The following is a 72,089-nucleotide window of genomic DNA, read 5'->3' as shown; positions in this document are numbered from 1 at the left end:
GATCATCTTCCAACATTCGATGGAATCTGGAACAGTACCCATGGATTGGAGGGTAGCTAATGTTACCCCATGATTCAAAAAAGGTGCTAGAGAGTAAATGGAAAGCCTGACATCGGTAGTGGGGAAAATGCTGGAGTCCATTATAAAAGATGTAATAGCAGAGCACTTGGAAAACAGTGACAGGATCGGACAAAGTCAACATGAATTTACAAAAGGTAAATCGTGCTTGACTAATCTACTGGAATCTTTTGAGGATGTAACTGGTAAAATAGATAAGGGAGAACCAGTACATGTGGTGTATTTGGACTTTCAGAAAGCTTTTGATAAGGTCCCGCATAAGAGATTAGCATGTAAAGTTAAGGCACATGGGATTGGGGGCAAGGTATTGACTTGGATAGAGATCTGGTTGGCAGACAGAAAGCAAAGAGTTGGAATAAACGGGTCTTTTTCCGAGTGGCAGGCAGTGGCTAGTGGGGTACCGCAGGGATCGGTCCTTGGACCCCAGCTATTCACAATATATATTAATGATCTAGACAAGGGAACTAGATGTAATATCTCCAAGTTTGCAGATGACACAAAGCTGGGTGGGCGTGTGTGCTGTGAGGAGGATGCCGAGAAACTCCAGGATGATTTGGACAGGTTGGGTAATTGGGCAGAAGCATGGCAGATGCAATATAATGTGGATAAATGCGAGGTTATCCACTTTGGTGGCAAAAACAGGAAGGCAGATTATTATCTGAATGGCAATAGATTGGGAGAAGGGGAAGTGCAACGAGACCTGGGTGTCCTTGTGCACCAGTCGCTGAAGGTAAGCATGCAGGTGCAGCAGGTGGTTAAGAAGGCAAATGGTATGTTGGCCTTCGTAGTGAGAGGGTTTGAGTACAGGAACAAGGATGTCTTGCTGCAGTTATACAGGGCCTTGGTGAGACCACATCTTGAGTATTGTGTGCAGTTTTGGTCGCCTTATCTGAGGCAGGATGTTCTTGCCATGGAAGGAGTTCAGCGAAGATTCACCAGGCTGATACCTGGGATGGCAGGAATGACGTATGAGGAGAGATTGGGTCGATTGGGCTTATACTCGCTGGAGTTTAGAAGAATGAGAGGGGATCTCATTGAAACTTATAAAATTCTGACAGGACTGGACAGACTAGATGCAGGAAGGATGTTCCCGATGGTCGGGGAGTCCAGAACCAGGGGTCACAGTCTAAAGATAAGGGGTAAGCCATTTAGGACAGAAATGAGGAGGAATTTCTTCACCCAGAGAGTGGTGAACCTGTGGAATTCTCTACCACAGAAGGCAGTAGAGGCCAATTCATTAAATATATTCAAGAAGGAGTTGGATATATTTCTTAAGGCTAAAGGGATCAAGGGGTATGGGGAGAAAGCAGGGACACGATACTGAATTTGGATGATCAGCCATGATCGCATTGAATGGCGGAGCAGGCTCGAGGGGCCGAATGGCCTACTCCTGCTCCTATCTTCTATGTTTCTATGTTTCTATGAGCTCAAGGCTTGAATGAGGAAGCTTTGAGGTTTCCGCTTCAAGGAGAAAGTTGAGAAATACTTCTTGACCCTAATGTAAAGCAAACCCTACCAGTAGAAATAAGCAATACCTTCTTTCTGAACGAGATTCCCAACACTGCCGGCAGTACTCACCTTGTTGCAAGACCAGCACTGATTGCCGGCTGCAGTTACAGACCCTCCTCAGGCCTGCTCAGCTATTTCTCCAATAAATAAATGTGAAGCATGTTTATATCCTGGCGGTTATAAAGTAAATGCAGCCGTCAAACTATTAGCAAGGTATATTGTTGATAGAAGCCATTTGCATAACTATTATGCCAAGTAGCATAATTCAGATATAGCCAGTGTTCTCTGACTGTGAGCCATTGGACCCACAATGAAGCCAAGTTCCTACATAGCTTACAAGTTATGCTTTCACAACCAAAGCGGGACTGTGTCTTTGAATTCATCGTTCTCATAATTCCCCATGAAGTTGAGCCTGTTTCCTTTGTGAGCAAAATTCTCTGGCAACAAAGGACTGCTAAAAACCAGCTGAGTGATTGTGGCTCAGCCCCAGCAACAATCTGAGGCAATTAAACAAGAGGAAGAATTGGACTTCAGTCTCCATCGAGCTAGCTGATCCTCAGCTCAGAGTGAGCTTGTCCCTTGGGGGGAGGGAATCGAGAATAAATCTGACAAAGCAATGCACGGGCATGAGCAATAAAGCCCTAAAAAACAACCCAATCCAACAGCAGAGTATAAAATATTTGATCGATATAATTATCTTTATTTGGCTGTACTCCCTTCCTATTACTGTCATGTAGGTATTCGTGCTGACCTCTTGGGACGAATGCCTACTAAATAATTTAGTTCGAGTTCGGATGAATAATCACTAAGTTGTTTATTAACTGGAACTGACGAAATACAACAGGTAAGCTGGCTTTATACAGGAGCAATGCAAGATAGGTCTTACCCCGACGGGGACTCCACGAGGACTGAGTCCGTAGTCCTCGGGAGAGCGTGATGACATCATCACGCTTAGTCGCGTTTTCCCGCTCTTCGGATGTCATGTGACCGCGTCCTGACGCTAGCGCGTTGGCCCGCGCTTGGGGCGGTCACGTGACCCGCGCCGATACGCCGGCGCGTTCACCCGGTGCGGAGGCTGGCCGTTGAGGCCGAAGTCGCGGTAGGCCGGGCTGTGCCGGCGGCTGTCACGCGTACGTCACGCAATGCGTGATGTGACGTCAGCGCGCTAGGGCGCGTCTTAAAGGGGCAACGGTCCCCACAGGTAAGTTAAAGGAGCAATGGCCCAAACAGGTAAATAATACACGTACAGTTAGGTTAAAGTGAATTATATACATTATATGTGTAAGGGATACCCGGTGGAACCGCCACATGCGCCCCCCCAGAATTCGCTTTAAAGAAAGTCCAAAGGTGAGATGGTCTGACGAGCAGTTGGTCTCAGTGGGCGTGCTGTCTCGACTTGGCGGGCGAGGTCTGAAGATGCTGGTCATCAGCGGATCCTTACGCACGTCATGGCGAATAAAACATATCCGTCAGGCGAAGGACCGTGGAAACGTGCGAAACAGCAGGCCATGTCAGAGTAATGGGCAGGTCGGGCGGACGCGGGCGATCGCTCTGTTGATGGTAGAAGTCCTTGTTCTGACGAACTCTGTAGGGACGCCAACCGGGCGATCCAGAAGGACTTTACGGGTGAGGTTGGTGAGCTCGCCGACAGGTGAGCATAATCGTTGGGAGCCTGGCACGCACAGAACGGTGCGTACCATAGTGCTACGATGATCGCACAACGGAGAGTGAGCCGTTGCTACGCAGAGCAGTGCTCGGTGCAGACTGCAACTTTCACGTGGCCGATCGCGGCCGCGGGCTGTCCGTTGGACCCGTCCTCGATGTTTGCTGCGTCAGTAGATGTTTACGTTTGTTAAGGGGGAATGGGCGGCCGCAGCGAGCGAGTGGCTGAAAAACAGCATCGGCATGTAACGGGCTAGGATGGCAAATGTCGGCCCGCGTCAGGTGCTGTCCGAGCGTCGGAGTTGGAGACGGGCAGGCCCTTCGTTCCTAGTTCTGATCATTCTGTTGATTCGGTCTTTTCTGTTACCAGCAACACCACCCTCAACAAAAGGTATTGTCTTTTCGTTCATGCCACAATGTGGCGAGGACAGTTTGAAGGGCCACATCGTTGGCCATGTTGAAGTTCTTGCCGACTGTGTAGATCCCATGGATCAGATCGCCAATACAAATTATGTCATACTTTCCAAGCTGCTTTGCAATCAAGGCATTGGCAGTGAAAGCGATGCGCTGGTGTTGGATCTGTCGAAACCACGTTTGTAAATCAATTCACGGACAGACTTCAGATTTGGATATTCCCATGTAATGTATGGCTCTGCAATACGAAGCATGTTCATTGAAGCTTTATTCGTTTTTGAATTTCAGATGCTTCGAAGTGGGAAGGGGCGTTTAGGATGATAGTAGGACTAAAAGGTTCACTGGCCTGTGTTGAGCTGCATTTTTTCGAATCCTCATCACTGATGGGAGTGACCGAGTCGAGTTCTTCATGAGGAAGGCAATTAGAAAAGCCACTGTCCACAGGGTAATGCAACAATTTTACCCCTTGAGTGCCCCTGCCAAAGCGTTTGAAATGAAAAACTGGTGAGGCAGCAACATTGAAGAAGCGATTGAGCAAGGCGGTGTGCATCTTGAGCACCGTCTCTGAATCTTGCCCTACTTGTCTGTTGAGGACTGGGCAATCAATCACACGCATGTCAAAGGCAGATCCTAAAAGGGATGGTTTGTGAGTCTCATTGGCTGTAGCGATGGTGTAAGGAGGCTGAGCTGCGGATTCATCGCAATATTTCCCACACAAGCCAACCGGAAGGATTCACTGAGCGAGACTGCTACGTAGACGCTCTTTTGGGCAATTAACGTTCCGAGTGTGTCTTCCGAAGAAAATGGTCACCGTCATTGCATTAAGTCTCTGAGAGGCTTCCGGGAACGCCATTTTAAACAGTAGAGCGGACAGAAGTCATCAGTGATGTCTCATCTCAACATTACGTTCAAATCTGTGCCTTGCGGTGCTAAAGGAACTGGAAGTTAACTAAGCAGACGAGGAAACATTTGTTATTTATTGTCAATTGATGTGCAGCTGTGCTTCAAATCCTTGATGGGTACAACTTCGCACGAATCCTGTGCCCCCTAGCCCTGGTAGGCAGGTTACTGCTGGACTTGGCAAGGACCATGCCACTGTTTCAATGAGCACGAGTCTTGTGTGGTTTACCACCAGGAGTGACAGTGCTGTTCTTAGCTTTGTAGACGTAGGCACCTCTCGTGCCCAGGTCCGTTTCATCGCGGCAATAAACCCTCTCAATCTGCAGGAGAGCAGTGTGCTCTCTTTGGTTGCGAAAGCCTCGTTTATAGCCAGTAAACGCAGTTTTGCAGAACATATGGATATTACAAGTCCTGATATCAGTAATGAAGCAGTAGAAGGAATAGTAACCTGCTTTCGGTAGGTTTTCTTTCACTGTTCCTGTAGGAAGGCTATTCGCTCGGCTCTTGTCAGGTCGTTAAAATCAGAGTGCAGGTTTTCGACCTTCTGTAGCTTAAAACCTGTTTCTAGCACGTGCTCTATGGAGAGGAATCGCTTCCGGACCCTTGTGCTGATGGACCAGAGAAAGGGTGGGACAGACCGGGTCGTCGTCGCGGTCGGTGGGGGAAACTGCCGGAAGGGCGGCAACGCTGCTTTTCGTTTCTGTTGACTTAGTGAAACTACTGCCGAGAAGGCGGCACGCTTCTCTTACTCGCCGGCAAGTATGATAGGTAACACAACCAGCAGGCCGACGGGCTGGTGCGTCGTCGGCGGGGAATGAGTCTTTGTGTTGCACGAGGGGTGGAGCCTCGTGGCTTGCGAGGGATGGGTCCTCGAGGTGTGCGAGGGATGGGTCCTTGCGTTTCAAGAGGAGTGAGTCCTCGTGGTTCGCGGGGGTGAGTCCTCGTGGTATCCCCGCCGGGCGCACTCCGATCTTGTGGGCCCGAACATGCTGTACCCCGCGCTTGGAGAGATTTATACTTGCCGTTGCGTTGGACGTAGGGGCGGACGACCCGCATGGCGGTAGAAAAGTCGACCATGGGGGCAGTAAGCAAATGCGTGGTCTGCTCCGCGTCGATGGTCCCGGCGAACTGGGCTTCTACCTTGCCAAAGCACGAGGGTGGTTGTTTCTCCCTGAAGTGCGGCAGCGACAGCAAAACGGCTGGTGCTTCCATGGCGTGCTTCTTTTGCGAAAAACGTTCGCAAAATCGAGGTCCGGCTGTTTTTTTTTGTCCGTGAAAAACGTAATCACCTCCAGGCTGTGCTGCCCTTGCGAATACGTTCGCAAAGACGGGGTCACCAGGTTCAGGCTGCGTGCTTCCTCCGTGAAAACCATCCACGGAGTCGGTTGTTCGTCGGTTGCTCGTCGGTCGTCACCTGTGAAGACGAGGTTCAGGATGCGCGTTTCTTCCGTGAAAAACGTTCACGGATACGGGGTCATCAATTGTAGTGTAGGAATTGATGAGTGCCCCTACTCATGTCGTTGGAGGCGTTGTTAGCCGCGCTTCGGCCGTGAAAAACGTTCACGGTCTCGGGGTCACCAATTGTAGGTATTCGTGTTGACCTCTTGGGACGAATGCCTACTAAATAATTTAGTTCGAGTTCGGATGAATAATCACTAAGTTGTTTATTAACTGGAACTGACGAAATACAGCAGGTAAGCTGGCTTTATACAGGAGCAATGCGAGATAGGTCTTACCCCGACGGGGACTCCACGAGGACTGAGTCTGTAGTCCTCGGGAGAGCGTGATGACGTCATCACGCTTAGTCGCATTTTCCCGCTCTTCGGATGTCATGTGACCGCGTCCTGATGCTAGCGCGTTGGCCCACGCTTGGGGCGGACACGTGACCGGCGCCGATATGCCGGCGCGTTCACCCGGTGCGGAGGCTGGCCGTTGAGGCCGAAGTCACGGTAGGCCGGGCTGTGCTGTCGGCTGTCGCGCGTATGTCACGCAATGCGTGACGTGACCTTAGGGCGTGTCTTAAAGGGGCAACGGCCCCCACAGGTAAGTTAAAGGGGCAATGGCCCAAACAGGTAAGTAATACACGTACAGTTAGGTTAAAGTGAATTATATACATTATATGTGTAAGGGACACCCGGTGGAACCGCCACAGTCACTCCTTTCCTTAAAAGCACTAAATGGTAGCTCAATTGCACTCTATAGAGTGAATTCAGCCTGTCATGATGTTGCAGCTTAAGGTGTCTGAATCAGCTGATTTAGTGGCATCAAAGCTAATGTTCAGGAGAGTATCCATCTTTGACCAAAATACATGCCAATGCTCTATGGCTTAGATTGTATTCTTTCTAACTTAATCGTGAGTCGCCATTGGGCACAGTAACTAGTTGAGTGGTCGTGCTGTGCTTTTTTTGTATAAGTGTCTAACTGATTGGGTGTGATGCTAATCCATAGCAAACCTAGCAGTGAAAGAAGAGAGTAAATACTAAGATTGAGAACTTTTACTTCTTCAGGGCTGGTTTTGGAGGTCATAAAATTCAAGTGTATTGGAACCTGAAGTTAGAGACTGATCCCACTGGACATCCTACATCTGACCCTCAGTCTCCAGGGAATAGGACTGGCCCCTCCTCCTTACTACATTTCCGTGTAAAACGATACATCCCTAACTCTAAAGTGCATTGCTGATGATTGAGCTTAGCTGTTCCCCTGGCTTTGGCATCAAAAGCAAAAAGGAAGCAGCTAAGTTAAATGTCACAGGAACAAGTAAACTGACATAAACAATAAAATAAAGATAACTTGGTGGGAGCAACGAATATTCCAAGATGAAGAGGTCCCATTTTTTTTCTCCACCTACTCTGCTGCAACAATCACATTGTTTCAGAATGAATCCTGGCTAACGACATTAATTTAGCATTGTAAATGTAAGTGAGTGAACCACCTTACCCCCACCTACCACCTCACTAACCTTCCCAAAAAGGGCATGAAATCATCACGTTTCCGAGAGAGATAGACGTCTCTTGGCCCTTTGCCCATTTCTGGAAATTTTCTTCTCAAATTAAAACTTCACGCTTTTCATTAAAAAAAATGTTTCAGATGCAATCATGAGACGTAGTTCCATAAATCACATTGAAACAAATCGTCACACCGTGTATGCATGACATTGTTATGATGATAATGACTTTTCAAACTGTGTTATTGGGGGAGAAATTGGCTAACCTCCCCCCCCCCGCCCGAAAGATCAGGGAGTGGCATTAATTAGATAGCCCTGCCAAAGAGCTGGCAGAGGCACGACGGGCCAAATGGCCTCCTTCTGTGCTGTATCATTTTATGATTCTATGATATCATGGAGGGGGGGGAAATTGAACCTCAATGCAGTTGTTTTCCACGAGGAAAAAGGGGGCACAGATGTCCCATTTAGGGGACCAACCACCCGTGCCCAAACAGCATCAGCGCCATATTGACCTTAAAACCGGCCTTAGACCTCTAGAAGATGCTAATAAATGGCCTAATGCCTGTTTTAGGACCCATTCTGGAAAATTGTTTTCCCTGTGCGGAGCAAGCATTTGGATCTGCTTCGCCAAGGAAAACATGGTCTGCATGCGGCTTAATGAGCAGTCCTTAAAAAGGACTGTAAGCGGTTTTTGATCCTAGCCCAATTGCTAGACGGACGGTTCGAATCGCCCCCGCCTTACGAAAGTTCTATACCCGGGAATTATTATTCAGAGTGTAAATGGAATAAGTCACGGACAGGAATGCTTCGGTGAAAAATCAAACTTATATTTATTTGGTCTAACATACACTGGCTAAAACATGCACTACTAAACAAAATCACTGTCTCTGTGGAGAATAAAATCCAGGTTACAAACAACATACATACAGTACACAACTGGGGACTATAACATGCAGTAATTCCCTTGTTGCTATGGTGGACTCTAATTCCACCCCTACCAATGAATTACCCATTCGCATAAACCCCTTCGCCTGGCTGAACCAAACAAAGCTCCCACCCCAGAATAGCCAAAAGCTTCACTTCTGAGAAAAACCCTGAACCTCTTACACCTCACCCAGCTTGCCTGGGATATCTGGTTACTGACTTGGGACACTCAAGGCCATGCTTACCACCACACACAGTTGGTCTCGATCACTTCGCTCAGCGGCTTCTTCCTCTGGTACTTCTTGTTAGGTCAATCTTGGTGGAGCGAGAGAGCGAGAGAGAATGGTGGGAAAGGATCTATCTTTATAGGAGTCTGGCTACCCCTATCTTTCCCGCCAATCTTTAAAATCCTTTTGTTTCTAAGCACTCCGGTGCTTAATCAGTGATGGGCTATCATCGGAACCATAAGTATTCCGTGATTGGATTAATGACCCTAAGTCTGGGGCATATCTTTCGGTCTTTGTGTTGGGAAAAAACTGGCTCCTCTTCGGCTGGCTGATGCTAGTGGGTTAATTGTTCTGCTTCTCTTCTGAGATGGAGGTGAGAAATGCTTTTGCATATTAGAGTGGCTTTCTAATACGTTCAAGTTCAGTGGCCTCCTTCCTTTTTCCAGGACTGTCGGGCGAACCCATACATTCTGGATGACTGACAGTTCTTTTGTCACAGCCAACTGCCAGTCCCCCACGCATCTGCACAGGGTGATCCCACCAAAGGGAAAACACCCTCAGCCCATAAAGTCCACAAAAATATTCTCGACTGAGTCCATTCTTCAAACAGATACTTTGCGATCTCTTCAGGACCACTGGAGGTCGCCACCAATAAGGTAAGTTTTATTTTAAAATACTTACTTTAACGTGGAGCCAAGACTAATAGGAGCGCTCCTTCTGACTCCTTAGCACTCCATATATATATATATATAAAACCTATATAGAGACACACACATTTATATATATATATACTAGCTAGGGGGGCCCAGCGTTGCCAAGGCTTTTTTGTAAAACTGCAGTTTACAGGGCTGCACGGTTGATGGCCGGCCACTGCCGCTCCCCCGCTCTGTGTCTCCGGCCAAGCGGTTGTCAGGCCGGGCCCTAGTGGCCCCAACTCACCTCCCGCTCCGACGGGTCGCCGTAGCTGCCCCGCTCGCTGTTGAGTAAAAGCAGTGAAAAAAATGGCAGCTACGTTTCAGGAGGCTGCAGGATTAGGTCCCACTCACACACGGAATGAAACGCCCCCCGTGACGCACCAATTGGTCAACCATCAGGTGACTGAACTGTAGGATTGGTCAACCATCACGTCACTTAACGCTAATGAGCAGTAGGATTGGTCAACCGCTAATGAGCGGATTTTTGAACGTTTTTTGTATACTGACCGAACAATTTTTGTCTGACCAAAAAGTAAATACACCTATGAGACTCCCCTAATCATAAGCTTTCTTTTGATATAACATATGTGGAGGTACGCTCTATAACTTTTGAGTGTATAGCGGACAGACAGACATACAGACAGATATTCAGACAGACAGACATACAGACAGACAGACATACAGATGGACGGATCCTTTTATATATATAGATATAATATTAAATTGCAGACCTTTTGTTTTTATAAATGTTTAGTCATGGATATATTTAGGATTAGAACTTAAATTAATGTTTATACTATTTTTAAACTTAGAACTTCATAAATTAGGCAAAAGGGAATAGATTGAATGCAGGGGATGGCAGAGGGCGTTGTTGGAAACTAAAAGTTGCATTTTGCCCTCTATTCAGCATCATGCATGGCAACAAAATACAGACTTTTCTTGCCCATTATTTTTCACATGCAAATTCTACAAACAATGTTTTGTTTTTAGAGCCACAGTGCACTCACATGAACAGGTATCTGGATGCTTTAGAAACGGAATAGACAAAGGGACAGAATTTAATCCTCGTGCCTAGTTTCCATCCGGGGGCCGTGAACGCTAAGTGTTGGGGACGTAGACCTGGAAGAAACCATCCCACTCCATGCTTAAATTGCATGCACGAATGGATGAGTGGGGGGGTGGGGGATGACTGTTTTTTTACTACAAGGCATGTGTAGACATATTAGGGGTAATTTCCTGACTTTGCCTGTTGGAAGCGTACATTGGAAATTTGAGCTGTGTACGATTTTCCAACGTTTAATTAAAATGGTTGGAAAATCCCGGGCAGCACAGTCCCCACACTGGTAGGTTGTTCCAGTGGGCGAGGCTCCCATTGGGAGCGCAAAGTCGGAAAATGGCTCCTACTAACTGAACAAGTCGATGGGCCTCAATAGAAAAAGAACAGGATACCCAAAGCAATAAAACGTAACCGTTAAAAATGTTATCATTCCAGCAAATTGAGAAACCTCAGTAAAGAACCAAGGGGGCTAAATTAGGTTGATTTGTGCCTACTGTTAGCGCCTGGACACGGCGCCACTAACGTCTCCCGTGAAATTCAGCAGGAGGTTAGCGGCGACGCTAACCGTTAACGCCGTGCGGCACTGCACCACCGGCGATGACATCATCACCATGCGCAGCGCCCCGCTCACGGCCCGGCTGTAATATTGGGTGGTGCCCCCTGACTTACCGCCAGATGCTACATCCGCCGGGGTCAAGGAGGCCTACCTGCGGCCGGGGCAGCGCTAGTTAAAGGGGAGGTGGCGGGCGGCCATTTTTGTTGCTGGCCACCTGCCAGCACCTGCCCTGTTGCTGTCCCCGGCCCCTGTGGAGCCCCCCCGCGCCCCCCCCCCCCGCCCGCGGGGTGCCGGCTGCACTCTGTGAGCCTGGCACACCTCTTGAGTGCCGGGCTCATTTGCCAGTACTCTCGATCCCTGGTGGCCCAGCTGGGCGTCGGGACATGCTGCACCAGGCCCCTCCCCTTTAATAAGGGGAGGGAAGCCTGCAGTACCGTGGCACATAGTGCCGCGATATTGCCTCGCAGTGCCCCAAGAGGGATGCGGGGCGCTTCCAGTAGCACCCCTCCTCCTTCTCGGGATGCTACCTGGGAAAATCGGCCATGGGGGCGCTAACCTTTTTGGGGTGCTACCCAATTTTTACCCCCAAATCTCATAGTGGAGGAGATCATCGCACTTGAAAAGTAGGAGAGAGAACAAGGTAAATGAAGACGTGCTATGGGGGTCAGGTTAATCAACCCGCCTGTCGGGAAACTAACGGGATCTGGTGGAGCGCCGGTTTTACACCCCGCCCGAGATCACTCTCAATCTAGTTCAACAGAGAGTAAAATCAGGCGGTGTGTAAAACCACCAGATCCCATCAGTTTCCCGCCAGAGAGTGAGGTTAAATTGTCCCCTACTTAACTTTGAGTTTTGAAAGCCTACAGATTGTATAAAGAAAGGAAAACTGAGAGAGTCAAAGGACTTTCAAAGTCTTGAGATCCTGGGGAAGGATGAGTTGTGTGGGCTGCTAAAAGTGGAAAGTTTATTTGAAAATTTGCATAGTGAGACAGATTGTGCTGTAGCAGATGTTGTAAATCTGTAATGATGTCTTGTTAAATTTAAAATAAGCTTTCAACAAAGTCAAACATTTTTAACAGGGGATATTTTTGGTGATGCAAATATGCCCTGAATTTCTTCATTGCTCACTTCTGTACACAAACTTGGCAAAATCTCCTGCAGACCAATTTACCAATACAACTGTGTCAGTTTAACGATTACAATTTGTGTTCAGAGTTAAATATTCCACTTCTGTAGAGGTCCTTACAATTGAAAAATATACGTGGAGCTCATTGGGGGAAAAATTCAGTTGTTTGTGCCTCCGGTTAGCACCTTAAGAGGGCGCTAATTGGGGCACAAAGCAACTGCGCCTTAAGACAGGTGTAACACGCCTGATTTAGCGCTCCAATCACCTCCAAGGGCGATAAAAGCCAAGTTTGCCGTCAGAGGCGACAATTAGCACCAGGCGCTAAACTTTGCACACGGCCAATAATGGCGCCCCAAACGGGGCGATACTGAATTTTTCCCCCATTATGTTTTCTTTAAATCCAAAACTGTATGGTAACAATTTCAATTTTTGTCAAATAACTTTTTGCTTATTTCGCTAGAATCACACTGAAATTTTATTTGGAATCACATCTTGTGGCTTTTTTTTTGTAATTCAAATGTACTTTTATGTGATCCTTCTGCAGTTCCTGAGAGTCAGTGGGTTGTCTGCAGTTCACTACATTTTACCAAAGTGGTGCAGACTTTAAGTGAAAGGAAAAATCTGACGTCAACTGCCTCTAAATCATGCCCTGAGTTCCTCTGAGCCTGCCAAAGGCAAGTCCAAAAAACGATACACTGTGTGTCACATCACTAAAGCATCTGAAATACAGAAGGAACCAGCTGCTCTCACTGAAATCGACCGTAAGTAGGCTCCGCTAATGTTCACTTTGTAAGAAAAGTTCTAAAAAGATCATCAAGAAATGTGATTTTTACACTTCTCCTTTCTTTAAACTCCATTCTTTCATTACACTGTGTTCTTGTTCCTTAATGATTTAAATTAAACTTTTTTTACAGAAAACCTAGGTAGTATTTTGGTGCATGCTATGTCTGTTTTAAGGTATATCTGTTTATCTTGCCGGTGATTACATGGTTTAGCACTAGAATTTCAATGTTTAGACATGCTGATAGTGATATGTTGATTTCCGATTTCTTTGACTGTAACACTGGAGTGTTTTAGTAAAATTAATATATTAATGTAATGGATTCACAGTTAGGTTTGCTATATAATGGACATTTGCACCAATTCATTTTCTGTGTGTTCTCTTGCCTCGGTTAACTGACTTTCTCAGGGACCACAGATCATTAAAAATACTGTCTATTACTTCTTATGCCATTCATTGTTGTTACAAACATACTTTTTTTTAATGCTTTATTTAAGAGTAATATCCATATAGGGCAATTTTCCATCAGTGATAGCAGTGAGGTAAGTAACTTCCCGAGCATTTTGTAATTTTTCCTTTTACTCTATAGAAAATTGAATGAGGCATTGAGTGTAGTGGAATCTTTTGGGTAAGCGGTATGGAACAGAATGGATCATTAGTTATAACCACAACAACTCACATTCTTATAGTCCCCTCATGTAGAACAAATATCTCTAGAGTGTTTTTCAAAGGGGAGAGGGGAAGCCAAGCAGAGCACAGGAAGGATAAAGAGGAAATTGAAAAACACAATCCAAGAGATCAGTTTTTAATACGCTTTTGAAAGAAGGAGAATGGTAGCATGGCAAAGTGGTTTAGGGAGGCAGTTCCAAACAGCAGGGTGTAGCCACAAAGGGTGGAGCAGAGGGAGTAGAAAGCACTCAATAATCCAAGGTAGAATGCATGGTGTCGGTATGTATGGCGGTAGAAGATAACGTGGGATAAAACCGCGGGGGAATATGAAAACGAAGATGAGAACTTTGAAATCGGTGCACTGGGTGGGGTAAGGAGCTGGTAGAGCTTGGAGAGTAGAGGGGTAATCGTTGTGCAGAACTTTGTGTGAGGGTGAATTTGAGCACGGAGTTCTGAATGAAGTGGAGTTTGTGCAGGAGGAGAGGTTATTTGCGGGCAGGACTTGAGAAATCTATTCCGGAGATGACGAATGCATGAATTTGAAATTTAACGGCAGTGAGAAAGAAACAGGGTCAGAAATAAATGGTTTCCGGAGGTAGAAAAATAGAGCTTTAGTGGCTGACAAAAGTCAGCTCAAGATGAATCAAGGTTGCGGACCACCTGGTTCGGCAGGGGGGTGCAGCCGAGCAGCTTGGTGAAGCCACAGTCAAAGGCACACAGGGACTGAAAAAGATAGCGGCAGTTTTGGTGGGGTTGAGTTGAAGGAAATGTTGGTCATCCATGACTTAATATCGGGCAGATGGTCTCAAAGTACAGCAAGCACCTGGGATTCGATGATGGTGGTTGAAGAGATAGAATTTGTTGTAATCAGAATACATGTGCTAGCTGACAACGGTGGATAATGCTGATAATGGGTACCATGAGTAAGATGGGGATCAGGGATGGAGCATTGGGTCACATTGTGGATAACTGTGCTGGCGCAGGGGGAGAAACCATTCGTGGCGATGTATTGGCTGCATTGGGAAAATTAGGAATGGAACCAGGCAAGCAGAATGCCATGAAGATGGAGCGTGAAGAAATGGTCGTAGAGGAGAAAAGAGTAAGTCAAGAGTGTTAAAGATGATGAATTTGGGAGGATGAGGAAAGAAAATGAGACATGCTCATGGTCACACAGGATATTATTGGAGAGAAGGCAGTAGCGTGAGGGAGTAGAGGGGTTTATGCTAAGTCCATTTAAAAGGGGAGTAGGGTGATGACAGCAATTTTGAAAACAGTGAGTCTAGGAAGAGGTTGATAGCATGAGACCAATTTAGGAAAGGGGACAGGCTTCATGGAGGAAATGAGTTTGATAAGGTCTGAGGGGAAGACAAGAGAGGGGGCGCAGAGGCTGAGTTTAGAGTAGTGTACGGAGATGGAGAGGAGGCAGCAGGAGCTTAGCTAATATTCTCACTTTCGAGCTGAAGAAGCACATGAGCTCCTTACTTTGGTGTCAGAGGTAAAAAAAAATAGAGGTTTCAGGAGAGGAAGAGCAGAGGGGGCAATTGATGTTAGAGAAGAAGAATTTGAGGTTGTTCTTACCCTCTAGATGATCCTAGAGTTGTGGGAGATCCTAGAATAACAGTCGTAGAAAGGGAACAGTAGTGATATTTGTATATAACAGAAAGGATTGCGTCAATGTTGAACATTGCGAACAATTGGAACGTAAAGTTTAAAAAGTAATAATCAGGGACTTGCTCCTTCAGAATGTCACACACACTGCTTGGGCTGTATGCACAGGACTATAAAACTGATATTTCATTGCAATATATGATTTACTTTGAATCCCATTAATGCAAATATACTTGCCTCTTATGCTTAAAGTGCTTGTGTTTATTTTATGGTCTCTCAAGTGTGATGCACAAGCCACAACTGATGTGAGGATCATTTCTTCTCCATATTTTTACTTTTTAAAATGTGATCCTTGGAATAACGTGCATATTGCAAAATAGTCAGAAACAGTAACAGAATATAGGCACTATAAAGTCTGGATCATAAGCTGTCCAAAAGTCCTTAATAAGAAAGTTATTTTATTACTTTACTTGTCTGTCTCTCTTTCACACACAGACACGGCCCCACACACACACTCAATTGCTCTCCTCACTTTTACTATCTCTTTCTCTCCTCATCACTCTGTCTGTCTCATACACTCAATCACTCCTTTCTCTCTCACTCAATCGTATTTTTTCTCTCTTATACACAGACTCAGTTTCTCCTCCTCACTCAATTGCACTATCCCTCTCTCTCTCGCTCAATTGCACTATCCCTCTCTCTCTCGCTCAATTGCACTATCCCTCTCTCTCTCGCTCAATTGCACTCTCCATCTTTTACACGCACTCACTCTCTCTCCTTTTCTCATACTCTCCCTTTCTCCTTGTCTCTTTACACTCCTTTTCCCTTTCTCACTCAGTTGTGCTCTTTCTCACCTCCAAAGACTGAATTCAAAAAAATGAACAGCCTTGAAAAGACGCTATATAAACATTAGCGGACAAACAACTTGGGGCCCTGAAATTCCGCATGGCTCCTACCAGTCTCCCGCTGGAGTTATGACCAGAGAATGACGGGGCCTCCAGGGAATTGGAGTAAATAGCCGTTTTCAGCCATTCATGTTGTTTCTCTGGGGGTTCCACCTGTCTCCCGATAGGAGTTATGGCAGGAGATCAGTAAAACCCCCAAAGAACGTCAGGGTCTTAAACTTATAGACAGGTTAATGCCTCCATTAAAATAACAGGCAAAGGAAGCGCAGAGAATACGTTAGTCGTTAACACGCCAACGGCCCAGAAATTGCTGGAACGGCACATTTCGTGGCAAGCGAAGCGAATTGGACTTTTTAACCTCACCCTTCAGATCGCACTATACTTGCACTGCAAATTGCTGGAAATGCGAATTGATAATGGCGCGGTGATATCAATGTCACACCTGGGACCTCATGAAGGTCGTGGTCATTGACCTATCTCTTTAGCCAATGACACAGAGAGCGAACGACGGAGGGGGTAATAAGGTGAATTAGAGTCAATTTAGAGCCAGAAAGAGAAATACAGAGAGGGAAAGAAAGAGAGCGGGTTAAGAGAGAGAGAAAAAAGAGACAGAAAGGAAAAGTAAGAAAAAAATTAAGAAGAACGCAGACGAAGAGGGCATTGTAACCCAGTTGGGAATTGTTGTATTGGTCCTTGAGAAGCTATGAGTGAATGGCAGGGTGGGTGTGCCAAGTATACGAATATTCTTGAGTCCTGAAGTATTGAACCAGCATGATCACCATGATCAAGAACAGTGGAACTGCTTTCATTAGAACATAGGAATTGCTGGACAAAAAAAGACCAAAATCCATCTAGTTTGTCTTCTGCCATTCTGGTGGTTGCATAATACAACTAACAGGAGTGGGGATGTCAAGACTGGCATAAAAACGTTTTTAAAAACCTCTAGGAAAAAGTTACTAGCTGCGGGTGTGAGAGTCCACAGTTTAATTGTTCCCTCTCTGAGCCTCCAAGGTTGAGTGACATGTCAGGACCATAAATCACATCATTAACAGGGTCCTCACGACATGAGTTACCAGCTGTTATTGGCTGTGGCGAGATTAATTCACATCAACGACATAAATCCAGCAATTCATTGACGTGCAATTAATTTCAATGGGGAGGCCCACGGCGAGGTTGTGATTAATTTGGTATTGGCGAGGCTAACAATGGTGCAGCGTAAATCGTCTGTCAATTTGTGGAGAACCAAACTCACGGCGCATCTCTTCTTCGCCACAAATTGGTGCTTATTTTGCAAACTAATAATGGCGAGCGCCGTGAACCTGCCATTATTTCTCCAGCAATTTCTGGACAGCCTACTTTCAAGGCCTCTGTCTTCATAGTTACAGGAACGATGTGTTTAAGTAGGTCACAATCTTTATTGGCATTGCTTTTACATATGTTTTCAAACAGTAGCACAAGCCACATCAAAATGTGTCACTGTGCCTCAAAAATATTATCACTTCACTTGCATGTGACATGAGTATGATGAACAGGCCATGCAGCTGTTCGACTGCACTCTGCAGAGCTGGGCTAAAATGAGCTGATGAAGGGAGTTGAAAGCATGTTTACTTTTATTTTTAATGTTGTTTTGCAATTCATTTGTTACACACGAGCTCCATGTCCCTTTTGCCCAAGTTGTATCACCTGACAGATCATTTCCTGCTCGTGGTCAAAGTTATCTTAGGGATAATCTCACTATTCTCAAAGGCTGGAAAAAAGTGATTTTCAGCTGAAATAAAGCAGATGTATCTAGGGATGACGTGGCAGCAGGAAAGGGGAAGAAATGAGAAGGAAACAAATGCAGTAACTGTAAATTACGTTACAAAGGAATTCACGTGGCCAAATTCACTGCTCTTATATTTATAGCAATTTATATAATATGTTATATAACTGCAATTATATCGGGCCTTGGTGAGACCACACCTGGAGTATTGTGTACAGTTTTGGTCTCCTTACCTAAGGAAGGATATACTTGCCATAGAGGGAGTGCAACGAAGGTTCACCAGACTGGTTCCTGGGATGGAGGGATTGTCCTATGAGGGGAGATTGAGTAGACTAGGCCTATATTCTTTAGAGTTTAGAAGAATGAGAGGTGATCTCATTGAAACATACAAAATTCTTACAGGGCTTGACAGGCAGGATGTTTCCCCTGGCTGGGGAGTCTAGAACCAGGGGTCACAGTCTCAGAATAAGGGGTCGGCCATTTAGGACTGAGATGAGGAGAAATTTCTTCACTCAGGGGGTGGTGAATTTTTGGAATTCTCTACCCCAGAGGGCTGTGGAGGCTCAGTGGTTGAGTATATTCAAGACAGAGATCGATAGATTTTTGAATATTACGGGAATTAAGGGATATGGGGATAGTTCAGGAAAGTGGAGATGAGGTAGAAGATCAGCCATGATCTTATTGAATGGCAGAGCAGGCTCAAAGGGCTGAATGGCCTACTCCTGCTCCTATTTCTTATGTTCTTATGGTGTAAGCGTTATAACCTGACTCTCCGACAACAGCATAACTGCCTCTCAGAATCTTAGTTTTGGGGCCAGAAATTTCTGAAAGTTCCTTGCCAGCACAAGGGCAGTAGAGCAGAAATCCCGCCAACTTATCATCAGGCCGGAGACCTTGTCCCATATCCCAGGGATGGTGTCATCTGCATTGCTAGGGCCGGCGCGTTACAGCTGCAAGGGCGGGTCAGTGGTGCCGTGCCCAAACTGCTGACAGAATGCCAAAGTGGTGGCATGCCATGCCGGAGGCAGAAGTGAGACCCCCCCGAAGAAAATCATCCTCTTGTGTTCCCCTGCTCCCAATGGAGCAAGCAGGCCTCTTGGGGAAGTATATCAATGCACTCCGGAATCGATTTCCTTTCCCTTTTAATAGGCCTCACCGGGACTCATGTCAGTTCTCAGCTAGGATGAGCTTGGTTGAGTAGCTGATAGAGAGATGGAATTCCCAAGGTAACCCAAGAACTCACCCAGATGCACCCCCTTGACATAGGAGGGCAGGCAGAAAATCCGCCCATAACTCCCCCACCAAGGAATGGCAGCGCAGAAAGCACAGTCTTGGTGAAGCTGACTTCCACCCTATTTTCCAGCCACCCCAATCCAGAAAGGCTACGGACCAAGTGCTGGAAAATGGGATTAGAATAGACAGGGCTTGATGGCTGGCGCGGACACGATGGGCCGAAGGGCCTCTTTCTGTGCTGTATAACTCTATGGCCTAGAAATTGGGTTGGGGCGCCAAAGTGGCGCCAAAGTCGCCTGAGCGCAGGATTTAGCGCAGCATTCGAGGCTTTAGTGATCGTCAGATATTCAGTTCCATTGCCCCTAGAGGGAGACGGGGCGAGGCTCGAGGCGCTCTGAGTCCCTCTTAGGGCGCTGAAACTGAATATCGCAGCGCAACGTGCCGCAGCGCCACACGCTGCGGCACGGCACGCTGCGGTACTGCAGGCCTTCCTCCCATTGTTAAGGGGGAGGGGCCTGCAACAGCGCGATCCCCGCTCGCGAGTGCCGGCAAACGAGCCCGGCACCAAGGAGAAGTGCCGGGCTCTCGGGAAACAGCCGGCAATGCCGCGGGGGGGGGTCAGGAGGCTGGGGACGGAGGTGCTGGCAGGCGGCCGCCGAAAAAGGCAGCCGCCCCGCACCTCCACCTTAACTTGCGCCACTGCCGGCACAGCAAGGCCCCGTGAACCGGGCACGGGTAGCGAGCGGCGCAACTGCGGCGTTCGCTACCAAATATCGCGAACGGGGCGCGAATGGGGCGCTGCGCACACCGATGACGTCATCGGTGGCAGCGCAGCGCAAATAGCTAACGCCACCATTAGCGCCCCTGCTGAATATCGCGGGAGGCGCAGCCAGTGGCGCTACAGGCACTGACTGCCTCTTTAGGCGCTAACAGGTTGCGCTACTCACCCAATTTTCCCCCCAATGACTCTATGAGATCTGCCGGGATTTCAACTTGGCCCCAATTGAAAATTTGGTACCTTAGAATGTTATAGCGCAAAAGGAGACCACTTGGCCCACTACACTGTGCCGGCTCTCCTCAAGAGCTATCCATTTGGTTCCATTGCCCTGTTCCTACCTAATACCTTTCAAGTTTTTATTTTTCAAATCTTGATCCACTTCCCGTCTAAAAGCTATGATGGATTCTACTTCCATCACTGTTTCTGGTGGGGCATTCCATGTTGTAGCAACCTTCTGTCTAAAAAGAATTCCCCTAACCTCTCCCTTCCATCTTTCAATGATAATCTTAGACTTATGCCCTCTAGGCTTTTTTGTTTAACTCGTTCTACAATGTTTCCTGTACACATAACACAAAACAACAAAAAACACTCTACACTATCCCAAATAGTGGATGGAATATTTGCTTTTTGTTTAACTTCCTCTCGGGTCAGCTTCCGGCTGGGAAAATTGACCTGCTATACTGTATATTAATTCACAGCTCAGGCCAAGGGCTGTCTTCTCACAGCCTTTGCTAGACCAGAACTGACCCTGAGCATGGGTTTTCTGTCTCTTTTTCTTTCATTCTTACACCAAGAAATGGAGTCTCAACAAACTACCCTGGCAATTATCCCTGCTGATCTCAAAAGTATCACCATCTCAACCACAATAGGTGTGAACAATCACCGAAATGTCCAAACTAACTGCCATTTTCTGAAGCGCACTGGCCCAGACGCCCTGTCTGTATCATATTCAACATCTCCTAGCATTGCTGTTCAGTGAATTTAACCTCTTGAGAGCTATGTTTTGAATAGTAGCATTTTTAGCATATATTACATCAGAATCCCCTCATGGTGGCATAGTCCAAATTCTCAAAACGTGACAGAACCAAAATTGATTTGAGCATACAACCGAATTGATACAGTGTTAGTCATGGTCCAATGTCTCGTGGTAATATAGCTGATATTACCACAAGCTAATAATAAAAAGAAAGAAAGACTTGCATTTATATAGCGCCTTTCACGACCACCAGACGTCCCAAAGCGCTTTACAGCAGAAGTACTTTTTGAAGTGTAGTCACTGTTGTAATGTGGGAAACGCAGCAGTCAATTTGCACACAGCAAGCTCCCACACACAGCAATGTGATAACGACCAGATAATCTGTTTTAGTAATGTTGGCCATGGGATCTTTCACATCCACCGGAGAGAGCAGACGGGGCCTCGGTTTAATGTCTCCTCCAAAAGACAGTGCCGCAAACCCTCAGTACTGCACTGGAGTGTCAGCTTAGATTTTTGCACGCAAGTCCCTGGAGTGGGACTTGAACCCACTAACCCTCAGAGGCAAGAGGTGTTACCCACTGAGCCATGGCTGACATATGATTTACCCTAAACATTTTATAAGTTGACTGTTAGGGAACTTAGACTAATATAATAATATGTGGGGGTTAATTCAGACCAATAGCAAGACATAGGCAATAATTGAATCAAGAGAGTCCATAAAATGCTTACTTAGTGAGGGAACAACTGCAAGAGCAACTTACATTTATATCGTACCTTTAATATACAGGAACATCCAAAGACGCTTCACAAAGGCATAAGGGAAACATGGATACCGGGCCAAAGAAGGAGATATTAAGAGAGTGGACAAAAACTTGCTCCAAGGTGGGTTTTAAGGAGAGGGAGGTGGAAGGCTTTAGGGATGGAATTGCAGAGTGTGGGCCAGTTATTTTTATTAACTTTTTTCTGCTTTCTCACCGCATCTCCCTGTATACTCCCTGTTTCACTGTATAACAAACTTTTCCTAGCCAAGAGGGCAGACCAGAGAACTGTTCCAATGCCTTGGTCAATGTTGCTCTATAACGAGCTGCCAAGAGCTGCTTGAGAATGACTCCTGACCATGTGAGGGAAAACATGAAGACTCCATTCCACAGTTCCCAAAAAAAGACTTAGGCAATGATCAAATGGAGAATAATGAAGGGTGTGAGAACAATCAAACATTACTTTGTACAGCTGCCAACTATTATTTTATAAGATGATTATACATACCATGTGGATTTTATTACTGATGCTGGTTTGAGTTGGTCACTGATTATGGCATTTCTGGCAGTATTGCTTTTCAGCTGTTTTACATAGAAATTACTTACCATGCAAAAAAGTCATCCTAATCACCTTGTCACCATCTCCCTCTATCCCCTTTTCCTTCATCTAACTATCCAATCCAATCTTAAATGTTAACATAGTTACTGCCTCAATCACTACCCCTGGTGTGGCCCACCCTCTCGGCTGTGTATCGATAGGGAATCCGCACCCCAAGCACCAGCCCATACCTCCCAGCCTTCTCCATTCAGAGTACAATTACTGCTGTTATTTTTTTACCAAAATGCATCACCTCACACTTACTAACACTGAATTCCATCTGCCATTTTTTAGCCCATTCCCCTATCTTAGCAATATTCCTTTGGTCTTCTAAAGAATTAACTATACCTCCTATTTTGGTATTGTCTACAAATTTCCGCATCAGTCCCTCTAAGTCTATATCAAAATTGTTGATCTACAGAGAGAACAGAAGTGGTCCTAGAACTGAATCCTGTGGGATATCACTACCCACTCTGAAAAACTTCCTTTAACTCCTACTCTGTGTTTTAGTCTCAGGTTTCAGCCTTACATAGGATATACGGCACAGAAACAGGCCAATCGGCCCAACTAGTCCACGCCGGCGCTATGCTCCACTCGAATCTCCTCCCATCCTTCTGCATCTAACTCTATCAGCATACTCCCTTCTCCCCCATATGCTTATCTAGCCTCCCCTTAAATGCATCGATACTCTTCACCTCAACTGCTCGCTGTGGTAGCGAGTTCCACATTCTCGCCACTTTCTGGTTGAAGACGTTTCTCTTGAATTTCCTATTTAATTTCTTGGTGACTATCTTATATTGATGGCCTCTAGTTTTGTTCTTCCCCACAAGTATAAACACGTTCTCTGTGTCTACTCTATCAAAACCTTACATAATTTTCAAGACCTCCGTCAGGTCACTCCTCGGCCTTGGCTCAGTGGTAGCACTCTCACATGTGAATCAGAAGAAGCTCCACTCCAGTGGGTTGTGCACATAATCTAGGCTGACACTGTAGGGAGTACTGCACTGGAATCTGAGTTACTTGTAAAATGCTTTATTGTTCTTTTTATGTTTTTGACATTTTTCCATCACATGGACCATAATGATTGGTGCTCTGCCTCCTCTTGTAACGCGTTTTCTGGTCTATGCAATATGTCCCTTAATCTAGCACTTGGGAGGCAACAAAGCATCCGGGACTATCGGTCTGGACTACAAAAGGTTGTGTCCTTATCACTAATTTATTTCTAGCTGTATTACTAACCCCTCTCTCCCACCGACCCAACTTAAACCTGCTTTTAATTGTTGACGCCCTTGATATTTATTTGACAACCCTGTTAAATTTAATCGCATGACATTGGAGCTCCAATTATATCTGACAGCATAATTTGTTGTGGGCTCTCCTGTTCTAGCTTTTCCTTCCTGCCTTTCCCACCCCTCGGAAAGTCATCTGTCTTTCCACTTCCACTGCCTGTACCCTAACTCGCACCGGTGTGAATACCCTTTCAAACTCTCACTCGCACTCAGACATCCCAACGTGATTTACAGCCAATGAAGTACTTTTGAAATGTAGTCATTGTTGTAATGTAGGAAACTTGGCAGCCAATTTGCCCTCAGCAAGGTCCCATAAACAGCAATGAAATAAGTGACCAGATCATCTGATTTTGGCGTTGGTTGAGGGCTAACTGTTGGCCAGGACCTCAGGAGAACATCTCTGCCCTACTTCGCATAGTGCCATGGCATCTTTTACATCCACCAGAGAGGGCAGACGAGGCCTTGGTTTAACAGGTGGCACATTCCCCAGTACTGCACCGAAGTGCCAGCCTAGATTATGTGGTAAAGTTTCTGGAGTGGGGCTTGAACGCATGACCTTCTGTCTCAGAGGCTACCATTGAGCCAAGGCAAACATGTTACTGTCTTCCTGTGCTGGCATTTTTAGGTTTAGTTAGTTTATTATACTTTAAAGTTTATTTTATTACATATAATACCAGACAGTCTATTTAGCACCTTCTTTCCGCTCTGCACTGAATTCCCCCTTTCACCAAATGCCTTTATAGAAGTCCTTACTCTCATTCTATCCCCTCTTCACTCCACTGCCAGCTCACTTCATGATGTGCTCTTGGCTCAAGCTCAGCCATTCAGGTTCATGTATTATTTAGGGTAGCATGGTTCAGATTGAGAGTATACAGCATCACATAACTGTTAATATGCACATATAATACCAGGCTTTTAGCAGAATACAGGAAAATATTGGTACTAGTATAAATTATAAGCATATACAATACAGGGAATAGCCTTGTATTACATGGTGGGGAAATAAACAATAATAATACTGATATTGATCACATTGTTAATCATTTAAAATTGCTTTTGTAATAGTGGCCAGTAAATTGTATGTATTAATATCCCAATGACCTCTAGTCAATACCAGAAGAATTCTAGTGATTCAAGTGAATGATGATTTTGTTAAAAATTCTCTTATCTGATACAAAATCAATGAGTGAATTAACTCTCACGGTTAAATCGGCATGGGCTCACTGCTAGCGCTCTTGCCTCTGAGGTAGTAGGTTATGGGTTCAAGCCCCACTCCAGAGACTTGAGCACAAAACTTAATCTAGCACTTCTGAGGGAGTGCTGCTCTGCCTGTCATAGATGCTGTCTTTCAGACGAGATGTTAAACCAAGGCCCCGTCTACCCTCTCCAGGGCACTATTCAAAGAAGAGGAGGGGGCGTTCTTGTGTCCTAGTCAACATTTACCTCTCAATCAACTGGTCATTTATTGCATTGCTGATTGTGAGACCTCGCTGTGTTTGTCTACAAACAGTGACTACACTTCAAAAGTACTTCATTGGCTGTGAAACGCTTTGGGATGTCCTGAAGGCATGTTCGCCTTTTTGTTATCATGACCTATCGAGAGGCTGTTTATCGTAACCTCCATCATATTGTTATAAGACAGTTGATTCATGTCCCAGTCAAATTAAAAATTACTTAATGGTTTCATCCTTTTGAGAATTTCAAATTAAGTTACAATAAAAGTCTGGAGTCTATAATGTTTCAGCCTATTCATAGATAAAGTAACCATGCCCGGTTCTTAGTGCTCTTCACGCATGGGGATATTAGCAGAGCACAAGACATTCAACTTCATTACTCCCATGTCTGAAACAGTGACTTTTTCCTCTTCATTTTCTTCCTTTGTCTCCTGAAGCTGCTGATTCATGTTTTCCAGGTACTGACTGCCCATCAGTACATCGCCCAATGGCCATTTGTTCCGTATGTATCGAGATGGCAAGTGTCAGCTGGTTATTTACCATGAGGGTAGCACAGCAAAGCTCCGTCATATTCTTATCCAACGACCACAATCATGTACCATTCAGCAGAGGTCACTGGACAACTCAAAGTGACGCAGATTTCTCATGGAATGTGTATCTACATTGTACAAATAACTAACCCTAGCCCTCACTGATGCTATCGCTTAGCCAGCAGAGCCTAAGGGAAGATTATGCATCACTGACTCCCTTTCTCTTTTGCTGTGGCTTGTCCTGTGGAGTTATTAACTCTATAGGATGCTGTTAGTTCTGTCACCTGTTCCAACTTCCTGACCAATGTGTAATTCCAAGCATCTTCATCCCTACACTGTAAATGTTAATGTAACTCAATATATAATCTGCAATATAGGATATTGGACAAAATATAAGAAAAGGTGGTAAACTGATCAGAGAGGGCCAGCATGGATTTGTAATGGGTAGGTCATGCTTGACGAACCTGATTGACTCTTTTGAAGAGGTGACTAAAGTAGTGGACAGGGGACTGTCTATGGATGTTATTTATATGGACTTCCAGAAGGCATTCGATAAAGTTCCTCATAAGAGACAGTTAGCTAAAGTTGAACTCATGGAATTGAGGGCAAATTATTGACCTGGTTAGGAGATTGGCAGAGCGGCAGGAGACACAGTGTAGGGGCAATGGGCAGGTACTCAAACTGATGTGGCTAGTGGTGTCCCACAGGGATCTATGTTGGGGCCTCAACTATTCACTGTATTTATTAATGACTTAGATGACAGGATAGAGAGCCACGCATCCAAATTTGCCGATGACACAAAGATAGGCAGCATTATAAGCAGCGTAGATAGAAGTAAAAAATTACAAAGAGATATTAATAGATTACGCAAATGGGCAAAAATGTGGCAAATGAATTTCAATGTAGGCAAGTGTGAGGTCATCCATTTTGGGCCAAAAAAGGATAGATCAGAGTACTTTCTAAATGGTGAAAAGCTGGAAGCAATGGAGGTCCAAAGAGACTTGGGGGTCCATGAGTATAGATCATTAAAATGTCATGGACAGGTACAAAAAGCAATCCACAAGGCTAATGGAATCCTTTATAACTAGAGGACTAGAATACAAGGGGTTAGAAGTCATGCTACGCCTGTACAAAGCCCTGTTTAAACCACACCTGGAGTACTGTGTTCAGTTCTCGGCACCACACCTTAGGAAGGATATATTGGCTTTGGAGGGAGTGCAGCGTAGGTTTACCAGAATGATATCTAGACTCCAAGGGTTAAATCACAAGGAGTGATTCCCTGGAATTTAGAAGATTAAGGGGTGATTTGTTAAGGGGAACTGATAGGGTAGATAGAGAGAAACTATTTCCGCTGGTTGGGGATTCTAGGACTAGGAGGCATAGCCTAAAAATTAGAGCCAGGCCTTTCAGGAGTGAAGATAGGAAACACTTCTACTCGCAAACGGTGGTAGAAGTTTGGAACTCTCTTCCGCAAACAGTAGTTGATGCTAGATCAATTGTTAATTTTAAATCTGAGATTGATAGATTTCTGTTAACTGCAGGTATTAAGGGATATGCGGCAAAGGCAGGTATATTGAGTTAGGTCACAGATCAGCCATGATCTCACTGAATGGCAGAACAGGCTCGAGGAAGCAATGGTGAGGCATTAGCCACTGATAGGAAGGAAAATTCAAAGGGTGAGTCCCCAACTCTTTAAAGTGCTTCCTAGCAACTAATTATAAACTGCAAAAGGCAGTGGTATGGGATCAGCGTCCTGTAGACCAGATGGAAGAGTGTGTGGTACTGTGGGAATCTAAATGGGGTGGGGAAGGAAAGAAAACAACTAAACTGGGAAACTACAGGAAAGCAAAATTTTCCAGCATTCAATAAGCATGTACAGGGTTAACCTGAGCAGTGTTTGTTAACAATTATTTTATTATTTTAGAAATTCACTGCCTAAAGGTTAATGACCTGCTAAAGTTAAGCCTGACAAATGGTTTGGGAAATATTCCTAACTTTTACACTTGGCAGAACATCTCTTAACAATTTCTAAAAAATGTTTTAAAACTTTTTTAAAGTTTTGCACAGTTTAAAATGATTAATAAAACTTGTTTTTTAAAAGACAAAGATATCTTAACCCTCTGGGAGCTAAATAAAAATGGAATAGCGTTACCCATCCTTTATTATTAACTGTAACATCCAGACCTCGGGATATCTTTCTTTGTAATCCATTATATATTGCATATTTATCCCTTCAGCTTCAACATCTCCCCTGCACCTCCTGATCAGAACTTTTTGCTTGATAGCCATCATTCAGCTAAAAGGGAGCTGGAAAAGTCAGATTATAAAACGGCAATGGTAAACAGGATGAGATTAGTTAGATCCAATTGAAGAGGTATCAGCAACACAAGTGTTTTTTTATTCACTCGCGAGATGTGGGCAAAGCCAGCATTTATTGCCCATCCCTAATTGCCCTTGAGAAGGTGGCGGTGAGCCGCCATCTTGAACCGCTGCAGTCCGTGTGGTAAAGGTACTCCCACAGTGCTGTTAGGGAGGGAGTTCCGGGATTTTGACCCAGCGACGATGAAGGAACGGCCGATATATTTCCAAGTCACCGCATACACCAGGCAAGATATCCTGTTTCTGTGCTGTGAATTCTATGTAAAACATAAAACTGATCATCATTTAGCCAATTGAACATAGACACAAATATAGATTCCTGATACAAGAAGAAGTGAAAGATCTGTCTTTGGTGTCACGACGGGAGGAGTAACGAGAACATATGAAAGCAATCCTTGTCGGCCTTCACTGCCTTCCAAAGTCTTTGTTCTCATTTACAAAATTCTCCACAGATTCACCTTATTCAATCTATTCAATCTATGCAACCTCTCCTAGCCCTATACCCCAGCTCATACTCATTCCACTGTCCTCCTCTGCACCATTAGTGGCAAAGCATTTAGCCATCATGGCCCTGGACTCTGAATTCACCTTGCTACCTCTCCCCGCCTTTAAAAGACTTCTCTAAACAATGCAACTTGCACCTCTTAAAGGGGAGTTGCACTGTGGCTGCAGGCAACTTGCAGAAATGACAGGCCGAGGAGAGACTGGAAGGTTGCCTCCGGGTTTCGGATGCTGCATTGGAGGTGATGGTAGAGGAGGTGGGCAGGAGGAGGGATCATCCTCTTTCCACCGGGTGTTCGGAAGGTCTCAAGTCAAGCTGCTCAGCTGCAGTGACAGAGTGGGTCAGTGCCATGAGCATCACCCCATGGGCCTGGCTGCAATGGTGCAAGAATTTTAATGACCTGACCAGGGTTGCCAAGGTAAGATCCCTAACTCAGATCTCACATTACTCTCTGCTTAACCCAGCACTACCTGAAACCCCAGCACTCACAACCCTTCCCTCCCCCAATTACCAGCACTCTCCTCCATTCACTGCATCACGCATTACTCCATCTGCTTCTGCTCCAAATGCCACACTCTGCACCTCCCACACTCCTCACTATTTCCCCCCTCACCCCCTCACACCTCTGCTACCCTTCACACACCAGCACTGCTATTCGACCTTGACATGAGCATCCTCGAAGCATCTCACTAGGCCACCACTAATACTTTCCCTTCTTTCTGGTAACAGGGAGCAGGTGAGGACATAAGAAATAGGAACAGGAGTAGGCCATTTGGCCCTTCGAGAGAGGTACACAAGGAATGAGTGCCTCCATTAACATCCTCTCCCCAGTCAAGGAAGAGATCATAGAAGCATAGAAACATAGAAGATAGGAGCAGGAGTAGGCCATTCGGCCCTTCGAGCCTGCTCCGCCATTCAATGAGATCATGGCTGATCATCCAAATTCAGTACCCTGTCCCTGCCTTCTCCCCATATCCCTTGATCCCTTTAGCCTTAAGAAATATATCTAACTCTTTCTTGAATATATTTAATGGACTGGCCTCCACTGCCCTCTGTGGCAGAGAATTACACAGGCTCACCACTCTCTGGGTGAAGAAATTCCTCCTCATTTCAGTCCTAAATGGCTTACCCCTTATCCTTAGATTATGACCCCTGGTTCTGGGCTCCCCGGCCATCAGAAACATCCTTCCTGCATCTAGTCTGTCCAGGCCTGACAGAATTTTATACAGGGATGGGTTGCGTCAGGGGCCTGGCAAGTGACGAAGCTGGAGGGTGTGTCCTGCAGGGATCTTGGCCACCTTGGTGCAAGTCCCCAGGAAAATCTGGGCCAATTAAATTTAGCTTGTGTTGTTGTCATCTTAAAGTCATGCACACAATTCAATCCAATTATGCCAAAAGGACTGGTTGGTGCATTGAGCTAGCACTCGTTCTTTTGCCTTTGGGCCCTGGGTTTGAATTCATCCCTGGCTAATTGGGTGAAAGCTTCCTCTCTGTTAGCCATGATTGCGGATAGCCTCCAACCATTTCCAAGTGACCGTGACCTACAGCTGTGTATCTTACTTCATCCCCTTCACATTGTTGATCTCTTTAACTTCCTCTCAACAATATCCAACTGCACTTGTCTTGAAAAAACACAGAATAGACACAAACAAACAAAAATAAGTTAGAAGTAATCTTAAAGTATCAACAAAGGTTCAACGAAAGTTCACTACAACAACACCAACTTGTATTTATATAGCGCCTTTAATGTAGTAAAACATCCCAAGGTGCTGCACAGGAGTATTTTAAGACAACAGATTTGACACTGATCCACATAAGGATAAATTAGGGCAGGTGACCAAAAGCTCAGTCAAAGAGGTAGGTTTTAAGGAGCGTCTTAAAGGAGGAAAGAGAGGTAGCGAGGCGGAGAGGTTTAGGGAGGGAATTCCAGCGCTTAGGACCTAGGCAACAGAAGGCACGGTCACCAATGGTTGAGCGATTATAATCAGGGGTGCTCAAGAGGGCAGAATTAGAGGAGCGCAGATATCTCGGGGGGTTGTGGGGCTGAAGGAGATTACAGAGTTAGGAAGGGGCGAGACCATGGAGGGATTTGAAAACAAGGATGAGAATTTTGAAATCGAGGCGCTGCTTAACCGAGAGCCAATGTAGGTCAGCGAGCACAGGGGTGATGGGCGAACTGAACTTGGTGCAAGTTATGATACGGGCAGCCGAGTAATCGGGCACTAGACTAATCCCTGGGATGGGAGTGGGGTTGTCCTATGAGGAGAGATTGAGTAGATTAGGCCTATACTCTTTGGAATTTAGAAGAATGAGAGGAGATCTCATTGAAACATATAAGATTCTGAGGGGAATTGACAGGATAGATGCTGAGAGATTGTTTCCCCTGGCTGGAGAGTCTAGAACTGGGAGACATAGGCTCAGGATAAGACTGAGATGAGGAGGAACTTCTTCACTCAGAGGGTTGTGAATCTATGGAATTCCCTGCCCCAAAGGGCTGTGGATGCTGAGTCATTGAGTATATTCAAGGCTGAGATAGATAGATTTTTGGACTCTCGGGGGAATCAAGGGATATGGGGATAGGGCAGGAAAGTGGAGTTGAGGTCGATGATCAGCCATGATCTTATTGAATGGCGGAGCAGGCTCGAGGGACCGTATGGCTGACTCCTGCAACGAATTCTTATGTTCTTATTTTTAAAAGAGGGTAATAATGGCACGGCTCATTCTGAATGAATCTCAAAGAGAGTCAAGAGTAAATTCGCTCTGGTTAAGAATTTTCCCCTCTTCTGTTCAGTGAAAATAAATTGCTGATATGTAGAGTGAGACATATAAAATAAAAATAGCCGGTATTAGTTGTTCCCTTATTTTTATTGCTGAGCGTGCCATAATATGAAGAAGCTGGAATGGAGAGCAACAGCTGTGTAGAGACACGAGTAGCTTGCAACATGTGAGATTTTAAAACATTGAAAGTTTCCTTCAGGTTTGAACAATTAACGCATTAATAGAATTTAAATGATCTATAGGCAGAGGGAGATATGGCAACATTTAAATAGTCAATATAGAGTATTTCTCTACAGGTGGTTTATCTTGGTGGTCCAGCAATATAGCATGGAATGGTCTTGCTCTGATCGTACCTGTGAGTTGATGAAGTGGTTCCTCACCGATAGAGAGAGGGTAAAATCTGTAGGTGGGTTGCCCTAGACAATCCTTGCACACCCCATAGCAGCCAGCTCAAGGACAGCATTAGCAAATCACTGGTAGCAGATCAACTGTCTGCTCAATTGGGAATTTCTATAAAATCATTTATTTTTCTATAAAATTCTAACAGGGCTAGACAGACTAGATGCAGGAAGGATGTTCCTGATGGCGGGAGAGCCCAGAACCAGGAGTCACAGACTAATGATAAGGGGTAAGCCAATTAGGACTGAGATGAGGAGGAATTTCTTCACCCAGAGAGTGGTGAACCTGTGGAATTCTCTACCACAGAAGGCAGTTGAGGCCAATTCATTAAATATATTCAAGAAGGAATTAGATATATTTCTTAAGGCTAAAGGGATCAAGGGATATGGGGAGAAAGCAGGAACAGGGTACTGAATTTGGATGATCAGCCATGATCTCATTAAATGGTGGAGCAGGCTCGGGGGACCGAATGGCCTACTCCTGCTCCTATCTTCTATAATTCTATGAATTGGGTACATTACAGGAGGAAACATGAAAACGATGGGAAATCATTTTTAAATTAAGCCAAAAACCTCCCTAGAAACTTTGCCCCAATTAATCACAGGGATTAACAAAGTCTAAGCAATTTAAAAACAAAAGATGTTTCCTCTTTACATTTATATTTTCATAGTTTCCTGCAATGTCAGCAGACTCAAGAGGCTGCCTTGAGTATATTAATACACAGGGGGAATCGCACCATGCATTTACATACACATTGAGAGATCAGCACATCACTGCCAACTAATCTGGAGCACCCATTCTACTGAGGTTGCAACAGCACTCTTACATTCCCACAGTCTGTGTACTATTATAGCCGTAAGAGATATGCCACTGTGTCTTATGTGAGAAATGGAGAAGAAAGCTAATTAAAGCGCAAAAAGTGGACAAGTGCTTCAGTCAACTTAAAGCCTGCTATACCAGCATAACTCTTGGTGGGTCATTCAATATGATTATAAGCAGATAATGGTCACTTTAGATGTGCTGATTTTCATTACACATTAGTGCCCATTTGCCCAGTCAATTGGATTACTCGCTTAGTTTAATCAACCCATTCATTTGTACTGGCTTTAGCATTAGGACTGCACTGACTGCTGTGTTTGAACAGTTATAGCGAGTTTCAACATACAATTATAAAGTATTACAAAGCATTTACAGCACAGAAACAGACAATTCAGCCCAACAGGTCCATGCCGGTGTGTATGCTCCACACGAGCCTCCTCTCACCCTTTTTCATCTAACCCCATCAACATATCCTCCTATTCCTTTCTCCCTCAGGTGTTTATCTAGCTTCCCCTTAAATACATCTATGCTCTTCGCCTCAACTACTCCCTGTGGCAGCGTGCTCCACATTCTAACCACTCTCTGGGTAAAGAAGTCTCTCCTGAATTCCTCACTGGAGCAGTTTCTCCTGAATTCCGTAGTGGAGACAATAAAAAGGCTAAGATGGGACAGCCAGACCAGGGAGGAATTGGCTGTTAGATTTTATTGGCATGATATTACTGTAGCTCAACCAGTAAATGCAACTATCTTATTTTAATTTTAAGACGAAAAATCATTTCTGTTAATAAATGTTGTTTTAATTTTACATAAAATTTACAGCACAGAAACGGGCCATTCGGCGCAACTGGTCTATGCCGGTGTTTATGCTCCACATGGTCCTCGTCCCATCCTTCTTCATCTAAAGCTGTCAGCATAACCTTCTGTTCCTTTCGCCCTCATGTACTCATCTAGCTTCCCTTAACTGCATCTGTGCTACTCGCCTGAACGCCTATGCATTTGTTTCAAAATGTTCCACTTGGGTCTATGTTGCTGTATTGTTCAATTTACTCACACGGTATTTTCAGGAACACACATGGATGCAAGAGAGTGAGTTTTGTGAAATCGTGGGCCTTGTATACAACCAGCACATATCAGGAAATCATGGGCAGCTGGTTACATGGGAACTCAAAAAATCTACACCGCTGTGTAGTTGTAAACAGAATGGGGTCACCTTAACTGTTAACGCCGGGCAAAAAAACAGGTGATAGCGAATCGGCAGCCCATTTTACACCTCGCCCAATTCTAGCCAAAGGACTCCTAGCCTGAATAAATGGCCTTCTTAACATTCGTATAGATTCTTGTCTTGGGGTGAGGGAGGGGTGACTCCCTTACTTACCACTAGTTTTAGTTTGGTAGTCTTACCTGCCACTCAGTCACATTGAAAATCAGGTCCCCAGACTAACTTAACAAAAAGTTTGCAAGTTCGCTTAGGACTCTGAGCAGATAGTCCAAGGGGAGGAGCCAGGCCGTATTCAAACAGAATGATACTGGGCTAAGTTTTCTGATGATTTGCCCCAGATACGAGGCAGTTTCTGAGCAAGTGGGAGCTCTTCCATCAGCTCCCCAGCTTCTGACAGTACTTTCTGTGCTGGAAGCAATGGCAGTCATTGAATACACCTGCCCATATTTCACATTGGGCAAGGCAGCACTTAAAAGTTTAAAGCCTCCACTCTGACTGCTTAGCAATTCACATAAATTCATGAGATGACATATTCTCATCATTATCCTATCATTTCCATACATTATTCAACAAGGAAAGCAATAGCAAGGCAAATAGGTTTAGAGAGGAATTTTCAAAGTGTGGAACCAGGGTGACTCTGCAGCAGCAGGGGTTACACGAGAGTCCAGAGTTGGAGAACTGAAGGGCACGTATCGGGACATGAGACTGTTCAAGACTGAAAGAAAGAGTGGGATGAAGCCACAAAGAGATTTGTAAACAATGATAAAGATTTTGATTTCAGTGTGTTGGAGGGCAGGGAACCAAAAGAGATCATGAGAACAGAGGTGATTGGTGAGTGGAACTTGATGCAGAATCAGATGTGGAAAGAAGACTTTTGGACAAGTTAAAGATTGTGACGGGTGGATCTCCCGAGACGTATGAGATGAGCATTAGAGCAGTCAAGTCTTGAGGTAACAAAAGCGTGGTTGAGACCTTCTGGAGCGGCGGGGTGAAGTAGAACTGAAGACATGGAATGCTGTGGAAGTGGAAGCAAGTGGTCTTGGTGATGGGTCAGATATGGATTTGAAGCTCAGCTCTTGGATGACTAGGACACCAAAATTACACACTGTCTAGCATAGCCTGATCCTGGATAGTGTTAAATGACCATGGTATGGAGTTTTTGGTGGAAGTTGAATAATATGGATTTGGTTTTACCAATGTTCAGTTGGAGAGTGTTCTGGCTTATTCAATACTTACTGTCAGAACAGCAGTCTGAGAAAGTAGGGACGTCATGAAAGTAAATATGACGGAGGCAAGGTAAAGCAGGATGTAGACCCCATGCCTGCGGATAACATTTCCAAGGGGAAGCATGTATATGAGGAAAAGTAGGGTGTCATTGATGGAATCTGGGATATGCCAGAAGTCGCCATGCAGGTATGGGAGGTGCAGACATTGCTAGAGATATGGTAGCTATGTTGGGGCAGGTAGCAATGGAACCAAATAAGGGCAGTAGACGATGAAAGAGAGGTGATGGGAGAGGATTCAATAATTGACGTTGAATGCTGGGGAAGATAAGGAGGACATGAAGGGATAACGTGTCACAGTCGTAGTCATTGCTGACTTTTGCAAGAACGGTGTGGGCAGTTTTGAAGAGATTCTAAAAGGAGTTTTGGAGAACTGAGCACATATGACAATAACAAGGAAGTTGGAGAGGATAATTAGGTTAGATATGGGGCAGTAGTTGGATAGCATGGGATCGAGGGTTAGCATTTCCAGGAGTGGGGTGATGACAGCAATTTTCAGTAGTGCTAAGGGAGCCATTTATGATGTTGACAATCATTAGGACAAGCAGTGGAAATTACGTGGTCAGGAGTTGGATTGGTGAGTTCGCGAGTCAGAAGATCAGGCTGATGAAAGAACTGAGGGCTGAGGGGCAGATTGGGGAGCAGTTGAAGAACAATATTGGGTTGAGGCTAGCCTGGGACAGGGACAGGGACTTGTAGGAGGAGTAGGTGATGGCAACAACTGCAAGGATAGTCTCAATCTTTGTACAAAAGATTCTGGAAGCTTGTCACACTTTCCTTTGGAGGTTACTATGGAGGGAATGAGGATAGGGGTTGGTGAAGAGGCTTGGCTGTTGAGAAAATGAGTCTGCTGTCTGGGATTAGAGCTGTCTTAATCCAATTTGTCAACTATATTTATATTAACTATTGCAAACATGCCTTTTCACGATCGTACGTGTGCGGATTTGATACCAGATTAAGGAAGTAGTATTTAGTATCATTGTCTAGTAAAATGTAACTTCACATGCCTCCCAGCCACCCACTGCCCCCCAACCACCCACCCCCTGCCCTGCTCCGCCCCACCGGCCCCCCCCCCCCACCACCAGGCAAATGTCACACCTCTGACAATACAGCATTTGCTCAGTGTTGGACTGAAATGCTAGCCTAAATAATCGTCCAGGAGCAGGGCTTAAACTCACAACCTTCTGACTCAGAGTCAAAAGTGCCAACTGAGCCACGCTGACACTATAATTTATGTAACACATCTGCAAGCTTAAGGCAAGCACATTGAGTTACGATCTCAAGTGTTTATTTTAAATCAATTTTACTGGGGAATCAGACAGTATTTTTTAATTTGTGTTTATTTTTGCAAATTGAGCTTTAAATCAATGTCGTTCTATCTGAGTTTTACTGTATCTTGAAATAACAAAATTGCACAGTTCCTCTTTCATAAAATTTCTCTTTTTTAATATATAGTTTATCCCCCCACTAATTTCTTTCCTGTCGGGTAGAAAATGGGCCTTGTTACTCCTGTTTCACAGGCATAAAATGGGCACAACAAGGACCAATTTCGGGGACCAAGGTCTTGCACTCCAAGGATGCCTGAAAGACCTCCTACCCAATATTAAATTGGGCTATTTTTCAGGCGTCCCTGGCAGCCACCTAAAACAAGCTGCATATAGTGACGCCAATATTCCCGGTCAGGCTGGAGATGATTGGGTAATTCCCTCATCAATCACGCCTGGAAACCGTACCGCTGTAAGTGACTGAGATTGATTTTATGCACGTAATTTGTAAGTAACTATCCTCCACTCACTGCATTCGGCTTTTATCAGGCAATGTAGCTGCAGTTTCGCTCATGAGCTCTATTTTCTCTAATTCTTACAGACTCTTTTTAAGTAGACTCTGTAGACTGTTTGCTGGAGTGTGCTGTTTAAACAGACCCTTTTTGCTGAGTAAATGGATTCTGTTTGCTGTAAAATACACCGATTGCTGTGAGTCCTGCCGTAAGACCCGCCCCCCAACCCCAACTCATTGGCTGATAGTAGACACTCTACCTAAAACAAGTGTTAGACCCCTTACATATGTAAATGAATGCCTTATCACCTGTTTTAGGCCCCCTCTGTGAAATTGGATGTCTCTCTAGGTCTACCCCGTTCAAGATTCTCCAGTGATTGCTACGGCCTAAGCAGCAACAGCCACCAAAAGCTACGTTTTTTGTTGTTGTTGAAAATCTGTTCCTGTGGAGCCAAGAGAAGCACAAGTGCTCCCCCCGCCTCCACAACAGACCAAATCTGGGTGCCGATGAATCTCTACCCCATTATCCCTGGAAAGTGCTGACTTCTTCCGGAGTTACGCTGCACAAGCGCCAGCCGCCCTCCAGCACATCATTCAAGTGGCCATTCTTCATGAATGAACCTTGATACTGAGGAAACTCAATTGTAGCCTCCTAACTGCTGCCTTAGCTGATATTAACAAACTTAGCACAGACTGGGATTTATGGGTCTGGTCTTCAGGGGCTTGACACCACAAACAGTGATGGATTTACCTACGTCTTTCAGATGAGACGTTAAACCACGGCCCCGTCTGCTCTGTCAGGTGGACGTAAAAGATTCCTAAGGCACTATTTCGAGGAAGAGCAGGGGGAGTTCTCCCCGGTGTCCTTGCTGTTTGTGGTTTTCGCTGCAACATAGGAGCTACTTACCTGTCACACCGTGGCAACCCTATCTATTCTGGGAAACTTTATTGCAGACAGATGCTTTGTAAACAGAGGCGATGGATTCTGACAGACCAAGAAAGTTGTACTGCTTAAGTTGCCACAGTGCTATAAATTAAACAGCGAAATTCAAAATTTCCTTTTTAGGAAAGTCTGGTATGTGGAATTGTGCATGAACACTTGAACATCCAAAACGCTTTAATCCGTACAAAAACAAAAGAAACCTTGGCTGTGGCTAGTAAAATCTGAGTATCGAACTTTAAAGTGATCCTGAACATGTGCACACCGAGCCGTGTTAAAAAAAAATCAATAGATACAGGGGAGCACGAGCTTCAGCCCAGGATGATGAAAAGTGTGAGCTACTTGCTGTTCCTTGCTCTGCAGAACATGTTGATCGTAGCTACGAGCTGTGTGGCCTGCATCACAAGACAAGGGCCAGGCCAATTCTGCAGTCAGGGTAATTGTGGTGTGGGAGGGCTGGGCGGTGCAAACAGGGTGTGCGAGTCAAGAAATCATTGTTGCCTGAAGTGCCTGATGTTCCATGCATTGAAATTCATGGACAGAATATCAGGCACGTGATTTCCCAGCCAGCATTCCCTGTGAGCGTCGCTCCACATAGGGAGTGGCCGACCACAGTCCTATTATGCACACATATAACACAAGGGATGAGAACACTGTCATAAATCGCAACTTCTGCAAGAAGTAACTCAGGAAGTACTACTGAACGGCCAGCTAAGGGCGCCGCCCGAGGAGTATAAATACTCGGGCGTGGGCCCACCTTGGCCAGAGACAGTCTGGAAACAGGAAGCTAGTGACTACTAACTAGACCTCCATGTTTTGTTACAAGTCGATTAAAGCCTTGCTTTATGTACAACCAAGTGCGTAGTGAGTATTTATTACATCAATTTAATCGACTTGTTATCGTCTCCACGCCTTGGGGGATTCAGAACAACCAGCTGCAACTCGAACCGCAGAAAGGGACCTGGGCAAGAAACTGATCCATCATGGAAAAACTCCTTAGACCCGCTCGTCTCAACCTGGACCCGAATGCACCTGCGGCAGCGAAGGTATGGAAGCATTGGTTTTGTACCTTTAGCAACTTTCTTGAAGAATGTGGGGCGGGTGCCTCTAATAAGTTACGAATGCTTATTAACTACGTATCCCCTCATGTGTATGATTATATTGAGGACTGTATAGACTACGACGCTGCTATCGAAATTTTACAGCAGCTATATGTCAAGGCCCCGAATGAAATCTTTGCTCGACACCTACTGGCCACAACTCGGCAGCAGCCTGAGGAATCACTCGATGAATTCCTCCAGAAACTTCGCAGGCTCAGCAAAGATTGTAACCTTAAAGCGGTTACAGCTGAACAGTATCAAGAGGAACTAATCTGCGATTCCTTTATCAATGGGATTGCGTCCCCTTTTATACATCAGCGCCTGCTGGAAAATAAAACCCTCAATTTATGGGCTCCTTATGACCAGGCGTGTTCCCTGGACTTGGCCAAAAAGAATGCAGGCACTTATCTCCCACCACGTGCACGGGCGGCGGCTATCACCCCTAATAAGTCTTTCGATAGGTCTCGGATGGATGCCCCCGCTGATGATGACTCTACTCTAATGGACGACGACCCTACCCTAGAGGCCTTTGCTGATGACGACCCCGCCCTAGCAGCATCCTGGCAATCAGGAAGAAAGTGTTTCTTTTGTGGAGGTATGTTCCATTACAGAAAATTTTGCCTGGCTCGTAATGCGACCTGCAATCATTGCAGCAAGAAAGGACACTTTTCCAAGGTATGCCAGTCACGGGCCTCTGCTAACAAGAAAGGCCGCTCCTCTAAAGTATACCGGTCGAGAGCTCCTGTTAGCTTCACAGCTGCTATCTATGGAGCCGTTCCTCCCCCGAGAACCACTGCTAAGGCTACAGCTGCTGAAGGAAAAATTACCCCTCCTCCCATCACAGCTGTTTTTCCCCAAAGTTTGTCCAATGCAGCTATGAAGGTTTCAGTAAATGGGCACACTCTAAGCGCGCTAATCGACTCCTGCAGCTCTGACAGCTTCATTAGTAAGCGGGCTGTCAGCACGTTAAAACTGCGCATTTATCCCTCGGACAGGGAGATTGCAATGGCTCTGACGACTCTGACCACCAATACTTCTGGCTTCTGTCTTGTCAACCTCATCCTCAATGGTCGCACGTATCCCTCCACCCGGCTCGGAGTACTCAAAAACTTATGTAGCGATGTGCTTCTAGGACAGGACTTCCAGAAGCAGCACAAAAGACTCACTTTTGAGTTTGGAGGGTCGAAGCCGGAGCTTACCATTTCTAAGGTGCCGTTTTGTGCAGTCTCAGCGGCCTTACTCGGTGAGCCCTCCCTGTTTGCCAATCTCTACCCTCGCTGTAAACCCATAGCCACCAAATCGCGGCGCTTTAGCCAAGACGACCGAGCATTTATCGAGGCAGAAATCTCTCGCCTTTTAGCTGACGGTATTATCGAGCCGTGTTCATCCCCCTGGCGGGCTCAAGTCATCATTGTGAAAAACCCTTTAAAACAACATAAGAAACGTCTGTGTATTGATTATTTGCAGACTATTAATCAATATACCGATCTGGATGCCTACTCGCTACCACGCATAGATGACATGGTCAACAACCTTGCCAAATACTAGGTATTTTCAACCTTCGATTTAAAGAGCGCGTACCATCAGGTACCGCTGAAAGACTCTGACAAAAAGTATACAGCCTTTGAGGCCAATGGTCGGCTTTATCAGTTTCGTCGCCTTCCATTTGGGGTCACCAATGGAGTGGCCGTCTTCCAACGGGCAATGGGTGGCCTAGTCCGGCAAGGGAACTTGACGGATACCTTTCCGTATTTAGACAATATCACTATTGCCGGCCATGATCAAAAGGAGCATGACGCCAATCTTCAGAGATTTTTTGACGTTCTCCGTCGTCACCACTTAACGTTAAACGAGTCCAAATCGGTGAAATTGGTGCCATCAGTGAACATTCTTGGCTACTGGGTGGGCAACGGTGCTATTAAACCAGACCCAGAGCGATTTCGTCCACTTCAGGAGCTCCCTCCCCCTACAAATCTCAGCTCTCTTCGTCAGGCACTTGGCATGTTTGCTTATTACGCAAAGTAGATACCTCACTTCTCCGATAAAATACAGCCCCTGCTTCATGCGAAGTCTTTTCCATTAGAAGCAACGGCTATTTCTGCCTTCAACCTCCTCAAACAACAGCTGGAGAAAGCCACGCTTCGCTCCATTGACGAAAACCTTCCTTTTGTGGTCGAATGCGATGCATCGGAGGTGGCGATCTCGGCTACCTTGAATCAAGGTGGTCGGCCCGTGGCATTCCTATCCAGAACCTTACAGGGTAGCGAGCTCCATTAACCCCCGTCGAGAAGGAGGCTACAGCCATCATCGAGGCTGTACGCCAATGGAGTCATTTTCTTGCTCGGCGTCATTTCACACTCATAACTGACCAGCGCTCCGTGGCCTTCATGTTGGATAACCGGAAGCACACGAAAATCTAAAATAATAAAATTCAACTCTGGAGGATGGAGCTGGCCACCTTTGGATATACTATCCGTTACCGACCCGGCAAACAGAATGTGGCCCCAGATACCTTCACGGGCATTTTGCTCTTCAATGTCAACGTCAACTCTGGCGGATCTGCATATGGACTTATGCCATCCTGGCATTGCCCGTATGTTGCACTTTGTGCGCTCCAAAAATCTACCATTCTCAACGGAGGACATAAAGAAAACATGCTCCTCCTGTAGGATTTGTGCAGAATTGAAACCACAATTCTTCCGCCCATCAGATGACTTACTCATACATGCAATGCAGCCTATGCAGAGGCTCAGCATAGACTTTAAAGGGCCATTGCCTTCGTCGACGCGGAACACCTACCTACTTACGATGGTAGACGAGTATTCACGCTTTCCCTTTGCCTTCCCCTGTCCTAATATGCTTACCTCTACGGTAATTAAATGCCTCGATCAGGTCTTTTCCCGTTGCGGGATGGCCAATTTTATCCACACGGATCGGGGTCCCTCCTTTATGTCGAGTGAACGTAAAAGTTCTCTCTCCCAACGGGGAATCGCCTCGAGTAAGATGACACCATATCACCCAATCGGCAATGGACAGGTTGAACGATACAACGCTGTCCGTCTGGCACTGAGGTCACGCAACCTACCAGACCAGTAGTGGGAAACTGTGCTCCCCGATGTGTTACACTCTACCAGGTCTCTTCTCTCCACATCCACTAATGTCACACCTCATCAGCGATTCTTCAAGTTCCGGCGTCGCTCTACACATGGGACATCTCTACGTCATGGTTGGTGGCTCCAGGCCCTGTGCTACTCCGGAGGTTCGTCCGGTCGGCCAAGAGCGACCCTCTCGTTGACGAGGTGGAGTTAACGGAGGTAAACCCCACGTATGCGCACGTGCGGTACCCCGATGGCCGGGAGTCCACCGTCTCACTCAGAGATCTGGCTCCCTGCCCAACTGGTCACACGTGCCCGAATGATGTAGGATCCCACGATGATGATGTCAACACTCCGCACCCCTATGAAGATGACGCCCTACCTGGGACATCGAGGGATCTGCCGGCAGTGCTACCGGATTAACTCAGGGAGCCGAACGCTCCCCGTAGGATAGCCACCTGAAATCAGGATGCCGGACAATCTCCGGCTACGACCCTGGATGAGGCCAGCTCTGCGCCTGTGGGGACCCGCACCCGGAGTCATGATATTCCCAGGCCTCCACAGGACGATCAAGATGACGCGGACTCTACCGACTTGCCGGTATGGGCCAAGCAACCCAGGGACCAGGACACGGTCCGGGGAGATGTGCCTTCCGGTCACAAGCAGAAAGCTAAACGACTACGGCTATTTTTGGTCCGCCTAGTCCGTTAACGGCAGACTGGACTTCCAAACCTTTTAGGGAGGAAGAATGTCATAAATCACAACTTCTACAAGAAGTAACTCAGGACGTATGTGAGGTTATCCACTTTGGTGGCAAAACATGAAGGCAGATTATTATTTGAATGGCAATAGATTGGGAGAAGGGGAAGTGCAAAGAGACCTGGGTGTTCTTGTGCACCAGTCACTGAAGGTAAGCATGCAGGTGCAGCAGGCGGTTAAGAAGGCAAATGGTATGTTGGCCTTCGTAGCAAGATGTTTTGAGTACAGGAACAAGGATGTCTTGCGACAGTTGTACAGGGCCTTGGTGAGACCGCACCTTGAGTATTGTGTGCAGTTTTGGTCACCTTACCTGAGGAAGGACGTTCTTGCCATGGAGGGAGTGCAGCGAAGATTCACCAGGCTGATACCTGGGATGGCAGGAATGACGTATGAGGAGAGATTGTGTCGATTGGGCTTATACTCACTGGAGTTTAGAAGATTGAGAGGGGATCTCATCGAAACCTATAAAATTCTGTCAGGTCTGGACAGACTAGATGCAGGAAGGATGTTTCTGATGGCCAGGGAGTCCAGAACCAGGGGTCATAGTCTAAGGATAAGGGGTAAGCCATTTAGGACTGAAATGAGGAGGAATTTCTTCACCCAGAGAGTGGTGAACCTCTGGAATTCTCTGCCACAGAGGGCGGTGGAGGCCAGTTCATTAAATATATTCAAGAAAGAGTTGGATATATTTCTTGAGGCTAAAGGGATCAAGGGATATGGGGAGAAGGCAGGGACAGGGTACTGAATTGAATGATCAGCCATGATCTCATTGAATGGCGGAGCAGGCTCGAAGGGCCGAATGGCCTACTCCTGCTCCTATCTTCTATGTTTCTATGTAAGTACTACTGAACGGCCAGCTGAGGGCGCCGCCCGAGGAGTATAAATACTCGGGCGTGGGCCCAACTTGGCCAGAGACAATCTGGAAACAGGAAGCTAGTGACTACTAACTAGACCTCCATGTTTTGTTACAAGTCGATTAAAGCCTTGCTTTATGTACAACCAAGTGCAGAGTGAGTCTTTATTACGTCAAATACCATGGGCCAAATCTTGCAGGAGCGGTGCATTTCGTGACGTGTGCCATTGCGGGAAGTGGCGTCTTGAGGAAAGTGGCGGTAGGGATTGTGGATGCATTGGTAATAATTTTCCAAAACTCCCTGGACTCGGCAAAGGTCCCGGCAGACTGGTAAACTGCTAATGTAACACCCTTATTTAAAAAGGGCAGTAGACAGAAGGCTGGAAACTATAGACCGGTTAGCCTAACATCTGTGGTATCACAGAATCACAGAATCCCCACAGTGCAGATAGAGGCAATCTCGGCCCATCGAGCCTGCACCGACACACATCCCACCCCATTCCCGTAACCCCACGTATTTAATCCCCCAACACTAAGGGTCAATTTATCATAGCCAAATCAACCTAACCTGCACATCTTTGGACTGTGGGAGGAAACCGGAGCACCCGGAGGAAACCCACGCAGACACAGGGAGAATGTGCAAACTCCACACAGACAGTCGCCCAAGGCCAGATTTGAACCCGGGTCCCTGGCGCTGTGAGGCAACAGTGCTAACCACTATGCCACCGTGTCCCCCACCGTGGTAGGTAAAATTTTGGAGTCCATTATTAAGGAGACAGTAACAGGACATTTGGATAATCATAATTTAATAGGACAAAGTCAGCATGGTTTTATGAAGGGGAAGTCATGTTTGACAAATTTGCTGGAGTTCTTTGAGGAAGTAACATATAGGGCGGATAAAGGGGAACCAGTGGACGTAGTGTATTTAGACTTCCAAAAGGCATTTGACAAGGTGCCACACAAAAGATTATTGCTTAAGATAAAAAATCACGGGATTGGGGGTAATATTCTGGCATGGATAGAGGATTGGCTATCTAACAGAAGGCAGAGAGTTGGGATAAATGGTTCATTCTCAGACTGGCAATCAGTAACTAGTGGTGTTCCGCAGGGGTCGGTGCTGGGTCCCCAACTCTTTACAATCTATATTAACGATTTGGAGGAGGGGACCGAGTGTAACATATCAAAGTTTGCAGATGATACTAAGATGGGGGGGAAAGTAGTGAGTGAGGAGGACATAAAAAACCTGCAAGGGGACATAGACAGGCTAAGTAAGTGGGCAGAGATTTGGCAGATGGAATACAATACTGGAAAGTGTGAGGTTATGCACTTTGGCAGGAAAAATCGTAGAGCAAGTTATTATCTTAATGGCAAGAAACTGGAAAGTACTGAAGTACAAAGGGATCTGGGGGTCCTGGTGCACGAAACTCAAAAGGTTAGTATGCAGGTGCAGCAAGTGATTAAGAAGGCCAATGGAATGTTGGCTTTCATTGCTAGGGGGATAGAATATAAAAATAGGGAGGTATTGCTTCAGTTGTACAAGGTATTGGTGAGACCGCACCTGGAATACTGCATACAGTTTTGGTATCCATACTTAAGAAAAGACATACTTGCTCTCGAGTCAGTACAAAGAAGGTTCACTCGGTTAATCCCGGGGATGAGGGGATGGACATATGAGGAGAGGTTGAGTAGATTGGGACTCTACTCATTGGAGTTCAGAAGAATGAGAGGCGATCTTATTGAAACATATAAGATTGTGAAGGGGTTGGATCGGGTGGATGCGGGGAGAATGTTCCCGATGATGGGTGAAACTAGAACTAGGGGGCATAGTCTTAGAATAAGGGGCTGCTCTTTCAAAACTGAGATGAGGAGGAACTACTTCACTCAGAGGGTGGTAGGTCCATGGAATATGCTGCCCCAAAAAGCTGTAGAAGCTACATCATTACATAAATTTAAAACAGAAATGGACAGTTTCCTAGAAGTAAAGGGAATTAAGGGTTACGGGGAGCGGGCAGGAATTTGGACATGAGTCTAGGTTCGGATCGGCCATGGCCCTGTGGGTAGCGGAGTGGGCCCAGGGGCCGTGTAGCCTGATCCTGCTCCTATTTCGTGTGTCTAATTCTGTTAGATTCAGGAGATGGTTCTGTGATAGTAGATTGGCGGTTAGGATCAGATCAGCCATGATCTTATTGAATGGCGGAGCAGGCTCGAGGGGCCGATTGGCCTACTCCTGCTCCTATTTCTTATGTTCTTATGTTCTTATTAGTTAGACTTTTTTTCTGCACCCTTCAGCTCGAATATAATTTGCACCGTAACTTGCTGGAAGTGCGAGCTGATAATAGTGCGAGGTTAACGGAGTTCTGGGACCTTAGTGAACGATGGGATTCGCAATCTATAAAAAGAAAGACTTGCATTTATTCATTTATTATTCGTTTATGGGATGTGGGCGTCGCTGGGAAAGCCAGCATTTATTGCCCATCCCTAATTGCCCTTGACAAGGTGGTGGTGAGCCGCCTTCTTGAACTGCTGCAGTCCGTGTGGTGATGGTACTCCCACAGTTCTGTTAGGGAGGGAGTTCCAGGACTTTGACCCAGCGACTGGTGGTCGTGAAAAGTGCTATATTTCTATAGCGCCTTTTATGACCACCGGACATCCCAAAGCATTTTACAGCCAATGAAGTACTTTTTGAGGGGTAGTCACTGCTGTAATGTAGGAAACGCAGCAGCCAATTTGCGCACAGCAAGCTCCCACAAACAACAATGTGATAATGACCGGATAATCAGTTTTAGTGATGTTGGTTGATCTTCTTAACCAATGAGATTTAAGGAAAGCAAAAGAAACAGAGGAACGACGGAGAAGGAGGGCGAATTAGAGAATTACTGAATTACAGAAAGAGAAATAAAGAGAGGGAAATAAAGGTTGGATTAAGAGAAAACAAAGAGACAGAAAGGAAAAGCAAGAAAAAAATTACATTTTCAATTTTAAATTAACGTGCAAATCTTAAATATAACAGGCAGGCTGAGGGCGAGCTGCTGTTTATATGAGGCAAATGGCATAGCGGTGTAAATCGACCAGAAAGTTATGGAGATTTGCAACTCACGGCATAACTCTTCTTCCCTTGAAGTTACTGGCTGAATTGTGCATTAATAATGGCATGAGCTCACCGTTATTATGCCTTAAGATTTGGAACAATTCTTATATTTTTATTTTCCTTCACACACCATAATATTCATTATTGTTATTTTACTCCAGTTCCCTCCCCTCTGTTTATCCTGTCACGACACAAACCTTCAGTCCTCTTACATCATTCCCGTGGATGAACTGCTGCAGAGCACAGACGGATTTTTTCTGCGGCTACAAGCACTGGTCAATAGGGCACTGTGACATTACATTGAGGAGACTGGCAGAGTGAGTCACAAAAACAGAAACTTGTATCCATATCAAGCCTTTAACATGATAAGTAAGATATATGAAGGCACTACACAGTCGGGAGTCAGATCTGAGAAAGAAGTAGGAAGGCAATTAAGGGAGGTGGCTAAAGACACAGTCAACGAGGTAGACTTTAAGGAGATTTTTGAAGGTGGGGAAAGATGTCAAAAGGCAGAGGGATTTAGTGGAACATAGGAAGGAACATAGGAACAGGAGGAGGCCATTCAGCCCCTCAAGCCTGTTCTGCCATTCAATTAGATCATGTCTGATCTATATCTTAACTTCATTTACTCGCCTTGGTTCCATGACCCTTAATATCCTTGCCGAACAAAAATCCATCAATCTCAGTTTTGACATTTTCAATTGGCCTAGCCTCAACAGCTTTTTGGGAGAGAGTTCCAGATTTCCAGTACCCTTTGTGTGAAGACGTGCTTCCTGACATCATCCCTGAATGGACTAGCTCTAATTTTAAGGTTATGCCCTTTTGTTCTGGACTCTCCCACCAGAGGAAATAGTTTCTCTCCATCTACCCTATCGACTCCTTTAATCGTCTTAAACACCCCAATTAGATCTCCCCTTAATCTTCTATATTCAAGGGAGTACAAGCCTAGTCTGTGCAACCTGTCCTCATAATTTAACACTTTTAGCCCCGGTATCATTCTGGTGAATCTGCGCTGCACCCCCTCCAAGGCCACCTTCCTGAGGTGCGATGCCCAGAACTGAACACCGTACTCCAGATGGGGTCTCACCAGAGCTCTGTACAGCTGTAACGTAACTTCCACCCTTTTATATTCCAGCTCCCTGAGATAAAGGCTAACATTCCATTAGCCTTTTTAATTATTTTTTGTACGTGTCCACTAGCTTTTAGAGATTTATGTACTTGGAGCCCTAAACCTCTCTGCTCATCCACCGTTCCTAGCTTCTCTGAGTTAGGAACTCTCCTGGGTTTCTTTTTCTCTGACCTACCTTTCTTAGATCCAAAGTAGATGACCTCACACTTTCTCACATTGAATTCCCTCTACCGCAATTTTGCCCACTCACTTAATCTATCAATTTCCCTTTTCAACTTTCTGCTTCTATCTACACTATTTACTGCGCCACCTAACTTAGTGCTGGCAGCAAACTGAGATATCCGGCTCTCTATTCCTTCATACAAGTTATTTATAAATACATTGTAAAGCGGCCCCAGTACAGATCCCTGGTGGACACCATGGGCTGGATTTTCATTGGGCCGTGGAATCGGGATTGGAGGTGTGTGGGGGGTTTAAAATTCCGAAATCGGGGGTCCCGACCCCATCCCGCCCCCAACCAGCCTCCATGCCAGTTTCAAAGGAGGCGGGTACCCGCCCCGTACTGGGACCCGCCTCCCCGAGGCGGGAAGGGGATTAGTGCCAATCAACTGCCTGTTAACGGGTAGTTAATAGGCAGTATTTAGCCAAATCCCTATTTTCATTGTTGAAATGTGGGATTCCCAACAGCTCCAAACCACGCCAAGTTAGCGAGGCGGGCCATCGGGATGAAGGGCTTGGAGGGGTCAAGATGTCCGGTGTTCAGGTGAGTGATGGGTGCATGAGTGCAGAGGTAAGTGTGTTTGGTCTGTGTAAAGTGTTTAAAGAAGTTCTACTAACCTTTACTTACCTTTACAGCCTTCCTTCCTTCAGGTCTCGGGAGTCCCTCATCTCACCGGCACAGAAAGCAGAATGGCCGCCAGCTGTCAAAATCTGCAGCCTCTGCTTTCTGTTCCAGGGAGATCTCTAAATCATCCTGAGAGGAAGGAATTAGCCTGGAGTACAGATTGTCAGTGTTTGACAGCTTCAAACAGCTGTGAGACGCTGATATTTCATCTGTCAAAAGGTCTTGACAGATGAAATTTCGATCTGTGATATCACCTGTTGCTGGGTGGCCCTTAATTGGCCTGCTGAGCCCGCTGGGCGGGCTCAATGAGGTCAATCAAGTCTGAATCACGTGGGTTAGCTAGAACTCGATGGAGGCGGGACTACAACCCCAAAAGTTGTAGTCCCGCCTCCTACCCGACTCCTCAATGAAAATCCAGCCCCATGAGTCACATCCTGCCAATTTGAGTACCTACCCCTACTCACTGTCTCCTAATGATACAATGAGGGAGGAGGGAATGGACTAGAATAGGAGTTCCAAAAGCGGAGGGAGCGAGCAGGGGAAGTGGGGCTGCAGGGTCTTGGAGATGTAAGTAGACCGAGGCTACGAAGAGGTTTTTGGATGAGAATTCTGAAGTCTGAAGTAATGATAAGCCAGTGGAGGTCAGCAAACATAGGAACGATAGGTGAGCAGGACTTTGTGTGGGAAAGGATGTGGACTGTGGTGTTCTGATGAGCTGAAATTAATGTGGAGTGGAGCTTGGAAAGTCAGCAGGGAGGGTGGAGGAAAAGCTGAACCTGGAAGTGGCATAACGATGAAGGAAAGTTTCTGCATGGAGACAGAGAGAACACTATTTCAGCAGTGAAAGTAAGTAGGCTTGGTGATGGACTAGATGTGCATCATTCTGGGATGGACTGAGATCCTGGTCCATTATCAAGGCCACCTACTTCCACCTTCGAGCTACTGAACATTTCTGTCCCTATCTCAACTCTACTATTCTAGCTGAAACCCTCTTTCATCACTTCCAGATTTGAAGCACAGCTCAGGGTCGAGCAGGACATCAAGGTTGCGCACTGTGATGTTGAGCAGGCATGAGTAAGGAAAGTAGGGTCAGAGGCTAAGATGCAGAGTTTCTAGAGAAGACCAAAAAAGAATGGCTTTGGTCTTGCCAGTGTTGAACTACAAGCTTCGGCTCACCGAGACATGATGTTGGACAGACAGTCAGACAGCACAGCGACATTTGTGGAAGCAAGGATGATGGTGAGAGATAAAGATGGCTATTGTCAGTAGACATATGAAAAACGATCCCACGCTTATGTCATTATGGGACAACAAGTACACTTACCCATTATCTCTGGGAATGGATTTGAATCCATCCCAAATTTATGGGATAAAGGTTTTCTCTGTCTGTTGCTGTACTACATAAAATACATTTGGCCAGGTGCAATCCAATTCTTAATGGGCCCGAGACTAAACAAATAACTTGGCACAAGATGGCAAGTTGTCAACGAGGTTCCAGTGATGGTGTGAAAATAGAATTTCACGCTGTTAAAGGGTGCTATAGGTTTTATGCTGTTTCATTTTTAGTCTGAAACTTTCTGAAGTGTGTGATAAGGTTTGATGTTTAGATAGTTAATACCGAACAATGGAAATGCATTAAGTGGACATTGGGGGTCATTTTTGAAATTTGCCACTTGGGTGGTGACCTGGTGGAGCACATCACCTTCCCATTGGAGAGCCCACCCAACTCACTCAATGGAATGAAAATCAGGCCAGTTCTACAATGGGCGGACGAACTGCCCAGGTGGCGATGGTCAGAAATGACCCCTCACTGAGTGCTGGTTGCTTGGTGGATGGCACTGCCTTCCTGATCGCAGCTGTGTATTCCATTACTGACCAGTTGCACTAAAATTATTTTTTTGTCTTGTTGCAGGTCGCCCCGAAAGTTCAGCCATGCAGACTGCAACAGTTGAACCAAATCTTGCCAATGTGACCACGGTTGGCCGTGGCAACGGAACTCACACCCACAAGGAGCCCTACCTGCATAAACTCGCGCACCTCGATGAAGCTCTATACAATGATTACTACAGCCTGTGGCTAGCCCTGATGATAATTAACGTCTTCATATTTATAGTTGGCATCGTACTCAACAGTGTTGCATTGTATGTATTCTGTTTTCGTACCAAGACTAAAACAACGTCTGTCATCTACACTATAAACCTGGTAATCACGGATTTGATGGTGGGTTTCTCCTTACCAACCAGGATAATAATGTATTACAGTGGTGGCGAGTGCCTGACGTGCTCTTTTGTGCACATTTTCAGCTACTTTGTGAACATGTACTGCAGCATTCTGTTCCTAACCTGCATCTGTGTGGATCGGTACCTGGCAATAGTCCAAGTTGAAGCCTCACGTAAGTGGAGGAACCCCCACTATGCCAAAGGGATCTGCGTTTTCATCTGGCTCTTCGCCATTATTGTCACCTACTCTATACTCACCACAGCAATCAAGTATGCCTCTTGTTGTCTGTCTAAGCTCTTCGCTCTGACAGTGTTTGAGTACTTTTTGCCTTTAGTGATCATCACAGTCTTCACCATTAGGATCATGTGTGCCCTGGCCAAGCCAAACCTGATGCAGCAGAGCAGGGAAAGGCGCATGAGAGCTGTCCAGCTTCTGGTCACTGTCCTGGTTATTTTCATGATCTGTTTCACGCCCTTTCATGTCCGTCAGGTTGTGGTCTACGCCAACCCAGACCTGCCTCTACACATCAGCCTGATCGTATACCACGTCACAGTGACCCTGAGTAGCCTCAACAGCTGCTTGGACCCTATTGTCTACTGCTTTGTCACTAACAACTTCCAGTCCACCGTGAGGAACATCTTTGTCAAGGCTGAGCCTGAAAAAACCAGCGGCGATGTAATCAGCATGCAGAAGAACTCCAAAGTATCCACAGCAAAGTCGGTAGTTGCAAGCATGATGATGAATGGCCCTGCACTGGACAGCGAACAATAAACAGGACATGGAACATCTTTGCTGTTCAAATACGAAGATGAGGCCTTTCATGTCTCAAAATTTTGTCTTAACTTTGCTTTGTGTTACATTTTGTGCCTTGACCTTCATAATACATCATTTTATACAGTTAATGGTGAAATTTACTCAAGGCCTCCTTTACCAGAAAAGAATGGCAGGCCTGTTTTTTTTTTGTTTAGGTTATGTTCCATTAGTTGTAAGACAATATGGTGTTGGCAGACAAAGGAAAGAGAAACAAAGTCTTCATGTTTGGTTCATTGGTTTATAATATAGGACACAAACCCTTGGCCCTCAACCAAATACAGCGGAAAATCTTTGTTCTCCTTGTAAAAACAGAAATGTGGTTTTCAGTGACTTCAGTAGTGTTTACAGGCCTGTCTGCTCTATCTTTCCATTCTTACAACTTCACCTCAGGTGATGTGTGTGTGTGTGTGGCTTGCCTGAAAAATGTTGAATGTATTTTGTGAAACTTACTCTAACTTATTAACTTCAAACATGTGCCTAAAATGTTATAAAGCTGTGTAGATATAAAATGGCCACTGGAGTTGTCTTCGGGTAGACGGGATGATGACTTTAGTACATTCAGACTTGCATTTTCTGGGAATCCCCCTTCATCTGGCTCAGTGTTTTAGATATGTAAAATAATGAAAGGGCTGGATTGCATACCTATCGATAGTTTGACAAATTGGGGAGAACCAGGGGTCAGTCACTTAAAGAGTAGGAATAAGCTAGATGTTAGGCAGTTCTTCTTTTCCTAGAGTGGTGAAGTTCTGGAATACACGTGCGGTGTATGTTGAATCTCGACACGCCTTCAAAAGGGAGCAGGACCGGTTCCTGGCTGGGGCAGAGATCACATCTTATAAAAAGTAAGTGATTTAACAGTTAATGGTCAATGTGGTCTCCTGGACTGGTTTCGACTGCCTGAGGGGGTCGGAGAGGAATTATCCAGGTTATTTTTCACTTTTGCCTCAGGGTTTCTTTTTCTAGTTTTTTGTTTCTCCAAAGACATTACTTGGTGGCTGGGAGGTAGGAAGTGTCCAGTCATGATGCTCCAACCATCATGAGTGTGGTCTTTTCCTGCCCGACATTTTGGTTTGTAAGTAATGCTACCGTGATTATAATTCAAATATTCTGCCCCATTTTCAAAAAAAGCTTTGATGCCAATCATGTAAGTGACATACTGAGTTTGATTGGGTTAAACGGGCACCTAAGAACCCAGAAAGTGGTCTCAAATATGGTCTCAGGAAAAAGCCATGATAAGTTTTGAACCTAACTTCTGCAGCTGTCGATCTGCTCAATCACTCCCTCACCTCCACATTTGATGCCCATGTAAAGCCATTACTCTCTCCCAGCCTGGTTGTTCCCCCTGGTACAGCCCCTGTTTTTACTCCCTTAAGTCCAAGGGGTACAGACTTGAATGAATATGGTGCACAACTCGTTTAGTCATTCATTGCCAGATCTGCCTAGACTACATCAAGCACCCTCTGGCCCTGGTGTCCTGGTTCTACTCTTTCCTATCCTGTCGTAACCAGAGAATCTCTTGCAATGGCTTCTCTTCCCACCTCAGCACCATTTTCTATGGAGTCCCCCAAGGACCTATCCTTGGCCCGCTCCTATTTCTCATCTACATGCTACCCCTCGACAACACCATCCAAAGGCATGACGTTAGGTCCCAGATGTACACCAATGACACCCAGCCTTACCTCACACCACCTCTCTCAGCCACCCCACTGCCTCTGAGTTGTCAGCCTACTTGTCCGACATCTAGTCCTGGATGAGCCTCAATTTTCTACAATTAAACATTGGGAAGTCCAAAGTTATTGCTTTCAGTCCCCGGCCATAAACCCCATTCCCTCGCCACCGAGTCCATCCACTGTCTCAGGCTGAACCAAACTGTTTGCAACCTCGGCGTCCTATATGACCCTGAGCTGAGCTTCCAACAATACTGCTGGTCACTGGTGAAGTACTAATGTGCAGTTTCTGATGTTTATCGCTATCCTTCTGCAGTCTAGATGCAACAGTGGTTCACCCACCAATGTAATACAGCTAATTTACTGAAGCAATGTGTCACACGACTGACGAGGTTAAAGTATTACTAATGCAGGCCTCACAGATAAGAACATAGGAACAGGAGTAGGCCATTCAGCCCCTCGAGCCTGCTCCGCCATTCAGTGAGATCACTGCTGATCTGCACCGCAATTCCATTTACCCGCCTTTCTCCATAACCCTTGATACCCTTAAAACAAAAATCTATCTCAGTCTTGAAAGCTCCAATTGCCCTAGATAATGAAGTCATTTAGTAGCAGTGATATACAAGGCTTTCAGATCTCTGTTAGTAGTACAGTGGCACTGTCACTGAACTTCTGATGTTGTCCATTTTGTTTCCCAAACTCTTAAATTGGGATTTTAAATTACCGGTAAATCCATGAACCACGGACCTACCCTCTCAGTTGATTTCACCCTTGCCAAGACCACGGCCTCCTTAATACCCTCCCAGTTGCAGTAAGCATGCATGCCGATATTAGTGATGCATCAAACCAAGCCAATGGTAAAAAGAGTTATCCATTACATGTAACACAGTTTTACATTAGCAATGCTGGAGAATGTATGAGATGAAAGTATTTGCATCCCCCTTTCCTTCTCCTGTCGAGCCTTGGCCTGACGTATCTCTTTCCCGCCAACAGAGCAGCCAATTAGAGCTGCAAACATTTCTGCAGCCAGTCACAATCCAGGAGGCGCCATTCAAATAATTCAAGATGTTAGTTTTACCTGCATCGCGCGCCTGCCATTCTGGGCACTTGTTAATTATTCGGTGATCCATTCAATGGCCTATCTGAAAGATGACAAAACAATGTTAGAGCTTGCTTTATTAACCAAGGGGGAAAAATTCAGTTGTTTGTGCCTCCCGTTAGTGCCTTAAGGGGGCGCTAATTGGGGCGCAAAGCAACTAGCGCCCGGGCGCGGCGATGTTTGCACCGCTCGCGAAATTAACTAGACATTTTACGGCAGCGCTAAACACTACCGCCACGATCTCCTGCGCCGGCAGATTGTGACGTCAGTCGAGTGCGCAACGCCCTGTTAGCCCTGAGTGGCACCCCCTGCCTTACTGCCTGCCGCGAGTAACGACAGGCTGAGGGGAGCGTTTTGCAGTCAGGAAGGCACTGGGGGAGCGCTATTTAAAGGCTTTTTTTGTCGGTGCCTTTTTTTGTCGGTGACATTTTTGCACCACGCATTCTGAGAGAGAGACTTCTGGAGAGATTCAACGCTGTGTGAAGGAGTTTTGGGTACTGAGCAGCACTTTGCAGGTTCATTTTGATTTTCTCTTCCTTGCTTCGCCAGCGCTCTGAGGTAGCGCCTCACTCCTAGGCCTTTGCGCCTTAAGACAGGTGTGAAGCGCCTGATTTAACGCTGCAATCACCTCCAGGGGTGATAAAAGTCAAGTTTGCCGTCGGAGGCGATAATTAGCGCCAGGCGCTAAACTTTGCGCACAGCCGATAATGGCGCCCCAAACGGGGCGATACCGAATTTTTCCCCCCAAGTGTCCAGATTGGACAGCCCATTAATACAATAAAAATACAGATCAGTGCACTATTGATAATAACAACAGAAAATGCTAGAAAAACTCAGCAGGCCAGGCAACATCCATGGAGAGAGAAATAGAGTCAACGTTTCAGGACAAAGCCCTTCTACAGAACTGGACCACCCGATGCCGTCAGCAATCAATGTGTGAAATTACATTTAGAAACCATGCTAAATATATCTAGGGACAAAACAATATTAACCTTTGCCCCCCACCCCCCCAATGGATGACTTCACTGGTTCAGGTGTTGTCTGGCTGCAGGGTACTTTGAACAAATTTACTCATGGGCAGCAAGAGTTAGGATGTATATCTGCAACACAGCCCTAGTAACCTTTAGAATATGGACTTTTGATTGGATGGAAACATTTTCAGCTGTCTAAGAGTTAATGCACCAACATTTTCACCAGTCTGAGTTCCTCAATCCATTACTGGGTTCTTGGAACGTTAATTGTGCGAATCTAAATAGACGGTTTCACAATCACCGATCTCGCAGTGAGACTATATGAGGTTTACATGTTCCAGGCAGCTCGTGACGTCTGAAGCTGAGACCTTACGGTGAATGGGTAAATGCCATCCTGCTTTCATTACCGTGCTACTCATTGGCTGAGAATATCAAACACTCCGTTCAAATACTATTGTATAAGCGATTAAAATGTTTTAAAGAAGGAATAACTGCAAGTGCTAGAAATCTGAAATAAAAACAGCAAATCCTATGAAGGTCGGGTAGCATCTATAAAGAGAAGGCAGGTGAAGGTTATGGGTGTGGACCCTTCATCAGAACAATATAAATGTGTTGAGTAGTGCCATGAGCATATTCTCCAAGACAACATTCATACGGGGCAAATTTGACATAGAGTATATTGTAACGGGATTCATATGTTGTAAATGAATATAACAATCTTTAATAATCTTAAGTTTATAAGGTTTATATTTGTTGGGGGAAAAATTCAGTTGTTTGCGCCTCCCGTTAGCGCCTTAAGAGGGCGCCAATTGTGGCGCAAAGAAACTAGCGCCCGGGCGCGGCGGTGTTTGCGCCGCTCGCAAAATTAACTAGACATTTTGCGGCGGCGCTAAACACTACCGCCACGATCTCCTGCACCGGCAGATCGTGACGTCAGTCGAGTGCGCAACGCTCCGTTAGCGCCCCGGACCGGATATTGAGTGGCGCCCCCTCCCTTACCGCCTGCCGCTAGCAACGACAGGTTGAGGGGAGCGTTTTGCTGTCAGAAAGGGACTGGGGGAGCACTATTTAAAGGTGACCGCTTCCTGCCTTTTTTTGTCAGTAACATTTTTGTACCACGCATTCTGAGAGAGAGAGAGAGAGAGAGACTTCTGGAGAGATTCAACGCTGTGTGAAGGAGTTTTGAGTACTGAGCAGTACTTTGCACGTTCATTTTGATTTGCCCTTCCTTGCTTCGCCAGCGCTCTGAAGTAGCGCCTCGCTCCTCGGCCTTTGCGCCTTAAGACAGGTGTGAAGCGCCTGATTTAGCGCTCCAATCACCTCCAGGGGCGATAAAAGCCAAGTTTGCTGTCGGAGGCGATAATTAGCACCATGCCCTAAACTTTGCGCATGTCCGATAATGGCGCCCCAATCGGGGCGATACTGAATTTTTCCCCCGTTGACTTTTGTACAGTCTGTAAAATACGTGCGTGAACCGTTTGACGTGAAATCACAGGAAACATAAATGTAGAAAAGTAATGATTCATTATTGAGTTGGCAACAAGATGTCTAAACTTTCAAAGAATTGTATCTACTAGAAATGTTTAAGTTTGTAATACATCAATTATCATGCTGTAGCATTTACAAGTTGGGCTATAATGTAATCAATGTACGCTACCATCTGTGCTCTGCAGTTTGTGTGTACCGCGTTCCCACATTACAACAGTGCCTACACTCCAAAAGTACCTCATTGGCTGTGAAGCACTTTTGGACGTCCGGTGGTCATGAAAGACACGATATAAATGCCAGTCATTCTTTCTTTCACTGCAAATCGAAGAGCATTGACCCTCTTCTGTGACTGTTAAGCCATGCGGCATTTAAAGGATATTGCTTGGTATCAATGCTAATACCAACGTGCTTGAAGTTTAAGTACTAGTTACCTTTTTTGCCCATTTACGTGTGCCAGCATTTTATCGACCTATGTCAATATTAACTTTTCAACATCCTCCCCAAATTTTTTATGATATGATACATAGGGGGTGTGGGAATGATCAAAATATCAAGGTGGTGTTGGCAAACTCTACTGGAATATATTGAAGCATTCACTACTGGCATTGAAAGCCCCCAGCTTGGCTTAATTGGGAACATTCTTATCTCCAAGTCTAAAGGTCATAGATTCAAGTCTCACCCCACAGGTACTGAACTTTAGTTGAGACACCAAATCAACGCCGAGTCCCTGCGATTCAGGTGGATGTTAAAGATCCCATGGCATTATTTGAAAAAGAACTGCAAGTTCTCTTGATGCAATGTCCTTGCCAACATTCCTCCCTCAACACCACCATTGAAAATGCAACAATTCTCTTCCGTACAAGTGTTAAAGAAATATATATTGTCAAAGCATAAACAATGTAAGTTTCTGAATTACCCAACAAATGCTCCTGAATTATTACTTGTCATTAGAACTCCATACATAGTTCACTAGTTCTTCAACAAATACTACAACAGGAAACAACCATTGATGTAAAATATGTCATGTATATATTGAGGAGATGCTATGCTATTGCTAGTGTGATGTATCCACATGGCTAACTTACAGTTGAATTAATAAAGTTATATTTATGTTACCATTTCTTTCGAGAGTATTTGGAATTTGATTTAAAAACATCTGATGGGCAGTTGCATGGCATATGCACCAATGCAAGACAACAGTCACCTGCAGTCACTGAGTCAGGTTGACATTCTGAGCGACCAAGTGGCTCGGGCACTAATCAATACTGAGCTATGAAGGAGGGATATTTTGGATTGGCATGCAGTCACACTCACAGAAATCACAGAAACCCCACAGTGCAGATAGAGGCCATTTCGGCCCATCGAGCCTGCACCGACACATATCCCACCCGATCCCCGTAACCCCTACACCAACACATATCCCACCCTATCCCCGTAACCCCACGTATTTAATCCCCCTAACACTAAGGGTCACATTTTATCATAGCCAATCAACCTAACCCGCACATCTTTGGACCCGCACACTAACTGCTCATAGTTCATAGTCTCAGTTTCCAGCATAACCGTTTCCCAATATTGACAGAAAAGACTCTTTTATCATTTATATTTTTACAAGTAGTAATCGGGTATTTTTCCTGCCCCCTCGAGAGTCAGGTAATAACACCTTCTAGTCACAAGCTTTATATCTCCCCGTCTTCCATTTTTTAAATATCTTTAATACATGCACCATGATCAATAGACTACAATCTGATGGTAAATGATCCCACTTTAGGAGTAACAAATACAAACACTCACATGCATATGTACGGAAGCCAGTGTGGGCCAAGTGGTTTGTTGAGCCAAAGTGGAAGGGAGAGGAATAGAATATTTGAGTGAATGTTTCTGATGGGACAATGAAGACCATTTTCCTTGAAAATCTCTGTTTTTGAGAACTTTGCTGCACGAGATTGAAGGTTGTACTGATTATTGCAGGATGCCTGACTTACAGTAGCATGGAAGTGATCAACAAACGATGGCCATCTACAGTGCTGCAAGGTCCTGGGACTAAAGTGAAAAAAAAACCCCACAAGTTTCAAGCCGCCTGTTAATACAATATCCTGACCTGTTTACACAATGACTCAATGACACATTTTGTTTGCCGGGAAATTAAGCAAACAACACTTTTTAATTGCATCATAAATTCTCGGGATATGAGCATTGGTGTCAAGGCCAGTATTTATTACCCATCCTCAGTTGTCTGTGAAAGTGATGGCGGGCCTTCTACTTGAACCGCTGCAGTCCGTGTGGTGAAGGTGCTGCCACACTGCTGTTAGGTTCAGAATCCCAGGATTTTGACCCAGCGCCGATGAAGGAATGGCGATATACGTTCAAGTCGGGATGGTGTGTGGCTTGGAAGGGAGCTTGGGTTTTTTATCTGGTTTTTCGCCTCTCCTGGGAGATCACATGGGTTCGGGTGGATGGAGAGCGATAGAAGATTTGAGGTTAGGATCAGATCAGCCATGATCTTATTGAATGGTGGAGCGGGCTCGAGGGGCCGATTGGCCTACTCCTGCTCCTATTTCTTATGTTCTTATAGTGTTCCCATGCACACGTTGCCCTTGTTCTTCAAGGTGGTGGAGGTCGCGGGTTGGGGGGGGCGGGTGGGTGCTATCGAAGAAACCTCCATAATCCATCACTCAATTTTAAGGCACAGATTCGCCTGTTCGTGCACCTGGGCAAATTAGATTGCCTGAGTGCAGAGCACAGAAGAAATCATAACCACACAGGGGAAAAAACAATAGTTTGGTTAATTCAAATGTGACCTGTCCTTAACAATCAGTTAAATCTGTGCTTTCAATGCAAGCGACCCCCTCTCCCCCCCACCCCCCAGCCCCTTTTTGTGGAATAGTCCAACAATACTCAGTGCCTAAGCTTATACATGAAGAATGGACAATTCAGCGATGAACTGGGGGAGTCAGCACCTTCAGGGGAGATGGGGAGGGAGCTGGAGGGAGAAAATATAACAAATGAAAAGCATGGAAGTCAGCAGTAATTATTGATTTTTAATTCAGTTCATGTCATTGATGGTTAGAATCTGTTTGCAAGTATTGATTATAACCACAACAATAACTGGAATTATTTTTCACATCAGTCACACAAATAAACCTTAATTTAAACAGATTTAAAGCACTGTTGGTTATCTATTGGCCAGTTACAAAAATTGGTTCCTTACAGCATTCTCTGCCTTTGTACTCATTGTTCTTCGCTTAGGTTCTTCACACTCCGGTAATGTATTTTTCCTCTCCCTATCTCCTGCCTATCTACTTGATCTCCCAAGCCCTGGCCCTGTCTCGTTGACTCTTCTTTGCTGCCTGCCCCTCTCTCCTGTCACGCCATCTTTTTCTGCCACTGTGTTGGTATTGACCCTGGGTACTGAATTAAACTGGAGAAACTAAGAACAAAGCAAGATCCTAGAAAGCAAGAAATGGAGCAAAATAGAGGTTTCTGCCAGTAAGGTACAGGAATTGTAAGAAAATCTGACTCTTGTGAAGAAATGAGGATACAGCACATTGAGGCACTGACCATCCTAAGCCATTGAATGGTTGGGCATGGATTTGAACATGCAGTGAGTTTCCAGTCTCGACTATGGTGCCAAAGAATAGCTGGTTTCACACAGGAATTGGCTGTTCTTGGGTATTAGATGATAGGGTGACACTGGTGGATGTAGGTTGCCTGCTCACTCTCTCAGCTGGAGATAGTTATGTACAATAGGGAAACCACAAGTGTGAAAATGTATATTTGAGTCCACCATAAAAAAGAGGAATGGTACATGAAGAAAAACAAGCTTCGTGGCCAAGTATAAACAAAGATGTAGGCCCAGATTTTCCTGCAACGGTGAGATCAGCGACATACGTCATAGATTTCGCCATCTACCGTGCCAATCTTGCCGTTGATAGCTTACTCCATATTTGCCTGCATTTCTAATTAGAATTCACCGCAGCAAGCGTAGCGATGAATCAGGAGGGGATCAGTCACTGGCCATTGTACTTTCTGTCACTCCATAGACGATTCCTGACCCAGTCATTTTAAACCGTCCTGCTGATAGCTTGGTTTTGCCTGCCAGGAATTAAACATTTGCACATATATCGAAACACAATTATCGCATTGTCTTTTTCAGGTATTTATTTATTCTTGACGGGCCATTTAGCTAAACAAACTTGTGAAGTACCAGGAGATATGATAATTACCTTCTAACTGTTTTCGGTGAGGGTAACGGTGGAATGGCACAGAAGTCCAAGGGAAATTTGGAGTTGCAGAATTAATGGCGATAAGTCACTTGCTCCATAATTTCCTCTTTGTTTTGCGCCGATTAAGGCTCCCTACACTGTAGATGCATCATTACAATGATGCAAGTCCCCAGCAAAATTTGGGCCTATATAAACTGCAAGGTCAAAACTAAAACACGGGATTGGCTCAGTAATAGGAGATGGAGAGGTTTATAATGGAAGGCCGTGGAATGAGCAATTGGAGAGTGAGTAATAGAGAGCCATGCCATAGGAGACAGAGGGTTGTGTAATATGAGTCAAAGGGATATGTAATAAGAGATGGGCAAGGAGACAGGGGATTGAGTAATAAGTAATGGAGAGGTGAATAATAGGAAATGGAGGGGTCAGTAATAAATGAAAGGGGGCTAAGTAATAGATGCCAGAAAGGTGAGTACAGTCCCCAGCACTTACACCATCCACACGTATCACGAACAGCCGCCTAAAAAGGAAGGTGGTTGTGGTAGGCGACAGAATAGTTCGGGGGATAGACACTGTTCTCTGCAGCCAGGAGCATGAGTCCCGAAGGCTATGTTGCCTTCCTGGTGCCAGGGTAAAGGACATCTCCTCCGGGCTGGAGAAGAACTTGGAGTGGAAGGGGGAGGATCCAATTGTCATGGTACACGTAGGTACCAACGACATAGGTAGGACTAAGAAAAAGTTCTGCTGAGAGAGTTTGAGCAGCTAGGGACTAAATTAAAGAGCAGAACCACAAGGGTGATAATCTCTGGATTATTACCGGAGCCACGAGCAAATTGGCATAGGGTCAGTAGGATCAGGGAGCTGAATGCGTGGCTCAAAGATTGGTGTGGGAGAAGTGGGTTTCGATTCGTGGGGCACTGGCACCAGTACTGGTGAAAGAGAGAGCTGTTCCGTTGGGACGGACTATACCTGAACCATGCTGGGGCCAGAGTTCTAGCGAATCGAATAACTAGGTTGGTAGATGGGGCTTTAAACTAAATAAGGGGGAGAGGGTCCCGGTAAAGAGAAATCTAGAATGCTAAAGAGAAAAGACAAGGAAGCAGTGCAGGAAAGTGATTGGGGTAAGGATAACCAGATTGTGCTAGGAAGGGACAGAGCGTATAAACAAAAGAGTGCACTAACAAATAGGGTCCGGGTAAGAAAAAATGGTAATAACGCAAATAGGGCCATAGTACAAAAAAATGTTAAGATGTCTAAAAATGTTAAAAAGACAAATCTAAAGGCACTGTATCTGAATGCACAAAGCATTCATAATAAGATAGAAGAATTAACAGTGCAAATATATGTAAACGGATACAATATAATTGCAATTATGGAGACATGGCTACAGGGTGACCAAGGCTGGGAGCTGAATATCTAAGGATATTCAATATTTAGGAACATAAGAACATAAGAACATAAGAAATAGGAGCAGGAGTAGGCCAATCGGCCCCTCGAGCCTGCTCCGCCATTCAATAAGATCATGGCTGATCTGATCCTAACCGCCAATCTACTATCACAGAACCATCTCCTGAATCTAACAGAATTAGACACACGAAATAGGAGCGGGATCAGGCTACACGGCCCCTGGGCCCGCTCCGCTACCCACAGGGCCATGACCGATCCGAACCTAGACTCATGTCCAAATTCCTGCCCGCTCCCCATAACCCTTTATTCCCTTTACTTCTAGGAAACTGTCTATTTCTGTTTTAAATTTATGTAATGATGTAGCTTCTACAGCTTTTTGGGGCAGCATATTCCATGGACCTACCACCCTCTGAATGAAGTAGTTCCTCCTCATCTCAGTTTTGAAAGAGCAGCCCCTTATTCTAAGACTATGCCCCCTAGTTCTAGTTTCACCCATCATCGGGAACATCCTCCCCGCATCCACCCGATCCAACCCCTTCACAATCTTATATGTTTCAATAAGATCGCCTCTCATTCTTCTGAACTCCAATGAGTAGAGTCCCAATCTACTCAACCTCTCCTCATATGTCCATCCCCTCATCCCCGGGATTAACCAAGTGAACCTTCTTTGTACTGACTCGAGAGCAAGTATATCTTTTCTTAAGTATGGACACCAAAACTGTATTCAGTATTCCAGGTGCGGTCTCACTAATACCTTGTACAACTGAAGCAATGCCTCCCTATTTTTATATTCTATCCCCCTAGCAATGAAAGCCAACATTCCATTGGCCTTCTTAATCACTTGCTGCACCTGCATACTAACCTTTTGAGTTTCGTGCACCAGGACCCCCAGATCCCTTTGTATTTCAGCACTTTCCAGTTTCTTGCCATTAAGATAATAACTTGCTCTACGATTTTTCCTGCCAAAGTGCATAACCTCACACTTTCCAGTGTTGTATTCCATCTGCCAAATCTCTGCCCACTTACTTAGCCTGTCTATGTCCCCTTGCAGGTTTTTTATGTCCTCCTCACTCACTACTTTCCCTCCCATCTTAGTATCATCTGCAAACTTTGAAATGTTACACTCGGTCCCCTCCTCCAAATCGTTAATATAGATTGTAAAGAGTTGGGGACCCAGCACTGACCCCTGTGGAACACCACTAGTTACTGATTGCCAGTCTGAGAATGAACCATTTATCCTAACTCTCTGCCTTCTGTTAGATAGCCAATCCTCTATCCATGCCAGAATATTACCCCCAATCCCATGATTTTTTATCTTAAGCAATAATCTTTTGTGTGGCACCTTGTCAAATGCCTTTTGGATGTCTAAATACACTACGTCCACTGGTTCCCCTTTATCCACCCTATACGTTACTTCCTCAAAGAACTCCAGCAAATTTGTCAAACATGACTTCCCCTTCATAAAACCATGCTGACTTTGTCCTATTAAATTATGATTATCCAAATGTCCTGTTACTGTCTCCTTAATAATGGACTCCAATATTTTACCTACCACAGATGTTAGGCTAACCGGTCTATAGTTTCCAGCCTTCTGTCTACTGCCCTTTTTAAATAAGGGTGTTACATTAGCAGTTTTCCAGTCTGCCGGGACCTTTGCTGAGTCCAGGGAGTTTTGGAAAATTATTACCAATGCATCCACAATCCCTACCGCCACTTCCCTCAAGACCCTAGGATGTAAGCCATCAGGTCCAGGTGATTTATCCACCTTAAGTCCCATTAGGGACAGGCAAAAAGGAAAAGGAGGTGGGGTGGCGTTGTTAGTAAAGGATGAAATCAGTGCAATAGTGAGAAAGGATATTGGCTCAGAAAATCAAGATGTAGAATCAGTCTGGGTGAAGCTAAGAAGTGCCAAGTGGCAGAAAACATTGGTGGGAGTTGTCTATAGGCCTCCAAACAATGTAGGGGACGGCATCAAACAGGAAATTAGAGATGCATGTAATAAGGGTACTACAGTAATCATGGGTGACATTAATCTACATATAGACTGGCCAAACCAAATTAGCAATAATACTGTGGAGGATGAATTCCTAGAGTGTGTATGAGATGGATTTTTAGACCAGTACGTTGAGGAACCAACTAGGCAACAGGCTATCCTAGATTGAGTATTGTGCAATGAGAAGGGGTTAATTAATAATCTTGTGGTGCGGGGTCCTTTAGGGAAGAGTAACCATAACATGATAGAATTCTTCATTAAGGTGGAAAGTGAAGTAGTCCAATCCGAAACTAGGGTCCTAAATCTAAACAAAGGAAACTACGAAGGTATGAGGAGTGAGTTGGCTATGATAGATTAGGGAGCTTCATTAAAAGGCTTGATGGTGGATAGACAATGGCTAACATTTAAGGAACGAATGCATGAATTGCAACAGTTACACATTCCTTTCTGGTGCAAAAACACAAAAGGAAAAGTGGCCCAACCATGGCTAACAAAAGAATTAAGGATAGTATTAGATCCAAAGAGGAGTCATATAAAGTTGCCAGAAAAAGTAGCAAGCCTGAGGACTGGGAGCAGTTTAGAATTCAGCAAAAAATGACCAAGAGATTGATTAAGATGGGAAAAATAGAGTACGAGAGTAAACTTGCAAGGAACATAAAAGCGAACTGTAAAAGCTTCTACAAGTATGTAAAAGAAAAAGATTAGTGAGGACAAATGTAGGTCCCTTACATTCAGAAATGGGAGAATTTATAATGGGGAACAGGGAAATGGCTGAGCAATTAATCAACTACTTTGGTTCTGTCTTCACGGAAAAGAACACAAATAACTTCCCAGAAATGCTGGGGAACCAAGGGTCTAGTGAGAAGGAGGAATTAAAGAATATTAGTATTAGTAAAAAAATAATGCTGAAGAAATTAATGGGACTGAAAGCCAATAAATCCCCAGGGCCTGATAATCTGCATCCCAGAGTACTAAAAGAGGTCGCTATGGAAATAGTGGATGCATTGTTTGTCATCTTCCAAAATTCTATAGATTATGGAACAGTTCCTGCAGATTGGAGGGTAGCAAATGAAACCCCACTATTTAAAAAAGGAGGGAGAGAAAAAACAGGAAACAACAGATCGATTAGCCTAACATCAGTAGTAGGGAAAATGCTAGAGTCTATTATAAAGGATGTGATAACAGGACACTTAGAAAATATCAACGGGATTAGACAAAGTCAACATGAATTTATGAAAGAGAAATCATGTTTGACAAACTTACTGGAGTTTTTTGAACATGTAACTGGTAGAATAGCTAAGGGACAACCAGTGGATGTGGTGTATTTGGATTTTCAGAAGGCCTTTGATAAAGTCTCACATAAGAGGTTAGTGCGCAAAATTAAAGCAGATGGGATTGGGGGTAATATACTGGCATGGATTGGAAATTGGTTAACAGACAGGAAACAGAGAGTAGGAATAAATGGGTCTTTTTCGGAGTGTCAGGCGGTGACTAGTGGGGTACCGCAGGGATCAGTGCTTGGGCCCCAGCTATTCACAATGGCCCAGAAATTCGGGTCCCAACGCGTGAGTACGCACGGAGTACTCACGCATGGACCCGATGGAAGTGCCGGTTTCTTGCATGCACTGCGCATGCGCGGGAAACTGGCACTTCCATTCCTCTGAACGAAGGGGTTCAGAGGTCGAACGTGTGCGTGCGGGAGTCTATGCGTGCACTTTAAACTTACGTTTTTTTTACAGGTTTTTCCGTGAGGGTAAGTCTTTAGATTTTAGAAATGTAAAAACCAGGCGTAAGGCCTGCATTTTAAAAGGTAAGTGGTCAATTAATTAAAATTAAAACATTTTTTCCACAGGTTTATTATTTTTAAATACTTTAAAGCAAGGTAAGTTTATTTTTAGCCCCGTTTTTTTATAAAATTATTTTTTTCAAAAATTAAAATTATTGTTTAAAATAGTTATTTAATGTAATTTATAGTTTATTTAAAAAGTGTGATTTTTAAAAAAAAATTATTTGAAGGTTTACTGTTATTTAGGGGCCCGTATATTCATAAGTTTAGACAGGTCTTTCTGTCAATCTTATGAATGGGCTTTTCCCTCCTCTGATTGGCTGCCCATGGCTCACGTGATCCCAAGGGACGCATCGCACTAACTACGCCCCTGGGACACGCAAGCACAGCGCGCCGGGAGTTGGAGCAGGCCCTGGAGCGGAATTCCACGGGAGCCCAGAGCTCAACTGCCGGCGCGCAAGGTAAGTGCAGGTTGGGGGCTTGCACCCGCGGGAAGCCCCCGACCCAAATTTAATGGCCCAGAAATTCGGGTCGGGGGCTTCCCGCGGGTGCAAGCCCCCGACCTGCACTTACCTAGTGCGCCGGCCGTTGAGCTGTGGGCCCCCGTGGGATTCCAATCCTGGGCCTGCTCCAACTGCCGGCGCGCAGTGCTTGCGTATCCCAGGGGCGCAGTTCGTTCGCTGCGTCCCTGGGATCACGTGGGCCATGGAGAGCCAATGGTAGCAGGGAATGCTTCATTCATAAGTTTGACAGGAAGAGCTGTCAAACCTAGAAATACTATAAGCCCCAAGACATCACTAAAACCGCAAATAAATTTTTAAAAAACATCACATTTTTAAAATAAACTATAAATTACATGAAATAACTATTTTAAACAATAATTAAAATTTTTGAAAAAATTAATTACATTTTCTAACGGGGCTAAAAATAAACTTACCTTTCTTTAAAGTATTTAAAAATAATAAACCTGTGGAAAAAATGTTTTAATTTTAATTAATTCGCCACTTACCTTGTCAAAAGCAGGCCTTGCACCTGCTTTTTAAAAGTGTAACTGCTGGAGACTTACCCTCCTGGAAAAACCTGCAAAAAAAACGGAAGTTCCAGGCGCACGCACTGCCTCTCCGGTGCACGCATTCGACTTCTGAACCCCTTCTTTCAGGGGAACGGAAGTGCCGGTTTCCCGCGCATGCGCAGTGCATGCACGACACCGGCACTTTCGTTGGGCCTACGCGTGAGTACCCCGTGCGTACTCACCCGTGGGAACCCGAATTTCTGGGCCATTATGCGTGCCGACTACTTTGACCAGTTCAATAAGCAATACCCTGTACTTGCCGTCTGAACAAGCTCTGCTGATTTCAGGTAACGTCGGGCCTTCGAGCAGTTTCAATCAGCTGTTTGCTCCCTGCTCAAGTACCTTAGTGATGGGATTCCGGATGCAACAGCTAACAATTAGGAGAGGCAGTTGCAGCATGGAGACTTCTTGTTTCTTAAAAATTCATCGGTTATTTCATGTTTTTGTTTTCATGTTTTTGTTTTACTGTCTACCTCGTATAGCAGGCAAATCACATTAACACCAAGCTTATAAATGGTGGGGACTGTATTCGGAGATGGAGGGGTGAGCAATAGCAGATGGAGGGATGGGTAAAAGAAGACAAAGGGGTGAGTAATACGATGTGGAGCGGTCAATAACAGAAGACAAAAGCAAAATACTGCGGATGCTGGAAATCTGAAATATGCTGGAAATACTCAGCAAGTCAGGTAGCAGGAGAGAGAAAGGTCGATGATCTTTCATTAGAACTGGAAAAAGTTAGAGATGTAACAGGTTTTAAGCAAGTACATCTCAGTCAATTTTTTCAATGCACCATTGTAAGGATTTCGGGGGCTTCCTTTAAACTGGTTTAAGGTAATCTACCTGGCCAGCAGTCTTTTTGCTGCTGCACTCTAAACCAATTTTGCTACCCCTCCTTTAGTTCTGAGTGGAGGAACTTATAATTAATGATATTAAAACGGAACACGTGGTTTGGATGAGAGAAAATTATCAAGCTTTATTAACTAAAAGAAACTACAATCACAATATCAAACTATCCCACACGAACACAGTAAAATTGTAAAACTATATATCAAGGGGGTACACACGACGAAAACGAGGGGTACAATGGCTACAATGTATTTAAACAATCTTAGCAATTCCCTTAAATCACCATCCCCCCTTAACTCCTGCTAGGTTGCCTTGTTGAGAGTCAGAAAATCTCTGCTCACATGGTCCAGCGAAGAGAGAGAGAGAGAGAGAGAGAGAGAGAGAGCTCACCTTATCGTCCCAGGAAGTCAAGAGCCAAGAGCCAAGAGCCAAGAGAGCGAGCTGGCTGCTCAGCCCTTTTTTTATACCTGGTGAGCCCCTCACATCCGTGCCTTGCAAGGGCTGTGTGCAAAATTAACCCCAAAGCTGTGATAGGCTAACTCAAAGTGGTTAGATTGAGTTCATGTGATTTTCAGAGCTCCCTTTGCTGAAACAAAAGGGAGATACATCTGCTCCATAGTCCAGTACTGGGTGATTGGAAACCCATTTAAAGTTAACGCTTCCCATTCAAGGTGCAAACGTCTCTTCTGCAGTTTCAGGTGTATCTAAACAAATGCTAATAGCATTCAGTTGCTTTGTAAACAAAGCATTGTCCTTTGTCTTCATCGAACCTTACTTCCAGACACAGAAAGCTGCATTCCAAGCCTTTTTGTCTCGGCCATGTGGTGACTGCCATTTTATCCCTGGAAATTTAAAAAGCACATTGCCCAGGGATACTTTAATCAAAAACATGAATCTTCAGAACTGTAAATCATTGCGAATTCTTACAGTCCGCCCTTGGATACTTCCAGCTTGCTTGTAGTATCCTCTTGAAGAAATGAGCAATTATTTCTGACCCCCCACAAACAACCATCCCCTGTATTTACCTAATAGCTATCGGCCACTGATCCCCGTCCCATCTATTCCCCTTAAATTCAAGAAAAAAACCATGGTACGGTAGGCGTCTTACAGATACTTCAGTTTTCAATAAGGGGTCTCATACCCCTACACGCTTGTAGAATTATACAGTGTAAACCAAATTTACAATCACCTTTTTTTTTGCATCATAAGTTATTACAAAATGTTGCAATCTTAGTTACACAATGTACTCAAAAATTATCGCAAGCACGGAGAGGGTCCTACGCCTCTGCTCAACTTGGAGTTGTCACAAACTGGTCCCAAGCACAGAGAGGACCTCACGCCTCTGCTCAACTTGGGGCTGCAACACAAAATACAAAAAATCATTAAACAACATGCTTATGAACCCCGATCATCACGGGCCGATGATGGGTCGCGAAATTCGAGTGGGTATTGCTCCTCCCACTCGGGCAGTAAAAGTACCTTCCACCCCCCTTTGATCGGCTTAAACTTTAAAACAGGCAGAATGGATTTACCGACCAGCCTGTTCCGCCAGCCCCGAGCCGTTCCCTTGTCCTTTTGTGGAGGCGGGGTACCCCTCACGTTTAAAATTACCTTCCACAGACCGAGACCGGGGAGTATGGGATCTCATGACTCCCAGTCCCTCCCCCTCCCGTCTTCCCTCGACTGGCTGCAGAAAATGATGGGTGCCTGTGTGGCGGCACTCCCTGGCCCCACACCGATCCGGCCACCCACTCATCCTTCCCAGCCACAACTTATCTTCTTTGCCCGTGGGCCCCCGGGTGAGTTCCTCCCTCCCCCGACCGCACCCACGCGACTCTTGGGTCTCCCCCTCCTCTATAAAATCATTCCCGGGCCATCACCACCCACCCCCGGGGAACGCGTCCCTATGACCAGGCGCCCGCGCTTCCCCATCGTGACTCCTCAACAGCGAGGTCTCCCGCATGTGAACTTCGGTCAGGATAGTGCTGGGTTGGGGGCCATGCCCCACCCAGCTGGGGCCATCTCCTCCCCGTAGGAGGAGTAGGCAAGTTCCTCCAGACTCTGTCCGGTTTTTCCCGAAGATCGCTGTGGGGTCTCCTGGATTCGTCCAGTGGCGAGGTGATCCCCAACATTCCGTATCTTCATTCGATATCCAGCTCGGGCTGGGCGAACATGGCTGCTTCATTTTCCCATCTCCTGCAAAAACTTAAAAGGGACATGCAGCCAGGTCTCACTGACCTGCTGCCTTAGGTGGAGACATGGTCGGGTCCCTCGACCTCGGACCAAAATACAAACATTTGGCACACATGTGAACTTAAACTCTATTGCTTGCTTAAAACTAGTTAAATCACACAATACTTAAAATACCAAAAGCACGCTATATACACACACATAGCTATAATACAAATGCCGCCCGTCTCCGGACGGCCAGTCTAATCTCTGGCACTGTCACAGATTGCTGCTGGCTGCAGCGAAGCTGGACTGCCTCCTGTCTCTGGTCCCTCGCAGCTTATGGCTGTTGAGTGGGGGCCTCTGTTCTCTGGCTTCTCCCCGGCTCGGGAAACCGCCCTATTCCACTGTAAAGTGGGTGACCATGCTTTCTTAGGCTGGGGCACCCGCTGAGACCTTCTGAGGGGTGTCTCTATGGGGGAAACTTTGGCTGGTGGACCCTGAGCTTGGGTCACAGCCCCAGCTGGCTGGGAGCCTTCTCCCCCATGTCCAAATAGCCCGCACTGTATAATGTACCTGGCAGCCTGCCGGTGCAAATCTCTCTCTGGGTTTGTTTGCTCTTTCCTGCCCACTCCTGTGCTGGGGGCAGGTATGCTCTCACCACCCGCTGCTGGTGGCTGGAAATTTTCCTCCCCATGTTTAAAACCTGGTGTCAGCTCCCTCCCTATGTCTCCTGCAAGGGGGATTGCTATCCCTGCCCCCGCAGGGTCCCACATCATGGGGGGGACCACTCTAGAAGCGGGCTGGGAAGCTGGCCCCTTTAAACAGGCCACAGTGCCTGTCTTTACAGGTGGTGAACTTGAACTTGCCTTGTACAATTTGCATTGGTTGACGTGGAACCACTTTGTGCACCGGGGTAGTTTTACAGCATAGACCATGTAGAGTGGCTCTAAACTTCCCACCCGGGCATAGTTTCTTACCATCACTAGGTAGGGGTCTCCCTTTCCAGAGAGCATGGGAATATGGTTCACCATGCCTCTGAGCTGTGGGGTATCATAAGGTATGAGAAAGGTATTCTGAACAGCCCCTGGGTTATCATTCACGGGCTGACCGTACCTCCGTTGTCTGAGAGGGTACACTGGTCCTGGTCCCCGCCTGCCTAGCGGGACCTGCTGGTGTTCTACCACCCCATTGTCCACCCCTCCTTGCTGCCTGAGCTCCCCAAAACCCGGAGCTGTGGGCTGCTGTCTTGGGATCTCTAATTCCCTAGCCAGCCTTTCCCTGGGTGTTGCCTCTGGGGCGGTTTGATTTGGGCTGCCAGTAAAATCCAGCTGACCTGCCTTCGGGCTGATCACGCAAATCATTCCCCTTGCTACCTTTAAAGCCACGTTAAGACTTTCTATCTCTGCCCTACAGGGGCCATGATCTGCTTCACCAAACCTGGCATTCTCTTCCCGCAGTCTCATCTCACTGTCCCTCGCCTCTGTGACTTCCTGCACAAGGCGCTCTATAAATGCCTGGCATTTCGTGACCTCTAGTGTGAGGCGTACATTCTCTTCCCGCACCCTCATACCACTAGCTCTGGCCTCATACACCTCTCTGAGGCGTTCTACCTCCGCCTGGCATTTTCCAAGCTGGGACTCCCGATTCTTGGCCTCTTTAAACTCCTCCTGCTCTCCCATCTCACCCTTCCTAGCCCAGCCACCTATACCCCGATAGGTCGGCTTACACACTGCCACTACCTTCCGCAGGGCTACCCACATACTGAAAGCAAGAAAGACAATAACTGATGCTTTCTCTAGATCCAGACCACTTATCATATCAAAACTGCCTCCACTCCTACCTGGCTCGCCATTGTAAGGATTTCGGGGTTTCTTTTAAACTGGTTTAAGGTAATCTACCTGGCCAGCAGTCTTTTTGCTGCTGCACTCTAAACCAA

The 72,089-nt window shown here is 45.5% G+C and overlaps 1 protein-coding gene across 1 annotated transcript; it reads left to right on the top strand.

Annotated features, from left to right (window-relative positions):
* The first annotated feature begins 12,718 nt into the window (after nt 1-12,718).
* On the top strand, nt 12,719-57,775 carry gpr20 (G protein-coupled receptor 20). The gene is made up of 2 exons (XM_085992433.1): nt 12,719-12,853; nt 50,309-57,775. The coding sequence occupies exon 2, from the start codon at nt 50,329-50,331 to the stop codon at nt 51,385-51,387; it is 1,059 nt and encodes a 352-aa protein (XP_085848559.1). The 5' UTR covers nt 12,719-12,853; nt 50,309-50,328; the 3' UTR covers nt 51,388-57,775.
* Nucleotides 57,776-72,089: the final 14,314 nt, after the last annotated feature.

Source organism: Somniosus microcephalus, chromosome 7 (genome assembly GCF_052327205.1).
Source record: "Somniosus microcephalus isolate GS21.2 chromosome 7, FLI_Smic_1.0, whole genome shotgun sequence".
In the NCBI taxonomy this organism is placed as follows: Eukaryota; Metazoa; Chordata; class Chondrichthyes; order Squaliformes; family Somniosidae; genus Somniosus; species Somniosus microcephalus.
This window is presented reverse-complemented; position numbering and strand designations above follow the sequence as displayed.

What these genes read in the sequence shown, in the direction of transcription:
- gpr20 (XM_085992433.1), top strand. Translation starts at nt 50,329, where the DNA reads ATGCAGACTGCAACAGTTGAACCAAATCTTGCCAATGTGACCACGGTT.